Here is a 72,089-nt window from a genome sequence, read left to right as displayed (position 1 = left end):
TTAAAGCCATAGTTTCCCCAAATTTGTGCGAGTTGGCTAAACAATGAGGCGAGGACAAAGCTGAACTACGAAACTATGTCCAATACATACCAACCAACACAATACAAGAGTAAGTTGCACGGTGAAGGGGGTAAGATGTGCACAATAATAGCCAGTAACGCCTGCTTACATGAACTCAACTGCTCAATATAATTTATTCGTATAAAAAGAAAAATTATAACATAAAAAACAAGTATTTAAGTATGTTTATACCTATCCCTTTTCTAGTACCCATAGTACAAGCTTTGCTTAGTTTGGGACTAGAAGCGTAGTGTAAAAATTGTCCAAGGATATTTATTTATTTATTCTTAATACCAGCTTTTCAAGAGTACTTTTTCATAGGCACTACATACTCGTAGAAGTACAATACTCTACCTACCACATAATTGCTTTGTTAACTCTATTTTATGGATTAATCAGTAGTAATTTGCAATTTATTTAACTATAAAAGTACCTAATATCTACCTAATTCCGAATACTCTTATTTGGCGTACCTAACATTACTCGTACACCAAATGCATATTATACCTACTCATTATTCTGTAAAAAACTATTGACAATAATGAACCGTCATACAGCTAAATAAATTAAAATTAATTTTATAAAGTGAACACAAATTACAATAAACTTTAAAAGAAACACGTGTACTATTAGCATGATTGTTGGATTGTTGCGGCTGCAAACGAATGACCGTAATCCGCACCTGGTCATTTTAATTATCACGGTACGGTCAGAGTAAAAGTCACTAAAGTATTTCCTAAAGTTATTACAATTTTGCTTATTAAGAGGTCCAACAGAGAGAGATGGCGGGAGATCGTGCGGAGTTGTATCCGCCTCCACAACCGATGTGAACAACGCCTCAACGTGACCACGACCGCTCTGCCAAGAGCGTAACGAATAAGAAGGTCCAGATTAGGCCGCAAAACGATTTGCCCAGTGTATTCCTTAGTTAGATAATCCTATGAAAATTAACCATATTTTGATAGAGACAGTTAGGTATTGAAATAACCAGAGGGTTGAAGAGAAGTTTAATCGAGACCTAACATGTAAAACCATAGTTTCGTGACGACAATCTCGAGTCTCAGCAGTTCACGGGGTGAGGCAACCCTCTATTTAATATCTTTAATTTATTATCTTAGCATAGAATCGAACGCAATACAAAAATTATATCTTGTTACTACCTACACCTGTTTCCTAAAGAACGGTCAAATAAAGAAAAAACGGGAAAATAGGATTTTCCCCTTTTGCCCTAATAAACTAGCGCTTTATTTACTGTCGGTACTTTAATCCCAGCTGTTCACGCGAAAAAGGTGCGGCCGAGCTCATTAGTGTTAGCTCGGGAGCTCATTGTAGGTCTACATGAGGGCTGGGTGCTAAGACTTAGGTGGTTTTATGTAAAGCCTTGTCTGTGAGCACGTAGAATTTTGTCCAATGACCACAAGCTACCCATCCTTATCGCTCGCGCGTAATTATATTGCTATCGCGACTGTGCGACGGGCGCCCGCAGTGAGTGTGCGAGCGCGACAGCAACATAATTACGCGCCACAGCGATAAGGATAGATAGCCTGGGGTCATTGGACAAAGTTCTACGGGCTCGCAGACCAGACTATAGTTTTATTTTTTACAGACGACGGCAAACTGAACTAGATATTAAATCTCAAAGTCCTTCATCGAGTGTCACGACACGACATTCGACATGGAGTACACTAGGTACACATTGCATCGGCTTGAAGACCGTTCGCACCGGTTTTGCTGTCGTGATATTGGATTTGGATGTTGCAACTTTCAGTAATAATGTAGGGAACCCCTAAAAACTGCCTCTTAATATTATGGGAACCCTTAATAATAAACTAGGGCTTTATTTGTTGTCGGTACCTTTTCGCGCGACAAAGGTGCGGCCGAGCTCATTAGTGTTAGCTCGGGAGCTCATTGTAGGTCTGCATGAGGACTAGCCTTAGTGCTAGGACTTATGACTAAATTATGTGGTTGCTTTTGTTTTTCTTTCTATAGAGTCGACGGCAAAATACCTAAAATATTCCCTCAAAAGACTTCGATCAATCTTTTTGATGCTTGAAGAATATTTGCGTAGTCTATAAATTCATCTAAGTACACAATATACAGTTAGATAAGCAAATAACTGCACTAACCTTATAGTCAGCTTGGTGGTAGACTTCCAGGCATACAGCATTCTGGTCAGCACCATTCTTCTACATCCTTGGAGCTGATGATGATCCTGAGTAGACCGCAGCCACACTGTAAGAAAAAAAGCGTAAGAAACTGCCGCAGATTTCGGAATCACTTCACTACCTTTAGTAAGTATTCAAGAACGCGTCATGACTTTTTTATTGACACAATGCGTTATGATCATAATGCAAGAGTATCAGTACTTAACCACAAAGTTTCGCCACACCTCAACAAAAGCCAATATGTTGTCCCGAAGTAATGGTAGGGCCAGCAATACTTATTTGGAACATGTTTAAGTGCCCTTAAAAGGGCCAGGAGCAAGCAAGAATTTGAATTGGATTGGACAATGCGTTAGCTGTTTTACCGGTCTTTGAGGGAGTAGGTACCGATAAGTTTGCGTGTTAATTTCCAAGTCCCACTTCTTTTTGTCCTAGATTTGTCACGGCTTCTATTCAGAACCAGTATTTATATCGTCGTTAGGAATTCCTCGTTACCTTCTTTTTTCTCGGTCAATATACGACTGCTAAATTAGGTCATGTAAAGGCAAAAGGAATTCCCAGGATTCATTAGAGGCAGTGGCGACAAAACCTAATAAGTCTAGGCTCCAATCTTACGTCTGAATACATTCGTACACTTTCGTCCTTAATAAGTTCACCTCCTATTCTATGTCCCTAGTACCTATTTGGAAAAAGAAAATAAATCTCATCGTAACAATAAAACACATATTAATAAATAAAAAATTTTTCTCACCTTTTTTAAATACCACAGTGAATCCAATATTTCGCACAGTTTTTTCGGCAGTCACAAAGCACGTAATAATAGGCACAACCGCATGCGCCATGATCGCGGAAGAACTGAAGTAAAAAGTAAATGCGGGTAGATGTTTGTTGCGAGAAAATTCCGCCTACCCTCTTAACTTTCTTGTTCTGCTCGTACCACTGTTCACTAACTCACTTCTCACTCCAATTGTTTTCGCGTAATTTATACATAAATAAAATGTTTTTGTTTCGATACAAAATTTAATTCACACTTGATTCCAGACACATTGACAATTAACGTCTTCATGTTTGAAAGTTTTGTTTCATAATATCGAAAATATCGAGATCTCATTATTCCAACACTGAACCGTCCCAGCTATGACATTGACAGGAGGGCGCGACTATCAATAATGGATTATTAGTTCCGATTTTTGCCACGTTAGTTGGACAACTATAGATGACCTACACTGAACTGTCCCACCAAACTCATTGACAGGGGGGCGCCACCATCGTTCAACTTAGTTTCCAACATGGCAAAAATCGGAACCATCGATCTGGTATTGACGGTGGCGCCCCCTGTCTATGTCACGGGTGGGACAGTTGAACAGTTCAGTGTAGGAGGGCGCTACTATCAATGCTGGGTACTATAGGTGTACCAGAATCTCATGGCAAATAAAAATATTGGAAAAGTGTGTTTTTCATATGGCAATTGTCTATGGCTTTATTGTCACCTGTCAAAGTAAATCAAGAGATCTGTCAGCCGCTGCAGAAATGTTGTAATCTCTTCATGCCTATTTGTTATTTTTGTGAAAAAGTCGAAAAACCTCAAGCAAATCATATTGTTTTCAATGTGTATTGTAAAATAAGGCATAATTCAAAGTCAATCTTTGATTTTAAAGCGCGTCGTTAAGTTGACAGTAAGTTGGAGTAAAATGTTTTGATATTTTAATAATGTTACAGAAAATTGTATGGTATAGTAGTGAATTTTCGAAAAAAATTCGAAAATCTTTTAGTGTAGCTCTCTTTTTTTTTCGAAAATAAAGGAATTTTCTTTCAGCAAATTTTTCTATCTACAGTATTAAGAGTACTTTCCCTCCAGGTGGCATTACAAAATTCCACTCTGTATAAATACCTCTTTAACTTGATCATCTATCGAAGAAGAATCAAGAATTGCAAGTGGAGTTCCTAGAAAACGTCTAGTTCTGAATGAAGTGATAAGTTATAAGTATGATACATAATACAATTATTTACAGTAATATACGGTTTACTTATTTTTCAAGACATGTATAAATGTTAAAAACCCGATGTATAACAACATTCTTCATACTTAATCTAAAATGTATAGGTAGGCATTCGTACTTCATGTTCATTAATATTAAAGTCATAAATAAAAAATTAAACAGTATCAAGATCGTTTAATCCAATTTCCCCAGTATTGCACTCAACAAAGTTTATTTTCCCCATTTGCCATGAGATTCTGGTACACCTATAGTTCTGATTTTTGCCACATGACGTTTCAAATTTGACTTTTTACTTCACGAAGGTATTTTTTTATTTGGAAAATATCGGAAAATATTTTTTTATAGATGACCCACGCTGAACTGTCCCACCAAACTCAATGACAGGTGGGCGCTACTATCGTTCAACTATATGGTTTCCAACATGGCAAAAATCGGAACCAGCGATCCGGTATTGACGGTGGCGCGGCGCCCCGCTGTCAATGTCATGGATAGGACAGTTCAGTATTTTGGAACTAGGTATACTCAGCATCAAATAAATCGCACCTTCCGCGACGCGAACTTTAAAGATTTTATTCTGACACAATCATGGTGCCCCAACAATATTGGTGTTATTTGAAAGCCCAATAAATATCCTTAAAGAAAAACACATTCAATTTCTTAATAAATGATTTACATATACCATAAATGTGACTTGAAAAAAGACCTCACTTTGGGCTCACCTCTGGGATCAATTAGACCAATTTTTATTTATTTATTTATTAGGTACACCAACAAAGTCACATACATAATACAGTTCATACATTTTAACATGGTTATAAAACCAAATAATGATCTCACGTGTCCTCTTTAACCGATGGATAGCGATTAATCCCAACTTAACAGTTTTATAGCCATAAAAGTTGGCTCAAGCGTCGTTTAACTACCTATTTTTTGAAGAAGTGACTCTGGATCCTTCTAAAGACCCATTTTTGGGGTAAAAACCTTTCCTATAATGAAATCAAGTTTAGAACTAGGCTTTTAAGTAGTGCCAATATTGGTGGGAAGTGGGGATGCATACGTTTAAAAGTGCTTGTCGCGGGAGGTGCGATTTATTTGACGACGAGTGTATATCGGAAAACTACTATATCTATATTATTTTCCTATAATGCTCTAACACATGTCTGTAATGCAATGAAAGTAGAAGTCATGAAGTATGGGGTAAATAATTTTAAGCCTAAAGTTGTCAGGGGTAACACTAAGATTCACGGAGAGGTTTCTTACAAAGATACAACAAGAAATTTAAAAAATTCAAGGGTTCTTTTATTCCTCGAAGACATCAATAAAAAACTTTATTCGTGTTCGTATTACACTTTATTTTCACAAGATAGAGAACATCAACAAATCTCTTAAAAATTACAATAACGAAAGTCTACTTAGGGCACAGCTACGCACACAGCTGCATTATTTCAATATTTACATTAAGCTCTTTGGCCTGTACAAAAATAATATACACAAAAACATTTCATTAAAAGTAATCTAAATATAAAATAATGAACCAAATCATAGGTAACGAATTTAAAATTAGCAATAAAATTTCAACAGTTCAAATTATTCAAAAAATTATACAATTATTTATACAGAGTGCGGACGCCTCGTCAATGTGTTTATACAATTTCACGAATACTGACATTGGTAATATGATTTATTGCTATAATTTACAACTTATTCACGCAAGTACTAAAACAACGAAAGTTTTTGAAAGCAATAAGACTGAAAATCACACTGAACGCAAATAAATTTTATATTTATACAGACAAAATATTAATATTTTCAATTTCGATAAAATTTCGTTAAAAGTATGAATGAATGAATGAAAACTCACTGAGCGAGTAGCAAAATCTATAATAATTATGTGGTGTTGATTTCTATAACATATTTCTAAAAGTACTGAAGGAAATAGATGACTGATACGAACTTTAACCATCCAAATAGANGAAGGATACCACATCGTTCACCTCCTATTCTATGTCCCTAGTACCTACCTATTTGGAAAAAGACATAGGATATTTTTTAAAACAGGGACGCGCGCGATATACTACACTCGCGAGCAAAAGTATGGAATCACCCCATTCATTTTGAGTAATCTTTGTATCTAAACGACTATGAAGATTAAATTAAAAATGGTACCAGTTTAAAGGTTACATTACAGACTTTAACTTGATACCATAGATGCATAAATAGTCATTGAGTTCTTCAGATCGTTGGGAACAAAACACAAGATGGTGATTCCATACTTTTGCTCGTAAGTATAGTTTTTCTGTGACAGACAAACTCCACGCGGGTGAAGCCGCGTGCGGAAAGCTAGTACTTAATAATACTACAGAAGTATTACAACTTTACAACTATAGAATTAAATTAAAATATTCTCACCTTTTTTAAATATCACAGTCAATTCAATATGTCGCGTAGTTTTTTCGGCACAATCACAAAGCACGTAAATTAGGCACAGCCGCATGCGCCATGATCGCGGAAGAACTGAACTAAAAAGTAAATGCGGGTACATGGACCTATAAAAAAAGTCGGACGGAGTCTCATCAACAAAATACTGTGACATTAGGATACACCAGCTTGCCTGTACGTACAGGCCGGCACGCACACATTCACACCCTGTTACACCACTTCGAGAGCAAACTTCACACAGTTGACACATTTAAGCAGCGAAAAAACAACACGAATACGACATGTCTTGTGTGATGAAATTGTGTAAAAACCGTTCTGTTCGAACAAACAAAAATTAAGGAATCACATTTCACAGGTAAAATAATAATCCAATCACTTATTTCCCGACATTAAAATATTGAAATTAATTGAAATCAAACGTCATTCACTCGAAAAAATAATACGTCAAAGACCAGTGTTCTCAGTTATTTACGTGGGAAAATTACCCGAAATATGGGAAATTAATAATGATTTTAGGACTTTTTAGTTATGTATTACGCATACTATGGAAATAAAATAATTTATCATAATTATTGTGTTTTAATGGGATATATTTTCATAGGCAAATTTGATCCTTCCCAAAAATGTGGAACTGCGAAATTCAAATTTTCTTACATTGATTGCAAGTCAGTGTCAGGTTGTATGTTAAAAAATATTACGCATACTATGGAAATAAAATAATTTATCATAATTATTGTGTTTTAATGGGATATATTTTCATAGGCAAATTTGATCCTTCCCAAAAATGTGGAACTGCGAAATTCAAATTTTCTTACATTGATTGCAAGTCAGTGTCAGGTTGTATGTTAAAAAAAATCTATCAGAGATAATAATAATATATTGATGATGCATAAGATTATGATTATAATGTACACAAGATTCGTAATTTGTAACTGCGTGAATTATTTTTGATCAACATTATGTACATACCCTGACACACTGACTTGCAAACAGTGTAAGAAAATTTGAACATTGAAAATTTCGCGCCTACCTCAACGCATACACCTTTCATCCTTTTAAAATGGCACGGAATAATACTGTCTACATTTCCAAGTAACATCTGCCGATCTATGTTTTTCTTAAAATAAATGGGTAAAATGTTTTGGCTAACATGGCATCCCTAAATTCACTCACACAATAGACAAACGCCAAAATTTTGCGTCACAGTTTTGTTGTAGCGCGAGTTCCGTCCGCCTTTTTTTATAGGTCCATGTGCGGGTAGATGTTTGTTGGCAGAAAAATCCGCCTACCCTCTAACTTTCTTGTTCGGCTCGTACCACTGTTGTTTTCGCGTAATTTATACATAAATGTTTTTTTTTGTTTCAATACAAAATTTATTGAACACTTGATTCCAGACATGTGACAATTTATTGTTTAATGTCTTCACGTTTGAAAGTTTTGTTTCATAATTTCGAAAATATCGAGATTCATTAATTTAACACTGAACCGCTATGACATTGACAGGAGGGCGCCACTATCAATAATGGATTATTAGTTCCGATTTTTGCCACGTTAGTTGGACAAATATAGATGACCTACACTGAACTGTCCCACCAAACTCATTGACAGGAGGCGCCACCATCGTTCAACTTATAGTTTCCAACATGGCAAAAATCGGAACCAGCGATCTGAGGTGGAATTTAGTAATCATTTGACAGTTCATAACGTACGATTATTCTGTCAAACGCTTTGTTAAATATTAATCTGTCTAATGGCTTCAATGGTGCGAATTTGAAGCACAAAACGCTTTTTTAACTGACTTTACGTTACGAACTGTCAAATGATTACGATTGCTTTACACAAATTCCACCTGTAGGTCTAGACAAAGTGCAAATTATAATCGCAAACCAGTCGCAAAGTGGTCGAAAAGCCCCTTTTTTGTATGGAGTTTTGAGGGATTCGATTTTCGATTCGATCAAAAAGTGCGGTTTGTCTAGGGGGCCTGGTGTATTGACAGTGGCGCCCCCCTGTCTATGTCCCTGTCCCTGTGTATGTACTATCAATGCTGATGCAATAAACATATATGACTATGACTATGACTATGGATCCTAGGACCTAGTTCTGATTTTTGCCACATGACGTCAACTTCATGATTAATGTTTTTGTTATTTTTTTATTTGGGAAATATAGGAAAGTACTTTACGATTTATTTTCCTTTAAATGCTTAAAAACTTGTCTGTAATGTAGAAGTCATTTAAAGTATGGGGTAAATAATTTAAAGCCTAAAGTTGTCAGGGGTCAAACTAAGATTCACGGAGAGGTTTCTTACAAAGATACAAGAAATATTCAAAATTCAAGGGTTCTTTTATTCCTCGAAGACATCAATAAAAAACTTTATTCGTGTTCGTATTACACTTTATTTTCACAAGATAGAGAACATCAACAAATCTCTTAAAAATTACAATAACGAAAGTCTACTTAGGGCACAGCTACGCACACAGCTGCATTATTTCAATATTTACATTAAGCTCTTTGGCCTGTACAAAAATAATATACACAAAAACATTTCATTAAAAGTAATCTAAATATAAAATAATGAACCAAATCATCGGTAACGAATTTAAAATTAGCAATAAAATTTCAACAGTTCAAATTATTCAAAAAATTATTCAATTATTTATACAGAGTGCGGACGCCTCGTCAATGTGTTTATACAATTTCACGAATACTGACATTGGTAATATGATTTATTGCTATAATTTACAACTTATTCACGCAAGTACTAAAACAACGAAAGTTTTTGAAAGCAATAAGACTGAAAATCACACTGAACGCAAATAAATTTCATATTTATACAGACAAAATATTGATATTTTCAATTTTGATAAAATTTCGTTAAAAGTATTAATGAATGAATGAAAACTCAATGAGCGAGTAGCAAAATCTATAATAATTATGTGGTGTTGATTTCTATAACATATTTCTAAAAGTACTGAAGGAAATAGATGACTGATACGAACTTTAATCATCCAAATAGTATTAAAACAAACATCTTAATGATTTTCCAATACTTTTTATCAACATATTGAAATCAACATCCATTACAACTGACGAAAATGGTATGATAATTAAAACATTAACAATTTACTACGCTACAGATTGAAATGGGTAAACTCTAACTAAATGCACGAAATATGTTCTCTCAATAGAAATGTTGGGGAACATAAAAAACAAGTCAATTTGAACTCAAAATCTTGTCAAAATTTTGCTTTTCTAATACAGAGTGGTCCATCTAAGATCGTATTAAAAATATTGTACCTTCCCAAAAACATCATACAACGAGCCATACAAAAAAACTTTACAGTTCGAAAACCATTCCATTAAATCACATGAGATTCCAATTTTCCAGTTAAGGTACAAATATTTTTCTGATTAATAAAGACCACAATTGTTTAAAAAGGTCAGCTTTAAATGGACCACTTTTAATGTTTCATGAACACCAATTTTACATTCTTCTATTTCTATTGAAAGATTGTATACTTAATTTAACACTAATCTTGCGAAAACCACTAATAGATGCGTATGAAGTAACACTTTACATTGGATAAGTACTTGAATGTAGACCAGGACGTGAAGTAGAGTTCACAACCCCTGGTCTACCATTCAGGAAAAGCGTAACTACCTAAAGTAGGCACAGAAGGGTTCAGTACGTTTGGCTTATTTAGGGGAAAAACCTCAGGAATATCACATCAACTATATTTTGGCCCTTGGGTGAAAAATTCACACACTATCATTGGAATGTCAACATTAATTCTAATAGCAAACGAATTTAACTCGAGCCACTAACTACGCAACGGTGGTACTAAATAAATAATAGCATCATAACCAGAATAGTAGTATAAATATAAATTCAATAATATATTTAGGGCTAATTCTTTCCTACTATAGAAATATCGAGACAAAAATATAAATCTCACTTATTAGAGAAGAACTTTTAAAGTCAATTAATAGTAGTTACCCAAGGGCGTAAGGGTAAAGCGACAATAATTACCACTAAAATAATTATCCTAATTTACCCTGTTTATGCTCAGAATGCCAACTTCTCAAAATGCCAACCGCTCGCAAAATGACAACTTCTCAGAATGCCAACTTCTCGAAATGCCAACTTCGCGAAATGCCAACTTCTCATAATGCCAACTTCTCAAAATGCCAACTTCTCGAAATGACAACTTCTCATAATGACAACTTACAATTATAATGAATGCAGGAGCAGTGAATGCTACCACAAATAATTAAAATAATTAAAAAGTCCATATATTTACAATATCTCAATATCTTTATTTGTTACTATACAATCAATCAATACACTAGGGTCGTATCGCATCAATCTCTCATCTCAAATGTCGATTGAATGACATACACTTATTGTAACAATTACAATCATTGTCAAAATCGGATAAACTAAAACCAGGTACGGTCTGTAACACCAAAACAATTATGCCTTGTTGAGGGTGACCATGTAAGTGAGGCTACGGCCAAAGCGTGGGGGTTACGCACTTTGTTTTAGTACCTTTCTATTGGTATATAAATGATTACCTTAAAAACAAATATAGTATCAATTATTTCACTATAAACATGTGACAAAACTTATGACCCGACTAAGTATGTCATTCAATCGACATTTGAGATGAGAGATTGATGCGATACGACCCTAGTGTATTGATTGATTTTATAGTAACAAATAAAGATATTGAGATATTGTAAATATATAGACTTTTTAATTATATTTATTATTTGTGGTAGCATTCACTGCTCCTGCATTCATTATAATTGTAAGTTGTCATTATGAGAAGTTGTCATTTCGAGAAGTTGTCATTTCGAGAAGTTGGCATTTTGAGAAGTTGGCATTTTGAGAAGTTGGCATTTCGCGAAGTTGGCATTTCGAGAAGTTGGCATTCTGAGAAGTTGTCATTTTGCGAGCGGTTGGCATTTTGAGAAGTTGGCATTCTGAGCATAAACGCTGAGATCTTGCACCTAACGTAATAATTTATATCTATCAATATTACTAACTATAATAAGGTGATGCATTCCGAACTAAACGGTAAGTAGTCAACCGGGTAACCGGGTATCAACTGGGTAACCGGGTACACCCGACCAGAACTAGTCGCGCCCATTGATATATTTATAATAAAAGTGTTTACGTCATTTATCTACGTATGTGTGAATCAATATTGTGTTTAAAAAGATTACAATGCACTCATTAAAAACCAGTACAGACAATTTTTATGTCTATCTGTCTGCAATGCGTACATTATAAACGATATGTAGTAACGAATTTATACTAAAATGTGATGCTATCGTGATTATACTTAGCTAAGTGACGAATAACTCATTCACGTATGGTAAATGTTATGTCTATGACATATTTTGGCATTACTATTTTTATGCTAGGGCGGACGCCTAGTTGTCAACAAACGTTGAAAAAAAACTGCGAATTTTGTTTTGGGACACTATCCTAAAAATGTAACCATCCCTACACTATTGGACTACAAACAAATACAACGAATTTGAACTATTACACCGGATATGTGTAAACAAGGGTCTATGTATAAATACTACATTCTCTAAAGAATTTAATTAACTTTAAATTGACATATACATAATTTCGCTAAATATCTCCGGGGAATTACATTTCAGGGACCGAGTACACTGGACAGGGAATTGTGATAATACATTTTACTAAACAGTTTATTTTATTATGTAAATTTTAGTCAGAAAAGCCTAATCTAATAATTACGACAACGTCATTTAGAATCTTATTTTTGTAAAAATCAAATAAACGCAAAATTCCTTAGAAAATGGTTTTCATTGATCATAAAATATAACTTTTTGTGTCACAAAAATTATGCATAATTTTATTAAAATTATATTGCGTGTTTTAGTATACATATTTGTTTTATAGTATATTTTGTATTGGTTGTAAACACTACAATTCGTAATGGCAACTGTATTTTGAGATTCGCCAACCAATCACGTGTAACGAGCCTGACCATAAATTTAATAGAACCTTACTTAGTGTAAGTAGAAAACCTCTCAATAACCCGTTCATACATTAAAAACCTTATCAATCTATGCAGATAAATAATTTATTTGAAAACGATTAGAAACGTCAATACGCTGTCAAAAACACGGATAAGAACAATCAGTGCAATAATCGAATTAATTGCGGTACACAATTAGATTTCTTCCAAGATTAAAAGACCGTAACCTACGTGTAACCTAAACTGTGATAATTTTTAATTTGGTAACTATAAACGCGAAATCTCTCTAAGTTTCAGTCACATTCTTATAAACAGTCGGTTACGTATAACTTTCAGATCGGGTATTATAATATTTTCGTAAGAACTGGCATGAACACACAAATTGAAGAAGTTTTACTACAAGATAAGCGCCAAACTTGTGTTTGACAAAATAATGCCCGTAACAAAAAAATATATTCTTCAAGAGTGTTTTTATTTTGCACAAAAATAACTGTCAACTGTCAGCAAACATGTGTTTATTGAATTGTGACGTCACCTCATATACGCTAGCGTGCGAAAGAGACAAACTGGTTCGCTCATTCAACAATCACGTTTCCACTCTGTCAGCTGTCACAGCAAAAAAGTCATGCCAGTCCTGAAGAGAATCCAACTATCTATTATGCGATGAAATAGAAAGACACGGGTCTTAACGCGACAAATATCAATGAGTTACATTATGTACTTACGGCTTGACGTTGTCACAAGCAAACTGGCCGTCAAGCCGTGAGTACATGTATGTATACAGACAGGGTGTCCCAGAATGGGTGAATCAAACTGCTAGGGGAGGTAGCTCTACTAATGTACTATCCCTAAAAAATATGAAAAAAAAATTCGGATTTTTTTTTAAATAAAATGCTCTAAACTCGAAATCTAGTCATTATTTTCAAGTTTGTTTACAAATAAACGAAGCGATCATGTACAATTAATATTAGTATTAAAAAGTACAAATAAACTCCAAACGGAGCAATTATAGCCAGATACTTAGGCAAAGCTGATTTATTTTCACTATTTAAAAAAAAATTGTGTCCTTATGCGCTTTATTTTTTTTTCATATTTTCTAGGGATACTACATTAGTAGAGCTACCTCCGGTATCAGTTTGATTCACCCATTCTGGGACACCCTGTATGTAACTCATTCATAAACTTCGCGTTAACACCCGTGACTTTCTATTTTAGTGTAAATTAAAAGGGAAGTTTAAAATCTAATATTACACGATGCTCCCGCATTTTCCATTGGTCAGCGATAGGTTGGGTCGGCCTAGCGTGCCGTGGCTGAAGGAGTTCGATATTCCCCCGTTGTGTCCGTCATACCCGTTCATGAATTGGTTGTTCTGGAGAGCTATGAGCAGTTCCACTAAAGCATTGGCCGCGTTCTGTGCGCTTAGGAGCTCGAAGATGATGCAGTTGCATTCTGGTTCTGGCGTCTTGAGCGAACTCTTGCTGGAGGTTGAACTGTAAAGGAAATAATAGATGTGTTAGTTGCATACAGGTGTGTCAAGAGTGGTTTTTTTCATCACCATCATCTCAGCCATAGGACGTCCACTGCTGAACATAGGCCTCCCCCAATGCTTTCCATGTTGATCGATTGGTAGGTTGAGTGGTTTTTTTCTAAGGTCAATTTGTAATAGGTTTTAGAGTGCAGTAAATCTGGGCAACTTTGTCCATCATCAGTATAACATTTGATCAAAATATAATTGCGAGTTAAGGTAGTTCTTTTTTTTTTTCATTTTTTTTTTTAAATAAGTTTTGTATTTTGACTTGTTTGAAGTATTTAAAATCAAAGCAAAATATTCAATATTATTTTAATAAATGGAGGTCCATCATACTGGGGCGTGGCAATGTTTGTAATAGGTATTTGAGTTGTTATGCATAAGAGTAGGCGCACACCGTTGATTTTTAGTTGGCCGATAGTTGTGCCCGATTTTAATTTGTATGAAGAATCGGCCAAATCGAATCGGCGTAGTGTGCGCACTCCCATACATACCCATACTGATCAACTGCCCTGAACTATCGGCCGACGAAAAATCAACGGTGTGCACCTACTCTAAATAAACCAGTCGTGGGTGGGTCTCATTTGTTTCAACCAAAGAAAGCTTTCTGCTAGACAGAGGCCTTCAAAACTGTAGAGGTTTATCGTCAGGTGGGGGGCCAGGGTGTGGTGTCACGTACCCAGCGGGGGCCCCGGCGGGGGGCCCAGCGGGGGGCCCGGCGGGGGGCCCGGCGTGCAGCGGGCAGGCGATCTGTAACGCGCGCGGGTACTGCGGCGAGGTGTGTATAGTTCCAAAATACTGGACTGTCCTGTCGATGACATTGACAGTGGGGCGCCACCGTCAATACCGGATCGCTGGTTCAGATTTTTGCCATGTTGGAAACCATATAGTTCAGGGTTGGCGAACCAATGGCACGCGTGCCAATGATGGCACGCGACATAATATTTTGGGCACGCCACCAATCACAAATTCAGTAATTCAATAGTAAATAATGTGTTTTGATTATGAGCTATCGTATTTGCCGTCATCAGTTAGTGCCACTGTAGAGTAAGGTCGTGTCACTCACCAGTGGTGCCACTTGATAGCATTAGGTGTTAATTTAATGGCACGTGTCTATGACTATGTCTTATTATGTAGGTAATATGACATTCTAAGACAATTATTTATGTATTTAATTTTTGATTTTATTTGACTGATTTGTTATCGTTTTACTTGACAATTGTACACAATATTGACATTTTTAATTGATATTATTTGCACGATTGTACCTATAACTTGTTGGCGCGTTGGATTTTCTGTAAGCCTTCAAGCAGCCTTCTAGAATAAATAAATAAATAAATAAATAAATGACTACTTCAATTTTTTTTTTAAATAGTGGCTCGTAAAAACTTAAAGGTTCGCCATCCCTGATATAGTTGAACGATGGTAGCGCCCCCCTGTCATTGAGTTTGGTGGGACAGTTCAGCGTGGGTCATCTATACGTACCCGGCGGGGGGCCCGGCGAGGTGTGTACTTACCCAGCGGGGGGCCCGGCGGGGGCCCCGGCGGGGGGCCCGGGGTGCAGCGGGCAGGCGAGCTGTAGCGCGCGCGGGTACTGCGGCGGGATGCCTGCGAGATGGTTGGCGGCGGCGCGCGCGTAAAACACGCACGTGTGACCGTCCGCGTCCGGGTAGTTCGGGTTGCCGTTGTGCTGTAAAGATAGATAGATAGATAGAATAAGAATAAGAATAAGAAATTTATTCATAATGTTCATTACATGTCAAATTTTCAATATATTTTCTTATTAATAATAAACAATTGCAGTATTAATAAGAAAGAAATACACATCATGTCCAAATAAATTAATAATACAAATAGAATTAATGTCAATTAAATGTCAAAATAAATAGTGGGTAACAGTGTCAATAATAATTAAATTCCAAACAGTTCGTCAATTTTATAGAACGCCTGCTCGATCAACCACTTTTTTAGTTGAAATTTGAAAGAATGGAGTGATACCGCTTCTTTCACTATTTTAGGCAGTCGGTTGTATACTTTAGGCCCCAATACGTGCGTCAAAGAGTCAGACTTTCGTAGTCTACCTGCAGTCGATACTAGTGCTTCGGCGAAGCGAGTATTATAGTTGTGACGATCCTTATGATAGATAAATGGTTTATTTGCAAAACACATTAAATCATCATCATCATCATTTCAGCCACAGGACGTCCACTGCTGAACATAGGCCTCCCCCAATGACTTCCACATCGCCCGGTTGGTAGCGGCCTGCATCCAGCGCCTTCCCGCTACCTTTATCAGGTCATCGGTCCACCTTGTGGGTGGACGTCCCACGCTGCGTTTTCCTGTTTTGGTTTAAACACATTAAATAAATAAAATAAATAAATATCCTTAGAAATTTTACACTGCGCTTCTAGTCCCAAACTAAGCAAAGCTTGTACTATGGGTACTAGACAACGGATATAAACATACTTAAATAGTTTTTTTTTTGTAAATACATACTTATTATACATAGAAAACACCCAGTCCAATACAAACAAATATGTTCATGCACACAAATGTTTGTGCTGTGCGGGAATCGAACCCGCTACCTCTGGAATAGTAGTCCGTTTCGAACCACTACACCAAACGGCCGACATTGACACACAAGAAGCAAAAAGTAAGATTAATAAACACAGGAGTAGCAGGAAAGATATAGTACAGTCGCGGAATGAAAAGGTTCGTCACCTTAGTGTCGGTTTTCGCTTGCACTAGGTACTGTAAGAGTCAAACCTGCCAACATAACAGTGCAAGAAACAGTGCTGCNTATCTTCGCGTAAGATGATCGCGTTAAAACTAACCCATATCAATAACTGCGCGGCAGCGAGGTGTCCTGCGGCCGCGGCGGCTCTCAACGCCAACGCTCGGTCCGTAGCCGACGGCGCTCGAGGAGGAGGCACAGCCAGTACTCGCGCAAGGGTCGCAACTTGGCCTTGCGAGCTATCCTATTGCTAGTTGCCAAAAAATCCAAAAACTTGTCTTCACGTAAGATGATCGCGTTAAAACTAACCCATATCAATAACTGCGCGGCAGCGAGGTGTCCTGCGGCCGCGGCGGCTCTCAACGCTAATGCTCGATCCGTAGCCGACGGCGCTCGAGGAGGCGGTACCGCTAATACTCGCGCAAGGGTCGCCACTTGGCCTCGCGAGCTATCCTATTGCTAGTTGCCAAAAAAAGCCAAAAACAATCCTCGCGTAAGATGATCGCGTTAAAACTAACCCATATCAGCAGCTGCGCGACAACGAGGTGTCCTGCGGCCGCGGCGGCTCTAAGCGCTAATGCTCGATCCGTAGCCGAGGGCGCTCGAGGAGGCGGCACCGCTAATACTCGCGCAAGGGTCGCCACTTGGCCTCGCGAGCTATCTACTATCCTATTGCTAGTTGCCAACAAAAAGCCAAAAACTATCCTCGCGTAAGATGATCGCGTTAAAACTAACCCATATCAACAGATGCAGTACAGCAAGAGGACCAGCGGCGGCAGCGGCTCTCAACGCTAACGCTCGATCGGTAGCAGACGGCGCTCGAGGAAGCGGTACCGCCTGTACTCTTGCAAGGGTCGCCACTTGGCCTCGCGAGCTATCTACTATCCTATTGCTAGTTACCAACAAAAAGCCAAAAACTGTCTTCGCGTAAGATGATCGCGTTAAAACTAACCCATATCAATAACTGCGCGGCAGCGAGGTGTCCTGCGGCCGCGGCGGCTCTAAGCGCCAACGCTCGATCCGTAGCCGACGGCGCTCGAGGAGGAGGCACAGCCAGTACTCTTGCAAGGGTCGCCACTTGGCCCCGCGAGCTTGCCGCCCGTAGTGCGTCAACGCCGGTCGCAATGTCGCCAGCTGAGAGAAACGCCCGCCTCTCGTATTTGAGCCGGATCCATCTGAAAAGAGTAAATGGTATTTGAGAAGTGCTAATATGAAACTCGTTAGCGTAGTGTGATATTTGAAAAGTGTGTTAACGTAACGCCTTTTTCATTAGCAAAGCCTCCTAACACATACGCATTCTTTTTTATACTCTTTACTACTTTACTCTTTAAGGCATTCTGTCAAACATTTTACACCTGCAGTCTGTGGTGTGACTTCACGCAAAAGACCTATAACGCTCTCAGGGTTCAGTACAACAATGCCTTCAGGATGCTGATGGGGCTACCAAGGTTCTGCAGTGCTTCGACTATGTTCGCGGAAGCGCGTGTGGATGACTTCTACGCTATCATCCGTAAACGAACAGCGTCGATGCTTGCGAGGATACGGGAAAGCGCCAACAGCATCCTGTCGGTTATCAAAGATAGGCCATCGTGTCCCATCTTTAAGCACTGGATTAATATTCACTTGCATGTATCCAAAAACCGGTTTTTTGACTGATTTATGTTACTACTAACCTAGTTTTTAAGTATAAGATTGTTACTAACACAATGTATGGATCATAATGGTCTGATAATAAACGTATTATTATTATTTTATCAATATAAGGCGGCCCACTACCTACATTTTATGAGGATACACACTAGGGTGGAGCGAAAAATTTTTTTTCATATAACTGTAATGTAATAGTCAAAATTTTGTGCCTTTAGGGCTTAAATTAAGCCATGCAAAATATTAATCAATTCGGTTTAGAGTAACTGCCTCCGCATCGACACTGAATTTATAAAAAAAAGTTGGTTTTAGACCTCACTTAGGCGCCACATATTTGTGCGATATTTAAATAAAAATACTATTTTTTTATCACAAATCGTTTACTGGTATGCTATATTTTCAATGTAAAATACACAAAAAAGTCAGGCTTTAGGTTTATAATTTTAATAAGGGCAGTGAGGGAGCGCGAGAAGAGACTTTTTCTGGCCCTTTGCTCTGCTTCTGCTTCTGCTCAAAAGCTCTGGAAACATGTGAGAAACTGCCTATCAATAAATTTGATCATATTGAAGGACAAATGTGATCGGAAATAGCCAATGACCTGAGCACTGATCAGCAGAACTTGTATAAAATTGATTCGGCGGTAATTAGGCTTATGCCCGTTTTCACTATCAATCCCTAATTTTTAAGTGACCCCTATGGTAACAAATAACAGGAATTTTGTTTACATAGGGGTCACTTAAAAATTAGGGGTTGATGGTGAAAACGGGCATTATTCTCACAAAATCTCGCAATAATCTCTCCTGGTGAACTGTAACATGCCCGTTAAATCACACGAGCGTACCGAATACTACGTTTGTATTGTAGGAACTTAAGATCCAATAGAAATTTTGAAACTCTTGCTACTTTTGTGGTTAAAGTCTATGCTTCTTCCTGGTTTTTAATTAAGACTAAACCATCATGCAAAGATGGCACCCGTCATCTGTTTTAAATTATTATGGCCTCGAGAGGCCTGCCAGAAACTATATGAAAGATTATAGAACTAGTTACCGAAAGAAACAACTACTACGCGTATCCTGAAAGCAGTCATCTTACGATGTCAGAGAGCTGGTCGCTTGTCGCATACTAAAGTCACACAGTGGGAGTCACCCTTCAATACCTAGACTTTTTTGGACATCCATCATAGTAGTGACCAGAAGTCACTACTATGATGGATGTCCAAAAAAGTTCGCGGTTCACATTTCTAGTTTTCTTTTTTCAACATCATATAAGGGGATATTAAAACACTTCAATAATTTAAAACCACCCCAGTAAATAAACTAAGACTTCGTAGGCCAACTTACCGTTCCTTCTCTTCCCTAGACGACGTGACCTGTGGTTTGATGTGTCCTCGTAGGTCCGCCTCCCATATTGAGTTAGCCAGCGTGTTGCCTAACGACACCATCACACTCACATGGCCCAGCCTGAAAAAAACAATTCTCGATGTTTACACAAATCAATTTGGATTAATTTATTTGAAAATGCTGATAGATATCAATCGGAAAAAAATTTTGCTGAATAACTATGTACTTTTTAGTGATGATTTATAAAAACTTCGGTACATTAAAGAACTACACTGAACCGTCCCACCGGTAGCATTGACAGGGGGGCGCCACCGTCAATACCGGATCGCTGGTTCCGATTTTTGTCACGTTGGACAACCATGAAATGTGACATTACCGGATTATAATCATAGAAGATTATAATACAGTGATGTACAGTCACGGAATGAAAAGGTTCGTCAGTTTTCAAATTGATTCCTTCAACGAATCGCGAGCTCATATTACCTTTTGAAACTATGTTACAGAATAATCTCGAGTTAGAGAAAATAATCTTTAACTGTTCGTCAGTAAAGTTCAAAATTATTCAGATCAAAGTTGTTTGACGATTTATCTTGTCAAGAAGATTATTATGATTGATAAACTAAAACCTTCTTGTTGGTTCAACCTGCCATTATTATTTCTTTTAAATAAAAAAAACAATTGTCAACTGGTCAATGTCATCATTGCATTGCACTGATGGGATAGAAAAATAAACAAGCAAAACCTTATTCGTTAGTAAACGTCATATTTATTTAAATGTTAGCAGCACTGTTTCTTGCACGGTTATGTTGGCAGGTTTGACTCTTACAGTACCTAGTGCAAGCGAAAACCGACACTAAGGTGACGAACCTTTTCATTCCGCGACTGTACATGAAGCGCCATCTTTTATAAGCGTAGCCACACTGTCATCTCAGTCTTGTGACGTATACTGACACATTGACAGTCTAGCTGCAGTTACTTCCTCAGCAAGATCGCCAAAATTCATTTTGAGTTTTAACTCATGTAATGAAAAGTCAAGCTCGTAGTTTATTATGTTTAAACAGTGGGCTGAGTGTGAGTTTTTTTCAAACGCACTCACTAGTGAGTGGTTTAAAAATGTATGAAAATTTTAGTTTTTTAAAGTTTTCCGCTAGGGGCGCTGTACAATCCGTCATACATTTAATGTCATTTGAAAAAAACTCACACTCAGCCCAGAGCAGACAGAGCCCTGCAAGCAGATGTTAAGGCAGTGTAGGGATATACTCACGGCCACTCGTCCAGGTCGAGCGAGCGCACGCGAGATATGTGCGAGCCGAGGTTGCGGTGGATGCCTGAGCACTCGATGCAGATCAGCACGCCGAGGTTCAGGCTCGCCCAGTCCGGGTCTGATGATGATGATGATGATGATGATGGAACAGAGAGGGTATACTCACGGCCACTCGTCCAGGTCTAGCGAGCGCACGCGCGATATGTGCGAGCCGAGGTTGCGGTGGATGCCCGAGCACTCGATGCAGATCAGCACGCCGAGGTTCAGGCTCGCCCAGTCCGGGTCTGAAGACAAAGGCACAGGATTTTTTAAATTTGTTTTTTGCTCAAATTACTATTATAAGCAATTTCATTAGCCCCTCGTACTAAGCCAATAGCCTCGTGCTTGGGTCACGAGTGGGCTCACCACATAGTGTCAGGTTGGATGACGAGTCAGCCAGTCCGAGCCCATCAATGTTAAGATTATTTAAGTTCAAAACCAAATCTGCCGAGTATATTATAAAAAAAAGTATTTACAAGAGCTAAAATGTTGCCTCTGACAAATTACAGAAAGACGTGCTCCTACAGTGGAGTATAATGGCCTAATGTTATTGAAAGTATCGTTGACTTTTTTATTTAAATAGGTAGTTTATCTGTGACGTCTTTATGAGCCGTTAAATAAATATAAATAGCAAAGTTTAGCTAAATCATATTATAATCATCATTTGCGGGATGCCTATTTGCAGCAATGGACGTCTTGTGGCTGATATTATGATGATAGATATTAGAATATCTAGATCCCCCTCCTATATAAAATATATTATGTACATTGTAGTTAAATTTTACCTGGAGCACCACAGTCGCAGCATTTGTCGTTGCCTTTCACCCGCCTGATATAGTAGGTAGCTCTGACGTCACCCGTCGAGTTAGCACCGGTCGGCGCGGGTTGCCGGGACGTCTGGAAAGTTTATTAAATAGTTTAATTATTATGAAACAAATAAAAACATCATTGGCGAAATAAAAGACTTAGCTGGCTCGATCTTTTGGAAGGAATAGGAGGATTGTGTATGGGAGAAGCGTACTTGGGCCGGACGGCCAAGTAAGTCAAGTAACCGTCGACCGGTTGTCAGTACCGTTTGAGAGACGAAGTCGCGCAATGGCTGGCGAGAGGTGGCGCAGAACAGACCGAGTGGAGATTTTAGTGTCAGAAGCCAAGGCTCACTTTGGGTCGCTGCGTCAGTAAGTTACTTTTAATTTAATTAGGTACTTGCGTTCTGGAATGACGCTATGAACAATTGGAAACGAATGATACTTTATCATGAATAGAGTGCATTTTGTCAACGTTATTTGATTTGATTAAGGCTGATCAGAAGATCAGCTTGTCTGCTTGCCTTCCAGACTCACGGTCGTGCGCTCTACAATGAAGGCGAAGCGTGGTGCGCTCACCTATCTCTTTTTTTGTCCAGGCTAACGATCGTGCGCTGTAGAATGAAGACGAAGCGTGGTTTAACCCGTCTTTGCAGCAAACGCCAGGATCTGTGCCTCCACTTACACAACCCACGTGACGCGCTTATCATCAAGACTCACGATCGTGCGCTCTAGAATGAAAGCGAAGCTTATCCTCACCCGTCCCTGCAGCGAGGCCAGAATTTGTGCCTTCACACATGCCACCCACCTGTCGCACTTTATGAAGCAATTTAACTCCTGATCAGCCTGTCTCCGCCTTGTCATCCAAGCTCACGATCGTGCGCTCTAGAATGAAGAGCCTAGTCTTAACCGTCTCTGCAGCGAGGCCAAGATCAACGCTTCCGCCCACGCGACGCATTTTCTGTCTAGGCTCACGATCGTGCGCTCTAGAATGAAGAGGATGGTCTTACCCGTCCCTGCAGCGAAGCCAGGATATGCGCCTCCACTTACACAACCCACGTGATGTTTCTCATATCAAGGCTCACGATCGTGCGCTCTAGAATGAAGAGGCTGGTCTCACCCGTCCCTGCAGCGAGGCTAGGATCTGCGCCTCCACTTACACAACCCACGTGATGTTCCTCCCATCAAGGCTCACGATCGTGCGCTCTAGAATAAAGAGCCTGGTCTTACCCGTCCCTGCAGTGAGGCCAAGATTGCGCCTCCACGCACGCAACGCGTTTTCTGTCCAGGCTCACGATCGTGCGCTCTAGAATGAAGAGGCCGGTCTTACCCGTCCCTGCAGCGAGGCTAGGATCTGCGCCTCCACTTACACAACCCACGTGATGTTCCTCCCATCAAGGCTCACGATCGTGCGCTCTAGAATAAAGAGCCTGGTCTTACCCGTCCCTGCAGCGAAGCCAGGATCTGCGCCTCCACGCACGCAACGCGTTTTCTGTCCAGGGTCACGATCGTGCGCTCTAGAATAAAGTGGCTGTTCTTATCCGTCCCTGCAGCGAGGCCAGGATCTGCGCCTCGGTTGCGTCGCCTCTGCGCCGGGGTTGTGTTGTCGAGATATTTGTTTTTATTCGCAAACGAAATGTCTATAAACGAATACAACGGCGACAATTTTATTTCGATTCACATTTATTCCTAACGCTCGATTTATTGTGGGCAAAAGAAGGAGTGCGCTGCCCGCTCATTGCCCGCTCCCGCGCCGCTGCCCGCTCGTTGCCCGCTCCCGCGCCGCTGTTTTCGAGAACCGGTCTATTTGATTTTACGCATAAGATCCTGCCGCTCCCGCGCCGCTACCGCCGCCGCCCCGCTGCCCGCCAAATTCGAAGCTGAGGCCTCAAAGTGGCTGGTCTTACCCGTCCCTGCAGCGAGGCGAGGATTTGCGCCTCCACGCACGCGACCCACGCGTCACGCTCGGCCGCCGCCGCGCATCCGCTCGCGCCCACTTCCCAACGCCAGCGCTTGCCGTCTAAGCTCACGATCGTGAACTCGCAGGACGATGCCGCGTCGCCGTCTGAGAAACGATAGAGAATTAGTTTTTCTTTATTTTTTTATTATAAGATATAGAATAGGATACTAGAATAGACAATTTGGATAGCAGTTATTTTAGAAAATTTTTCTTCTAGCCAAAAGACATCTCCTAAACAATTAAGAGTAGGCGTACACCGTTGATTTTTAGTTGGCCGATAGTTGTGCCTAATTTTAAATTGTATGAAGAATCGGCCAAATCGAATCGGCGTAGTGTGCGCACTCCCATACATGCCCATACTGATCAACTGCCCGACTAAACTATCGGCCGACGAAAAATCAACGGTGTGCGCCTACTCTTAATCTCCTGGGACCAAGGATTTCCACTGTGACCCATCCTACATTTTCAGATCCACAATAGGAATGGCTGGCAATTGAAATCCTCCATTGAATCATCATCATCATCATCATCAACATTTCAGCCACAGGACGTCCACTGCTGAACATAGGCCTCCCCCAATGACTTCCACATCGCACGGTTGGTAGCGGCCTGCATCCAGCGCCTTCCCGCTACCTTTATCAGGTCGTCGGTCCACCTTGTGTAATTTTTCACATTGAATAAGATTTTTCAAAACAATATTTCTCTATAGATCCATCTATGTAAGAAAATAATGGTTTGTATGAATTATGTTATCCATCACTTTTTGTCTTGCAAGAAATTTCATCAAATTAAATAGGTACATAAGTTATTAAGTAACGACACGTCAAAAGCGATAAAAACGAGCAGTATTGTGGAAGAGTGAAAACTTGTAATTGGCAGCGTTTTGTTATTGGTATAAATAATGAATAGCTGTTTCCCAATTAGCAGAATATAAACATAGAACTCGAGAAAGTGTTTTTCTGTACGTAGATTGAAAAAATTAAAAAACAGTGACAGGATCACGATTTATTAATATGAATATTTTATGTAATTTTCCTTCACGCAGGAGCGACTTTCGATAGGTGAAAATAACAATTTAAAATAATATACTGATCCGTGAGACCTTCGGTAAGTTTTAAACAGTGTCTTCATAGCTGTTTCTCACTCGTTGGGCCTTATGTGACAGATTTTGATTAAAATTAATCAATTTTAGTTTCACTCAAAGTACGTACTCCTACTGCTATCCAACAAAGGCCATTTCCACAACGCCTGGTGCTACGTTGCCAGAATTCAGGTTCGTTCGTTCGTTCGTTCATTTCAGCCGAAAGACGTCCACTGCTGGACAAAGGCCGCCCCCAAGGATTTCCACGAAGACCGATCCTACGCCGCTCGCATCCAGGCACCTCCCGCGACCTTCACCAGATCGTCGGTCCACCTAGTGGGAGGCCTGCCCACGCTACGTCTTCAGGCTCGTGGTCGCCACCCAAGAACTTTCCTGCCCCAGCGGCCATCAGCTCTACGAGCTCAGAATTCAGGTGCTTCCCTTGATCTAGATCGTCGATCCACCGGGTGGGAGACCTTATTGAATTTTTAATTGAAAACTGTTCCTTACCATCGTCCCCATCCTTCTTAACGCCGCTGCTCTTCATCCTGCGATGCCGCTTCTTGACATCCTTGTCTCCGTTCGTGGACACAAGGTCTGCTTCGGACGCCAGCGACTGTCGGCTCATAACTGGCTCCTTCATCTGACNTGTCTTCGCGTAAGATGATCGCGTTAAAACTAACCCATATCAATAACTGCGCGGCAGCGAGGTGTCCTGCGGCCGCGGCGGCTCTCAACGCTAACGCTCGGTCCGTAGCCGACGGCGCTCGAGGAGGAGGCACAGCCAGTACTCTTGCAAGGGTCGCCACTTGGCCTCGCGAGCTATCCTATTGCTAGTTGCCAAAAAAAAGCCAAAAACTATCATCGCGTAAGATGATCGCGTTAAACTCGCGAGCTATCCTATTGCTAGTTGCCAAAAAAGCCAAAAACTATTCTCGCGTAAGATGATCGCGTTAAAATTAACCCATATCAATAACAGCGCGGCAGCGAGGTGTCCTGCGGCCGCGGCGGCTCTCAACGCCAACGCTCGGTCCGTAGCAGACGCCGGTCGAGGAGGCGGCACCGCAAGTATTCGTGCAAGGGTCGCTACTTGGCCTCGCGATCTATCTGCTATTCTATTGCTAGTTGCCAAAAAATCCAAAAACTATCTTCACGTAAGATGATCGCGTTAAAACTAACCCATATCAATAACTGCGCGGCAGCGAGATGTCCTGCGGCCGCGGCGGCTCTCAACGCCAACGCTCGGTCCGTAGCCGACGGCGCTCGAGAAGGAGGCACAGCCAGTACTCTTGCAAGGGTCGCCACTTGGCCTCGCGAGCTATCCTATTGCTAGTTGCCAAAAAATACAAAAACTTGTCTTCGCGTAAGATGATCGCGTTAAAACTAACCCATATCAATAACTGCGCGGCAGCGAGGTGTCCTGCGGCCGCGGCGGCTCTCAACGCCAACGCTCGGTCCGTAGCCGACGGCGCTCGAGGAGGAGGCACAGCCAGTACTCTTGCAAGGGTCGCCACTTGGCCCCGCGAGCTATCATATTGCTAGTTGCCAAAAAAAAGCTAAAAACTATGCTCGCGTAAGATGATCGCGTTAAAACTAACCCATATCAATAACTGCGCGGCAGCGAGATGTCCTGCAGCCGCGGCGGGTCTCAACGCTAATGCTCGGTCCGTAGCCGACGGCGCTCGAGGAGGCGGTACCGCTAATACTCACGCAAGGGTCGCCATTAGGCCTCGCGAGTTATCTACTATCCATTGCTAGTTGCCAAAAAAAGCCAAAAACAATCCTCGCGTAAGATGGATCGCGTTAAAACTAACCCATATCAATAACTGCGCGGCAGCGAGGTGTCCTGCGGCCGCGGCGGCTCTCAACGCTAACGCTCGATCCGTAGCAGACGGCGCTCGAGGAGGCGGCACCGCTAATACTCTTGCAAGGGTCGCCACTTGGCCCCGCGAGCTATCTGCTATTCTATTGCTAGTTGCCAAAAAAAGCCAAAAACTGTCTTCGCGTAAGATGATCGCGTTAAAACTAACCCATATCAATAACTGCGCGGCAGCGAGGTGTCCTGCGGCCGCGGCGGCTCTAAGCGCTAATGCTCGATCCGTAGCCGACGGCGCTCGAGGAGGAGGCACAGCCAGTACTCTTGCAAGGGTCGCCACTTGGCCCCGCGAACTGGCCGCCCGTAATGCGTCCACGCCGGTCGCTATGTCGCCAGCTGAGAGAAACGCCCGCCTCTCGTATTTGAGCCGGATCCATCTGAAAAGAGTAAATGGTATTTGAGAAGTGCTAATATGAAAGTCGTTAGCGTAGTGTGATATTTGAAAAGTGTGTTAACGTAACGCCTTTTTCATTAGCAAAGCCTCCTAACACATACGCATTCTTTTTTATCAATATAAGGCGGCCCACTACCTAGATTTTATGAGGATACACACTAAGGCACTCGCAAAACTTTTTTTAATACATACAGAATATCATACCTTTAAAACACCTAGTTTATTACAGACAAGTTCAGTTCATGGTACACAAAAATTAGTATTTTCCGGAAATCATCAGTAGTCACTACTATGATGGATGTCCAAAAAAGTTCGCGGTTCACATTTCTAGTTTTCTTTTTTCAACATCATAAAAGGGGATATTAAAACACTTTAATAATTTAAAACCACCCCAGTAAATAAACTAAGACTTCGTAGGCCAACTTACCGTTCCTTCTCTTCCCTAGACGACGTGACCTGTGGTTTGATGTGTCCTCGAAGGTCCGCCTCCCATATTGAGTTAGCCAGTGTGTTGCCTAACGACACCATCACACTCACGTGGCCCAGCCTGGAAAAAAACAATTGAGATTAAAACTTTAAAAATGAAATTTTTCATCCTGTAAGTATTATGAAGTAAACAATTTTATTCATTCATATACATATTTCGTGCTTCTTTATTTTCTGTAGGTCCGTTTGCCAATTGGTGATGATAAATGTACAGTATACTGTTGTCCGAATAAAAGGTTTAATTATTATTATGAAGTTATTGTTTTTTTTATATTAAGCTTTATAAGGGCCACATAGAAAAAAATGTGTATTAATCGTGAGGGACACAAAGCGACATTTCTCGGTAGCGAAGTCCCACAGCGCAATAACAAGTGTCTGCAACTTTTATGTCGTTACTCCTTGGTCACATTGGCGGTCTAGCTGCAAATAATTCCTCAGCAAAGATCGTCAAATAAAACTCAACCACGTGGTCTATCTATAGCCTGGTCTCTGTGCATGTAGAATTTTGTCCAATGACCCCAAGCTACCCATCCTTATCGCTCGCGTGTAATTATATTGCTGTCGCGACTGTGCGACGGGCGGCCGCAGTGAGTGTGCGAGCGCAACAGCAACATAATTACGCGCGAGCGATAAGGATGGGTAGCTTCGGGTCATTGGACAAAATTCTACGTGCTCAGAGACCGGGCTTTAGCAAATAGTGGCTTATTGTTTAAACACTATTCAGGCAGTGTAGGGTAACTTACGGCCACTCGTCCAGGTCGAGCGAGCGCACGCGCGATATGTGCGAGCCGAGGTTGCGGTGGATGCCCGAGCACTCGATGCAGATCAGCACGCCGAGGTTCAGGCTCGCCCAGTCCGGGTCTGACGATAAAACATGATGAATTAATTGAAGTTCAAAAATATTATTATGTCCTATTGGGACCGAGCGCGACGACAGCGCCACGTACAGGTGGCCATTATGGACAATATTGTCACCGCTGTCAAGCAAGAATTAAGTAATTATTGTGAAAAAATTAATGAAATCTTGTGTTATTTTACAATATTAGACCATTTTGGACGATGGTAGTCAGTAACATTATTGCCAATAACATTTAAATTGTTGTTTTCAGTGAGAAATGAGCTTACTGGTGATTAAAACAGGGTTTATATTATTGCTGGAAATCGTTTATCAGCCAAAACAATGACGTCTCCATTTTCTAAGTGGTCTACAATTGACAGCTCTTGACAGCTCAAGCAAGTCCAAGTCTGTGAGCAATTCGGCGACCAAAATGTCAATTTTAGCCGCAGCGAGCACTGTGATCGTTTAGGCTACTCCCTCCACCTGCTTTGCACCCTGCCAATACTCAATTATGGCACTTTTACATTGCAACTTTTTGCAGCGATAAAAGCACGATGCAGCGTCCATACAGTCGCAAAACATTTACCTTTAGACACACGCGATTTTAAAACAGCGATACAATGGCGATGCGATCGCACGACGCCGCAAAAAGTCGTAAGGACAATGACCAAAAATGTATGGAGTGTGGTCCAAATATCCACCACTAACGAGACCTTGTAGTAAAATAGTCTACTAAATACTGATTCATTATAACCAAACCGCAATCAAAAATATGCTGTCAGTAAAAAGTTATGACTGAATGAAAAGTCATGTTTTTTACCTTTTCATCCAAAAAATGTTCTTGATATCATTCTATCCATCGCACATTTTGGATTAATTTATGCATGTTATGTCATGTCGCTTAGTGTGCCGTGTTAGATTATCGCTAAAAGAAAAAAATATATAAGCTCAGAAGAAGGACAACAATATTGGAATGATGGTCGGGTGGTCGCTGCTCCGCCCCTATTGGTTGTAGGGTGATGTTATATAACCTAAAACCATCCTTGATAAATGGGCTATCCATAACAAAAATAATTTTCAAATCGGACCAGTAGTTCCTGAGATTAGCGCGTAAACTACTACAATTTTTCATACGGTCATAACTTTTTACTGACAGCTTATTTTTTTTTCGTCCCATACTGAAAGTTAATCTCTATGTAATGGACTATATAAGCCAATATAGGTCTCATTAGTGGTGGACATTTGGACCACTTTTGGTCATTGTCCTTTGCAAGCTAGACTACCTTACAACAAGTAAGAATATAACAACAACAAAAAACGGCCAAACCCGTATTAGTGTAAGTAAAACTACTTGTTCCGAAACCCCTATGGTAATACATAACATGAATTTTGTTTTCATATGGGTCACTTAAAAATTAGGGATTGATGGTGAAAACGGGCATAAAAGACTTTAAATTGATACCATAATACATTTAATAATTAATATAGTCATTTACTTCTTAGGGTCGCTCAGATCAAAACACTGAGTTATTGTTTTATCAAAATTAATAATGAAGATTCAGCAGTTTAAGGAAATAATACATACCAGGAGCACCGCAGTCACAGCATTTGTCGTTGCCTTTCACCCGCCTGATGTAGTACGTGGCTCTCACGTCACCAGTCGAGTTAGCACCGGTCGGCGCGGGCTGCCGAGATGTCTGGAAAATTATTAAATAAATAAAAATATTTTGTTTACTAAGACTCCCCGAAAGCTAAACTTTTAGTCGGCCGATTCTAATTTGTATGAAAAATCGGCCGATACCAATGTGCGCACTTTCATACAAGTTCATGTCACGTGTGCTCACTGCTCAAGACATGTGCAATGCGCAATGACTAAATAAACAGAACACACTTGTCCCGGACTGCCTTTTTTTCTTTGAGTAGGTAACATGAGTATACGCTCACTACTTTTCCCGTGGATGTCGCACCCACGATCCAGCGCCCGCGCTTTCAACTAAGCTCACGATCGTGCTCTCTAGAATGAAAATTAAAGACAAGGCGTGTCTCACACGTCCCTGCAGCGAGACCAGGATCTGTGCCTCCACGCATGGCACCCACGTGACTGGTTTGCCCCGTCCAGGCTCATTCTCGTGCGCGTGGTGTGAGTGGAAGCATCGATCAAGATCAACGCTTCCACTCACGCGACGCATTTTCTGTCTAGGTTCACGATCGTGCGCTCTAGAATAAAGAGCCTGGTCTTACCCGTCCCTGCAGCGAGGCCAGGATCTGCGCCTCCACTTACACAACCCACGTGATGTTCCTCCCATCCAAGCTCACGATCGTGCGCTCTAGAATAAAGAGCCTGGTCTTACCCGTCCCTGCAGCGAGGCCATGATCTGTGCCTCCACGCATGCCACCAACGTGACTGGTTTGCCCTGTCCAGGTTCATTCTCGTGCGCTCCTAAATGAAGACCAAGCGTGGTGCGCTTCACCCAACCCATCCCTCAGCCGGATCAAGATCAACGCTTCCACTCACGCGACGCATTTTCTGTCCAGGTTCACGATCGTGCGCTCTAGAATTAAAGTGGCTGGTCTTACCCGTCCCTGCAGCGAGGCTAGTATCTGTACCTCCACTTACACAACCCACGCGACGCGCTTATCATCAAGGCTCACGATCGTGCGTTCTAGAATAAAGTGGCTGGTCTTACCCGTCCCTGCAGCGAGGCCAAGATTTGCGCCTCCACGCACGCGACCCAGGCGTCGCGTTCGGCCGCCGCCGCACATCCACTCGCGCCCACTTCCCAACGCCATCGCTTGCCGTCTAAGCTCACGATCGTGAACTCGCAGGACGATGCCGCGTCGCCGTCTGGGAAACGATAGGGAATTAGTTTTTCTTTCTTTTTTTATTATAAGATATAGAATAGGATACTGGAATAGACAATATGCATAGCAGTTCTTTTAGAAACTTTTCTTCTAGCTAAAAGATGTCTGCCAAACAATTAACTTCATCCCGGGACCAAGGATTTCCACTGTAACCCACACATTTTCAGGTCCACAATATGTGTGGCGACAGTCGATACTCAAGGCGACATTTTTTTGGTGTCTTTTGATCACCCATGGATAAGATTACCTAGGTGATCAAAGGACACCAAAATTACAACACTGCTAATCTATTGAATTCTTGAAATTTGAAATTGTTCAATTTTTTTTTATGCATAACAAGGCAGTTATTTGACCACAATCGCACCTGATGTTAAGTGGGATGCAGTCTAGTTCAATGGTTGTAATTTTCTATTGAAATAAATTATTCAAAACAATATTTCTCTATAGATCCATCTATGTAAGAAAATAATGGTTTGTATGAATTATGTTATCCATCACTTTTTGTCTTGCAAGAAATTTCATCAAATTAAATAGGTACATAAGTTATTAAGTAACGACACGTCAAAAGCGATAAAAAAGAGAAGTATTGTGGAAGAGTGAAAACTTGTAATTGGCAGTGTTTTGTTATTGGTATAAATAATGAATAGCTGTTTCCCAATTAGCAGAATATAAACATAGAACTCGAGAAAGTGTTTTTCTGTACGTAGATTGAAAAAATTAAAAAACAGTGACAGGATCACGATTTATTGATATGAATATTTTATGTAATTTTCCTTCACGCAGGAGCGACTTTTGATAGGTGAAAATAACAATTTAAAATAATATACTGATCCGTGAGACCTTCGGTAAGTTTTAAACAGTTTCTTCATAGCTGTGTCTCATTCGTTGGGACTTATGTGACAAATTTTGATCAAAATTAATTAGTTTTAGTTTCACCCAAAGTATACCTACTGCTATCCAATGGCCCCAAAGATTTCCACGCCTGGTGCTACGTTGGGTATATACAGGTGCTTCCCTAGACTTTCACTAGATCGTCGGTGCACCAGGTGAGAGTCTGATCACCCTAATATCACCCTTCGTGTGTCGAAGTATTAGGGTGATCAGTACAGACTGCTTACCATCGTCCCTCTTCATCCTGGGATGCCGCTTCTTGACATCCTTGTCTCCGTTCGTGGACACAAGGTCTGCTTCGGACGCCAGCGACTATCGGCTCATAACTAGCTCCTTCATCTGACATTAGGTTGATCAAACTGTGCCTTACCATCGTCCCCATCCTTCTTAACGCCGCTGCTCTTCATCCTGCGATGCCGCTTCTTGACATCCTTGTCTCCGTTTGTGGAAGCAAGGTCTGCTTCGGACGCCAGCGACTGTCGGCTCGTGGCTGGCTCCTTCATCGTGTCGAAGGCCGACATTAGGGCCTTGTCGGTGGCTCGGGTCGGCTTGTCTTTGTAGCCTGGAAGAATAAAATGTGTCATGAGCATAAGGCTGTTTTGATGTTGACAATGGACTGGCATTTGATATTTGGAGTAGGCAGGATAATTGAATCCGTTCACAGAAAAAGATTGTTATTTTTATACATGCAATGAACTAATGGCACTATTCCCAACTCTCGTTCCCACCGCTGCATCTTTTGTGTAGGCAGAATGCTTGCTACAGCTTGACCGCCAATAAAACCCAACCAGTGAAGGTCAAGTTTGTCCCATGCAGTGATCTAGTCAAATCATGTTTCATGTGGGCGGTGTGTAAGCGTCGTGGCGACATCCGCCCACGACAAAAAACCATGAACATACCCATGACCGCTCTGTCAATGTCAAGAGACTGTCATTAAACTTACCAAGCAAAACGAGCAAGCTTCTGACCGGGACATGATCCTATGTCACTGACTGTTGTCAATGTCAATGTCAAATTATAATTACCAAGCGAGAGCCCGCCGATACCGTCCTGGAGACGTGAAGCTTCTCTCCTAGCACTTTCACTGTGACGTACTTGGCGAGATGGTCTTATGTCCCTACCTATCAGTTCTGAATGTCAACAGACTATCTCCCTTGCCATTCTCAATGTCAAAAGACTGTCATTAAACTTACCAAGCGAGAGCCCGCCGATGCTGTCGTGTATGTCGAGGCTGTTGTGCCCGTTATAGCCCGGCACTGTCGTAATGATGGACTTGGAACCGCGAGGCTTCTGGCCCGGAACTTTAACTGTCACGTACTGAAGAGATATCTCCTTGCCGTTCACATCTTCCATGTAATCCTGGGAAAGTATTGATATAATTAAAAAAACAGTCGTAGATATAGACAGTCCATGAAGACGCGCCCCACCAGTTTTTGGTCGAGTGAAGCGCGGGGTTCGGGAGTTTGATCCGAGCAATCCGAGCGTCAATATTGTAGTGTGCGTGTGGACTCATTGAGAATTTAGCGTGTACCGATAACACTCAAACATTAGAGGAAGAATGGTGGGGCGCGTCTTCGTGGATGAAACGATCTATAAAGTGAAAGTGACAGATTCAATTTTGCGATCGCTTCAAGAAACATTATGCTTTGAGTTTCCGAAATATAAGTTGGAGCGAAGCCATTTCAGAATCAAAAAATAGTGACTGAGTTTCTTGCTATGTCTATTCGGCACTGGCCCATTTGTTGTCCCGAAACAGGGACATGGAAAAAAGCTGTTTATACTACTTGCCTACTATCAAAATAAATGAATTTGAATTTGTCACGAAACATTTTGCCTAGGAGATAATGCGTCAAAAGATTCCAACATTCAATGAACATTCCTTTTATCATGCCAGTGGGTTCTCTAATAGCTCTACTATCTTCTCAACAAGCTGTTTCCAACCTTTTCTTGACTAGGGACCTCTTAGATGTCTCTCGCATTAGAAGTTAGGTTCGACAATAATGAACAATTCGCTGAAGTAAATGTTCCCATGTAGAACCATTAGGTGATTCAGCTGTCGTGCGATGCAACAAAAACATGAGAATGTCATATTATATCGTTCAAATAGTTATCGAACGTTTTTGAATCGTTTACCAGCTAGACAGCTAAATTACCATCAGTTGAACACACTTGTTCCTCTTCTTTATTGCAAAAATGCATGTTTACGTACGGTTTACGTAACTCTTTATCCGCGGTCGTAAACTATTACAACCCATTACTTAAACTAAGTACTACCTAACACTACTAGCCCTACTACCCCTGATAGTGTAAAGTTGACATAATTTTATGCAATCTAAAGGAGTTTTCCAGTGACATGGCCTACGTTTAGCTTGGTCCACGGGCCAAGTCGCTGATTTGAATTTTTAAATAGTTTTTCTTCCAGTGACTGGGCCCACATTCAATGTTTTATTAATACAAAAAAAGATACAAGTCAATTAATTAGAATTTAAGAGATGGGCCCAGTCATTGGAAGAAAACTATTTAAAAATTCAATCCAGCGACTTGGCCTGTGGACCAAGCTAAAAGTGGGCCAAGACACTGGAAGACTTCCTCTATAGTTGCCATATTTCTCTTGTTGATATTTGACTGTCGATTTCTACGAATCATCAGTTATTTAGATATGTTCGGCTCTAAGTATTTCAATTGCTTTTACATAGTAAAACAGGTATGTACATACAAGTAGTAAATGGACTGTTTAACCGTTAAGTTTATTCTAAAACGGTTTTAAATATCCAATAACATCAATTTTCTCAATCTTTACAAATACCCGAGAATAATCAAGAACCGGTATTAATTAATTGAAATAAAGTAAAATCAACACGATATGCGCACGCACCACTGCTTAGCTGATCTGTTGCTAATTGTACAAATAGAGCGAGATTAAACTAAATCGTTGATTCTACACGCATGCGCGCCGTGATAAATCTTATCGATGATTTTAGATGATAAATGCATGGGCTTATCGCGTAAAGTCGATAAAATGCTTCGATAAGGTTATATCCCAGTGCGCATTCTAGGCTAGTATGATCGATGATTTTCATCATCATTATCATTATTTCAGCCACAGGACGTCCACTGCTGAACATAGGCCTCCCCCTATGACTTCCACATCGCACGGTTGGTAGTGGCCTGCATCCAGCGCCTTCCTGCTACCTTTATCAGGTCGTCGGTCCACCTTGTGGGTGGACGCCCCACGCTGCGTTTTCCGATGATTTTAGATGATGATTACTATAATCATCATCTAAAATCATCGGAAAACGCATAAGTCCATACTATATGGACTTATCGCGTAAAATCGATAAAAGTTTATCGTGGCGCGCATCCTAGGCCTAGTGAAAACGAAAGGCGGAACCGCCTACTTGTGCGTTTGCGCATGTTTTCAATCAGTGTACAACTTTGAAGATTATTTACGAATCAGAAATTGGAAAATGCTTCTTTAATATTGTACAAGACATTTATCATTTTTATTTTTTCTTGTTACGCAATTTTATTGTTTTCGTTTCTAATTCAATTATGTCTACTGCCGACGAACATGTTTTTTTACTAATACCGATTCACAAATCTTGCAAAAAAGAATATTTTTTTTGTAATAATAACTCAGTGGGCAGTCATTGGCTAAAAATCCAGGCTTATTATGACACAGGACCAAGTGGAAAGACGACCTCATAAAGATAGCAGGAAGGCGCTGGATGCAGGCCGCTACCAAACCGGGCGATATGGAAATCATTGGGGGAGGACTATGTTCAGGGACGTCCAATAGCTGAGATGATGATGATGATTATAATGATGATCCAGGAAATTAACAACAAACAGATAGACCTACCGCAACAAAACTACAAAGCTTTGTAACAACCCTGATTGGTTCATACAATGAGTTTTATTGTATTGTATTAGACGGTAAATAGACTTTCCTATTGTTACATTATATCATCTGTTTGATAATGATAAAGCAATCGTGTCAAGTGATAACAGATAATCGCATTTCACATGTATTTGCGGATCAATTGAAGAGTAAATCTTTTTGCGATAATATTATTAGGTCTTTACCTATAAAATTGCCGCTTACGTTAGAGAATTTGAAGAACATTTTTTTGCGATTTCTGCAAAATTACCAAAGCGAGAATATTAGATAAGATAATTCCATATCCCATAATTAGACCGGCTTATTATTTCCAGCAAAAGATATTATATGTACGCACAAATTCACGTTTTTTACGGACAGGTAACACGAAATGGTACTCCGAATATAATATTCTCTTGCGAAATTGCCCTTGGAATATAGTCATAATGTTTTTCTCAAAATGCGTAAACACGCTTATTATTTTTGGCAGGTTCACATAATCTAGCCGCCGATCTGGGGACAGTAAGTGCTGACGCACTGAGAAGGGTAATTTTAGACTTTGTCGCCGCATTTAATATGAACTTGGAACATTTCACGTACTCTATTCTATTGTTTATGCTTTCTTTTAATAGCCTCTATTATTATTAGTCAATTAGTTCAATATTTAATTTTATCGTACGGACATAAAATGTACGTAATTTTATTCATAAAAATATCTATCGCAATGGAACAGTCGTGTTCGTGAGAAATTGATAACGTTTCATGATAATCTTTTCCGAGTAAATAATGTGCCATTCAAAAAAATGTTGTAGGTATCTAATAATTCGAGAACTCGGGCCCAATTCATTCAGAAGAGCTTCAAATCAATAATATCTATAAGAAAAACACAGCATTTTTATTTTTCGAGTTCGGTATTTGCGATTTTAAAATCAAATACATAATTCAAAAATGCATTTTCAATAGTCTTGCGTAATGAACGCTTATGACTTTCGAAACATAATCCATCAGACAATTCCACCTCAGAAAAACATCAGAAGCAATGTTTCGAATCTAATCTATGTAGGTAGGTGTGTGAAAAGTACTTACATGCAAACTTGGATGATACGTCAGCCGCCCATCATCACACAGCGTGACATACTTCTTCTTCCACTCCTTATTCAGCGCCTTGCTACTCTTCTTGTACAAATACCCCTGTTTCAGGGGAATCGCCCTCCCAGACCCCAGCTCCCCATTCTTGAGTCTATCGTCCCCCTTTTTTGAGGGGGTGAAGAGATTCGATCTTCTCCTTGACTTTCGAGACGTTGTGGGGGTGGATGAGGGTGTGGGTAGGTCTTTCTGGTCCTTGCCAGGTTGAAGATTGTCTAAGCAGTGTGGTGCTGTGAATTTGACGTTGTTGTTTTCCGTTGCTATGGAGACGAGGCCTGATGAGGATCCGTGGCTGCCTAGGGAGTTGCCCCATCGTGAGGAGGTGTCTGAACCGTTGGTGCTGTGGATCTCGACGACGTGGGTTGAGGATATGCCGCTGCTGTTTGAGGATGCGTCGAAGGATTGAGCTCCTCTGTGCAGGTGGTGTGATGACGCCGAGAGTGTGTGGTGACCACGGGGTAGTGAGTCCTGGAAGAAAATAAAATTATCAGTTAACATCAATGGGTAAAATCTTTGGATTACATTCAAGAAGTTTCATGAGCAAACATGGATTACATCCACATTGTTTTAAAGGATTTTTTAATGGCTTTATTTACGATATACGCGTTTAGTTTTCTGCTTAGATTTTTTTTATCCACCATGAGGATGCTCTTGGCCTGCATCTTCTAATGAAAAGATTTATGGAATGATGATAGATTTATAATCTCTATTTTCATTCATGCATTTATAATCTTTCTTTCGATCTTACAATGGGATGTTACATAAGTATTTATATCTACACTGATAAATAAATATACCTACCTACATATAAAATACTAATGAGTTTTCCTGATAATGCTTCAACAAAGAGACGGTCATAAACTTTCTTCAGACAATTATCCCTAGCATTGTGTAATTCTTAAACAGGCTTTAGCAAATTACGTTTATTGTAGCACTAACTAAAGGTTAATTTACATTAATTTAAATCACATGTAATAGATAGCATGCAAGATTGCTTGCAAATTGTTTGTGTAACAGCCTATGCAATTTAATGCAGATAATACTCTGCAGGGTGCAAGCATTTAAATGAATAGGTACATCTTACATAACTGCATTTGCGTCCAAATGGCAAAGTTAAGGAATATCAAAATCGGCAAAGTTAAGGAATATCAGTCCTAATAATAATGTATTAGAAATCATTTTATAGTTATCACTCATAAAATAACAAATTCCTGAGAATCCAACTGATAATAAGCATACACAATATATTCCCGGTTAGGGTAAAATAAAATACTTGTGGGTTTCAGGCTAAGGGTAGGCGCACACCGTTGATTTTTCGTCGGCCGATAGTTTAGTCGGGCAGTTGATCAGTATGGGCATGTATGAGAGTGCGCACACTACGCCGATTCGATTTGGCCGATTCTTCATACAATTTAAAATCGGGCACAACTATCGGCCAACTAAAAATCAACGGTGTACGCCTACTCTAAAGGGTTTTAGCAAACTGAACTAAAATTAATCTAACCCTTGTGACATTATATGTAATTGTGGTTTTCACTACAAACACATTATTTCCGAGTTTGATTAGAAATTATTACTGTAACATATGACAACATCGATATTAGGACAGATTTAAGAACTACCTACTAACACAAAAACCTTTTATTGTAACATTGTTTACGTTACAACTTCAGATTAATACGAATTTCCATCGATACATGTGACACAACTTAGATTAGATACCCTAATCTGGTCAATCCGAACAGATACTGCTATCTATTATATTGTATTGATTTATAAACATATTTTTACACAATTATTGGAAACTTAATGACTAATATTGACTTCGTTTTCCTAGAACAAATCAGCTGAGAATTGGTACCTGATCGTCTGCGTTTTTCTACTTACTATACTGGAATTTTGTTTATTTTTACTAACATCTCTTTGACTGAATCATAGATCATTGTACAACACTAAAAACCACTGCAATTTACTTGGTCAGAGCTAGTTTTATAAGTAATTGAAAAATGTATTTATTACATACTTAAAATTAACATCCAGGATGTTCTAGTTGCAAAAATTATGCATAAATAATCGTGTCAATAACAATATAATAGTTCTTCTACACGATTCCCATCGCTTTATTTGGAAAGGCCTATCACTGATAAGATATCAGCATAACACATTTCTCTTGTGTACTTCGGTATTTTCAGGGCATTTGGACGCAAAACTGATATCAATTATTTTCAGGGTTCGAAAATATCCGATATTTATTATAAATATCAAAATATCGGATATTTATGATATATATCAAAGTTGATATATATCGGATATATCAACTTTGATATATATCAATTTTGTATGAAAGCCATAGTATTATTTTATTGTATTATTTTTTATTGTATTATTCATGAATACTATTGCATATGTGTTACATAAACATGTTTTTAATGTTTTTAAAACTTAAAATCAGACAAATAAAGCAAAAACATAAAATATTCTTTTAAATACGGCCAAATCAACTAAAAAAATAAAAATCTTATGTCAAAAAGTACAAATACAGTAACAAATTTCAAAAGTTGATATATATCATAAAAACCGGCTTGATATATATCGGATATATATCTTGATATATATCCCTTGATATATATTAGAGATGAAACGGATAGTTGTTTGGCCGGATACCGGATACCGGATATCCGGCCAGCTACTAGGCCGGATAGCCGGATATCCGGCGGCCGGATAGTTGGCCCATTGTCTCGTTTCATGTCGTGACGAGTTTAGCGCCGCACAGGTGCTTCGAACGCGATCAGTGGGTCTATTAGTAGACTAGACTAGTCACACTTTTCGAAAATCGAATCTGTCCGAATAGAATGTCAGATTTTGCCACTTGTCTAGGGGGCAGATCAATTCGAGCGATTTCGGTTGCTATCGTGAGTGTGTGATTGAATAGCGAAAATGAAATTAGTTTACTTGCTGCGTAATCTGACTGAACTGCATGCATCATGCCATCAAACCATCAGTGAAAAAAAGATCGCCTTTTTTATTTGGCAATATTTAGACATTAACAGATATTATTTACTGCAGGGTGGCCCAGAAGAAAATTCACTTTGAAAATTCAATGAAACGAAAACTGTACTTTTTTGTAGAACTTTAACTATTGCAATTTAAAGGAAATTTAGTGCAATTTATTTTAAAATTTACTTCCTTTTATAAATTTTATCGTACATGTGATTGACGTTGACGCTTGACGTTTACAACATTCGGTCAACATACATCAAAATTTTGGAAAACTTTGGTTAGAGTTACCTCGAAATGGATTCAGGATGGATGAATGCTGCAGTTTTTGAATTATTAGAGTATACTCTGCTCATAAGGTAACCCCGCAAAAAGAAATCTGCTGGAATGAGATTAGCGCTTCTTAGAGGCAGTGAGATTTCATCCCTGCTTAATTGGTTTGTTGCATTGAAAGGATGATTAATTTTTGAGAATGCTATACTGGTAGGCTGAAAAGCTTTTTGATTTTTAAAGCTGCAAGATTCGCAAGGCTATGACCGGAGCACTTGGTTTCACCAAGATGGGGCTACGTGTCACACTTAAAATGAGAGCATTTAGATGATAAGAGACATGTTCCCACAAAAAAATAATTTCAGGCAGGGGTGACATCTCCTGGCCACCAGGAAGCCCTGATCTCACTCCAGAAAATTCTTTTTGTGGTGATACATTAAGAATAGAGTATACTTTTATAATCCAACAAACATGCAGCAACTGAAGCTGAGCATTCGGCAAAAAATCGTAAATAGGTTTCGAGGTAATTCTAACGAACGCATTTCAAGATTTTTATGTATGTTGATCGAATGTTAAGGTAAATTTAAAAATAAATTACATTTTTCCTTCAAATTGCAATAGTTAAGGTTTTGTAAAAATGTACAGTTTTCGTTTCCTTCAATTTTCAAAAGTGAATTTTCTTCTGGGCCACCCTGTTTATGTATTCGTCATTAGAGTGAATATCCCAGAAAAAGAAATTTTTTGAAAGGCTTTTTGAAGAATGGCTTTTTTGTAACTTTTTGGACTTTAAATAAAAGCTGTCATTATTATAAGCCATTTTATTGATATTTGCCTCAAAGATTAATGTATTTCATTTTATTAATAGGAAATTGTCGTAGTTTTTAAATATCCGGTATCCGGCCGGATAGTGAGTTACTATCCGGTATCCGGCCGGATAGTAAATTTAGGCCGGATATCCGGCCTACCGGATAGTTGCCGGATATCCGTTTCATCTCTAATATATATCCTCGAACCCTGATTATTTTATACGGAAACAAGTTGTACGATCTATTGTTTTAAGCTTTATTTAGAAACGGAAAGACAGTTAACTAATAAAGTTGTTTAAGAATAAGGTAACTGCATAAGTTACTACATTATTAATTTAAAAGAACCTTGCAGTGTTTTGTTTAGCAAGGAGATAATGTAAGCACATTTTCAATGGTGCTAATTGTATACAATTATTTTTTTAAATAACTTAGGTATGGTGACCACTGCACACAATACCAAAAAAGGACTTAATCGATTAACAATTTATATACAGTTTTCCAATGACAGTGCGGACATGGTATAGAATAAATGCATTTCATTACAAGTGAAACTTGTTTGTTGGAGAAAAGCACAAAAAATACAATTAAGGTTGCGACAACAGAAAATGCTCAATGTTAAAATTCCTCAACTCAAGGTTGAAGATTAGGTACCTATTGGTGTCAATTAATTCTAGTATCAGTAGATTTTTACTTCAATTAGGTAATTAAGCAAATTGACTAATCTCATGCCAAAAATGTTTCTCTTAAAGTATTTAATTCCACGGAAATTAACAACTAATTAAAATAACTTAGGATTCAAAGAATTAACACCTAATTAAGCAAAATAGTTAAGAATCGTAAAAATACAAATATCTTATTGTAATTTCTCACAGCAAAGCAACAATTCCTTTGTTTTAGCAAATAAAACTAAATTTATTTTACCAACGCCACCTACTCACGAGGCAATGAGGCGTGAAGGAATTGACTGCCTATTTTAAGAATTATGAGGAAGGAAAGTATTTTTTCGATGCACAAACCTTGTATAGAAACGTAGAATGGTTGTGACTGGGAGAGTTGGCCAGGGGCTGAGGAGTCACGGGCCTGGACCCACCAGAAAGGCATTGCGACGACGCCGACAGCCTTGTCCCAACAATCTTCTGGCACGCTGCAAATATACCATTATTTTAACAAACACCACTTAACATTCCACACGCGACACACAACAATTCACAACGGCATGAAAACAAACCAAACGTTACACAGAAAATTCACGCACATTCAAATTTTGCCGATTTCCTACGATCGCGTTCCTCGGCTCTTTGTATGTTGTAACACGAACTTCGGCGTCGTAAACTGGATATCGGTGACAAATTCGATTTGAATATTAACGTTTTATCCATCATAACTAAATAATTAATTCAAATTCAATTAAAATATCGCTACAGACGACGCGACCACGGCCAAACAAAGCGTAGCAAAATGTCAAAAAAATGTAAACAATGCCGAACGATTGAGTGAACGACCGAACGACCGCGCGGCTGGGGGCCGGTGTTACCACTGCACGAATGAAGAACTCCCCGCGGGACGGAACAAGATCAACAGCTTGTAAGTAAACCTACTATAGTCATCGCGGCACGCGTGCCGAAAGCAATAAAAAACTCAGAATGTTATGTAATTTTACAAGCCGTTTCTAATAATGACGTCGCGTATGATGCGCTCTTAACACAAGTGCAAAAGAATGAATTAGTTTTTATCAAACATATTGTCATAATTTATACCGTTAATAATAAACTAAATATATATTTTTCTCTTATCCGTATTTCAAAGCTTAAGATTGCTGCAGTTATTGATAAGTGAATTATTATTTTTCGTAATGTATTTCAGTATAATTCTGATAAACAATTCTTAGGTATACGTATTAATAAACAAGCAGTTCCTTCAAATTTTATACGTAACAATGTTGAGTTACAATTTTAATTAAAATAAATTTGTCAATGGTACAGCAAAAGACAATGAAGTTATGTAAATAGCGTCGGCATTCCAGACATCAAACCAAACCAGATTGAAATGACATCATGTTTCTAGTATAAGTAATAACGAACGCTAACCGACTTCGCAAAAAATAACAACTATTTAATTGGAATACCTACTCTTACATAAAGTTGCAAATCGATTTATTTCTTCCGACAAAAAGTGCAGAATTCGTAAGCAATCGTAAAAGTTTAAAATATCAAATGAACAAAATTTACTAGACAAGGCACCTGCGCTAATAAACGATCGCTAATTAATAACAAAATGATGGTAGACGATTAATTAGTAAGTGTAATCAGTTTGTAAGAGGTTTCAATTAAAAATGCTTATTGTTAACAAAGCTGTATTAGACGGAGAATATAGAAAAAAAGTGTGAAACTTACCATCTTGGAAAACTCTTTCGACGTTGAGCCCATACGTGGCGCACGTTTCGTAGTATGAGCATCTTCGCAGTTCATTCGACAGCTTGCGCGCACGGTTATCGTCCACGACGCGTGGACTACTTTCACTTATGGCATCTACAAGCAACCGATCGTTTAAAAGGAAATTATTAGAAATTCTATAAAATGTTCACTCGTACTTGCAAATTACAGAGCGATATACCGCAAGCACCAATCATCAGAATTATGAGAGGTGGTGTGAGAATCACTGGTAATGCATAGTTCACATCATCAAGAGTAGGTAATCAAAGAAAACGTGTATTGGATTATCTTTTTCATAGCTTGTTGTTATAAATAGCTGCAAAACTTTTATAGAAAATGATCAAATTACACTAGTTTACAAAAAAAAAGTTTTTCTTTTACCCAAAGATAATTCATATTGGATGTGTTTTCTATCAGCCCCCTTATTACAAAAATATACGTCTCATATTTTTATCACGTCAAGTTTTTGAGATATCCACATTTACCTAAGTAAGCTGTCTTGTTAGCCGTGACGGAGTTTCTACTTTATTTTAATTGCGTTTAAGTATTATTTTAACATTTTCACTTGTTTTAAAATGTCACCAAGGCAGTGTAAATTAAGCCCAAATAACTTTTGCTAAGTTTGTGGCCAAATTATATTGTCAAAAAAGAAGAGACTAGTCACTAAGGCCGTAAAACCGGCCTATTTCTATTACTTTCTAATCTCGGTAACAAACCTGATAAAAAATGGGTTCCTGGTGTAGTGTGCGAAAATTTGAAGAGTATATTATTGCACTAGGCTGCAGGAAAAAGAAAACATATACGAATTGGCATCCCAATGTTATGGAGAGAACCAACAAATCACACGAATGTCTGTTACTTCTGCCTCACTGAAACTACAGGTTTTAACAACAAAAACCAAGAAGATACAATATCTTGATGTTGCATCAGTCACAAGACCTTTGCTACAATCTGAAGGAGTTATTACCCAGCAATTCCAGTAAGGGAAAGATGCTTGATATTAATTTAAACGAGTAGTGAAAAGTTTCCTGGGAAACTATAAATTTATCTGAGAATTATGCAAAAATTGTTTCCAAATTATTGAGGAATTACCAAAGAATGGGTGTGAATAAGTCGTTAAAAATTCATTTTTTAAATTGTCACCTGGATTTTTTTCCTAAGAACCTGGGAAGCGTGAGTGTTGAGCATGGCGAAAGTTTTCACTAGGATTTGAAGGTTTTTGAGGAAAGATACCAAGGAATTTGGGATAAAAATATGTTAGCGGATTGCTGTTGGTCTATAATAAGGGAAACTGATACTAATTAATATAAAAGTAGGAGTAATACGACTCATTTTTGGTTGTTTTTAGAAATAAATGTATAAAAATGATAAAAATTAACATAATCAATATTTACAAAATTTGACGTCCTAATTTTTTTCTAAGTTCAGTTTTTAAGTAAGGGTTAATAACTCTAACGATACATATCAGTTACATCTCTGGGTAAAAAACCTTGTAAACTAGTGTTATTAGTATTCATTGAAGAGCTGTTTTCTTTAATTTCATTCAAATGTGTCAGTTTTTTACCAGCTACGTTAATATTTCATTACATGCACACGATGTACTGGGTATGTTACGTACATGATACATCAATATGTATTTTATTGGACGCAATGCTATGTGTCAATGGTATTTCTTATCAACTCACCTTGAGTCCCGACCAATATGATTGGAATCTCAGCGGAATTCCGATAGTGGGACATCTTATTGAAGTAATTTGATACAGTGTTGTAACTGATTTCGTTGTCGAGGCTAAATACGAAGATCACCGCGTCCACCCAGGCCGTGAACTGTAACAAAACAAAATATTCATGATTAATAATAATAAATGAATGGAAGCAAAGAACTACCTGGGGAAGAAAAAGACCAGATGATATTAATACCAGAGAAGGTCTTCAGTTCTCCAGAAGGAAGAATAATAATGTGTATTACAAAATGCAAGTGGTACAATCTTGAAGAAACAACAAAGTATTGAATGTACTTGTACTGGATATACCAAAACATATTGTGAACGTATAATCTTACGTAAACCCACAGTAACCCTACTGTTGCGAAATTATGTCCACAGAAAAAACCGCACCCTCCTTTGAAACCCATAATAATTACGTGGGGTAATTTGGTGCAGTCGTAGGGGTTTGAAATGAAAGGGTTATGTAATGTGATACATATAGCCCTACCTTAATAAACAGATTAACATGTAGGCGTATGAGTATATTGTAGCTCGTTAGTAATATATTGTAGGTAAACTGTGTTGTGTGTGTTGTTTATATACATTGTATCGCTAAATCTGAGGTTTATGTCAGAGCTATTATAAAACGTGTATGGAGTTTCCACTTGAGTGAAGAAAAGTGCGTGGGAGGGTGTCACCCCTTTCCTCTGAACAACAATCGACGGCACGAGAGGCGTCATCCGCCGCCGGAGTGCGTGCTGATGACAGCAGAAAAAGCTCAGATAAAAAATCTCGGAACAAGACCTTTTGTTTCCTCGACGCGTAATTGAAGCAAGGTTGAGAAAACACGGACCTTATCCTTTTCACAGAAATTACCTCGTTGTGTAAAACAGAATCGAAGAATGATTAAAGTTACAAGTTGTGAATCCCATTGTTGAAAGAAAACAATGACAATGGATGGAATGAAGTTGCACAAAAATTTTGATGGACTGTCGCAGGGCACTTAAGTTAGCCCATAATTATTTTTTATTGTTATTGTCCACTATGATTCGAATGGAACGTCTATTGCTATTACATCATACTATAATAGTAATAATTTTTCATCATTGGGTCACGTCATATGAATGAACTAGCATAGCCTTGATTCTTAGTATGCGTCATCATAATAAAGCACTGCAAGTAATTTCGTATGGTGTAACAGAATCGTAACCGTGTAATGTTGATGCTAAGGTTGGAATTGCGACCTACACGTAAATATGAAATATATTTAACGGCGCGTGAAATGAGATTACATTATTGACATTACGTTAGACATAAGCGACCTCGACAGTAATAAATTTCAATTTAAAGCTGTCCCAAATACAGTAATTTATGATAAAACATAGATTCCGAGATTAATAGAAACTATTAAAAACAACTAATAATACTTTTCCAAAAAATAGGTCACTTTAATATCACAGAAAGATAAGAGACCACTGTTATCAGATTCGAATCCGTATTAAAATGATTGGACAAACATAAAACAGTAAATAATACAAACAATTTTAATATCCTTACCAATCCATCACTACGATCAGATTGCACAATCTAAAGGCACAAAAAAACCTTTAACTTTTCTGACACGTAAACTAATTAAGAAAATCTGATGTAAATATTCACAAAATTGATGTCAATATCAAAAATGTGGTAGTCTACACAGGGCGGCGCACCGACTGTGACTGGGCGGGCGGGCGCCGTCAGGCTTAGGCGGCGTAACCTGACTTTTTGTTTCAGTCTCGCACCCAAGTCTCCCCTTAGCGAACGAGAGGGCAACACTGGATGCACTGACTCCAATGCAAACCTTGCAATAGAGCCTATATTATTTCTTGCGTACAATATCTGATTCTGGTCTGCGTGATATCCGAGATGACTAAATTTAGCACTATGAACGATCGATTAAAAGGGGTTATGGTATCCACCACACCTGTCCGACATTTAAAAGTATTTATTCAGTAGAAGAAGAAGAGAAACGACTGTATTGACAATAATTATTTGTGATATCTTTATAAATAAGATAAGTATTTTAGATGAATGAAAGATAAAAAAGGAGATGATAAATAATATTCACACATAAATATGGGAGTACATCTATTCGGATATGGCACGTTTAATGGCGCAATAGCACTCTTACTTTCATACGAGATAACAGGCCACGTAACGACAAGCCGTAAAAACTATCAGTGGGAGAATAAAAATAAGCGTTCGTCGATAATATTGGGCGTGATTCAATCAGATCTTGTAATATGAAATCTGTGACAAGGCCCAAGGGACGCGGGTGTAACGCCCGATCAGAGCAACCAACTTTCTTAGGGTTGGTTCGGTCTGCGTTTCGAACAGTCACCTCCCAAGGTACAAGGACTCGGGATCTAACAATCAAAGTATAGGTGTCATGTCATTTTGATAAGGTGTCATTAATTTGTAACGGTTAGTTCAATAGCTTATTCGTTCTAATTGGTAATGACTCATCAGTGTTGACAAGTCACTTATAATTCCCGTTTCTTCTAATTCATCAAATAGCTTGTCACCCAAACATTCTTCATTAAATACTTTAACGTCTTGATTCCGTCCAAACTAGCTTAAAGAATAACCATTTAATTGCTTTTTATAGCTACGGCATTCATAAATATAGGAATTAAAATTTTATCAGCTCACACTTCAAGATGAAGATGCTTGAAAATATTGTCAGCATTTTATACATTTTGATTATAAGAAAGCAACATGACGAGAAATCATAGCAGCAATGCGTAAACGATTATATTATTATTGATCACAGGCAAGATAATTTACTTTATAAATAAGGAAATATAGGTACAATAAGGTATGCTCGAAGTTGGAATATTCAATCTAAACCATCACTTCAGAGATTTGAGAGAAAATTCTTCTGTACTTAAAAATGCATACTGCATACCATCTCTTGGCTACCAAGAGAATTCAGAACGGATAACTGCAATGCAAAATATCATTTTCAAACGTATTCCGTTCCGCTGATAGTGATAATTATCTTTCGAGAGCATTGTGCCAGAAATGCGATTTGTTCATCCGCGAATGATGTGATAGCATATCCGGTGTACCACATTATTTAGTTTTAAACATTACAAAACTTTTAAAATCATGTCCATTTCGCAATTTCATTAGGGCCTTCGACAGGGCGAGCGCCGAGCACCATACAGCGATGGGGCCTATCAACGCGAACAATTCATGGCTTTTGTTGTCTTGTTAAAAGTACTCGGGAACAGGTTTTTATGCCCCGCAGCCGGGGTGCGTCTCGAACAAAGCAAGTCGTGCCTCTCTACATACACGCGAGTTAGTTACAGTTTTTTTACGTGGCTTGAACAGCAGAGAGAATAATGTCGGGGCAGGTAACTCGATACACGAACGTGACCCTTGCGGCTCTCACTGGCCCGGCTACATTGTTCGTGCGATGTGATACTGGGCTTTGAGGAACTGTGGATGCGTGTAAAATACTTCCTTGCGGTTGCGATGCTTCCGTTCTAGAAGCTGCTTTGTTAAAGTTATCACAAGTCCGACAACACAAAGCTTGAGCATCCATGGCAAAATAGATCTTTAATCTAGAACCTATTTAAATCCCAACTAGAGAGACTAACTAGAGAATATTATAAATGCGAAAGTAACTCTGTCTGTCTGTCTGTCTGTTACGCTTTCCCGCTTAAACCTCGCAACCGATTTTGATGAAATTTGGCATAGAGATAGTTTGAGTCCCGGGAAAGAACATAGGATAGTTTTTATCCCGGTTTTTGAAACAGGGACGCGCGCGATAAAGTTTTTCTGTGACAGACAAAATTCCACGCGGGCGAAGCCGCGGGCGGAAAGCTAGTAAATAATGAACCTCTAAAAAGATTACGTATTATTGTGGCTTAAAATATGAATAAAACGCTCCTCCAGCCGTGGTCCTAATCAATCATGCTCGAAATCGGTCAAAGATTTTGGATTGAATTCAACTTAAAATAGAATAAGGGTCAAATCTTAAACAATTTTGAATAGACGACAAGGGCGATGAATTTTCTAGCTGTAAAGAGCGCGGTAAATGACCGGGCAGTTTCTTTGATCATATTCAAAGAGCAAACGTGACGAATTGTTCTGTCAGTAAGTACAACCATTTGTCATTACATTTTCAACACTAAAAAGTACAAGCGTGAAAATATTGTGACCATTGTCTAATAATTTAAACTGTGTGATAAATGTTATAATCAATCAATTATTTTTATTACATCCCACATTATATCGCAGCAAATAACAGGGAACCCTCACAAACAAAAAGGTTCTACAAAATTACGATGTAATTAAAGAGCCCCTACTAATTAAATCGCATCCGACTAAACTTTTGTTTTAACTAATTGCAATGTCAACACTTTTGTGTTCGAAAAACATTTTTTTCTGATATTTAACCACTTGTCATTTGACATCTGTCAAATTTGACTATTGGTTAATTTAACTACGAATCAAAAAACCGGGCCTAGTGTGTTTAGTAAAGTCAACTCATTATCATATAGATTTTCGTGTAAATCTAAATTGTATGCAAGTGAAAATAAGTGTGTCCTTCTTACACATAAATTACAGTGTTTAACCCAAAATTCCACATCACTGTCATCAATGTTGAATAACTGAATATTCGTTGAACAATCAAAACTGCGCTTATGAACAACACTTGAAAGCTGAAAATTTTAAATAGTGTAGAAACAAAATACTCAAAATAATATCTGAGTAACTGTAGATATCCACAAGGTAATTTTAATAGCACATGGATGGACGCCGCCACGAAATGTATGTGCATGAATAAACAGACGGCGTAAATAATTTAAAACATTATTCCAAACAAGAATTCTACAAAGTTGGCTGGTCTGGGTATTTTCGGCAAAACAACGTCCATTGTATGAATGTAAGAATTAGATACAGTGATCATGGTACGCCAAGCTTTTTCAAGGTTGCACGAAATGTAACGTTGCTTTAGCTAAGTAGGTACAAGTAAGTAAAAAAGGCACGTACTTACTCTCAAAATTTGTTCCCTGCATGTTCGCTACCACTCCCCTTGCATCAAAGTTTCAAGGAACGGGAGAGCACCAAGTTTTATCAAGTAATGTAACTTTCCGTGATAAATAGGGCTGATGTAACGAGCCGAAATAAACGAATGAACAAATTAGATAGCATCAATAAATATCATGACACCCCCATTTCACATAAACTTTTACTGATTTATACAACTCAGCAATCTCCAAATGGAATATCGTTGCTTGACAACTTTGAATTTAGAACACAATGTAGTATTCCAAACAACAGTAATTGTCTTCAAATATTTGACCTTCGCCACAGCAACTTTGCAAGTTGAGGAGTACGGGTGACCTATGAGATCAACGCACTTTCAATGTGAAATAACGGTTCCAGCGTTGTGGTTCGCTCGTCTATAGTTTGGGAAATCGATTTGAAATCACTAACGCACTTTTGTCTAATGCTTCTTCAATAATATCTACACTGTGATTTAATTATTAGCTGATGTTCATAGCGGTTTGATATTCCAAGCTTGCCACGTTTATTGCTAGTGGTTTAAGTAAACAGTTAAGTAAACAGGAGCTCTGAAGCAAGTAAATAGCAATTAAGTTAATTGCTTTCCTCTGAACTGCGGATTCCCTTGAGATGTTTAAACTTTGTTTCAAATCGTCTCTAAGTAATCTCTTAGAATTTTAAAGTTTCTCTAAGGATTTGTACGTAAGTGACAATATTTTTATGTAAATAATAAAAACATAAAACTTATTTACGATACGCGCAGGTGTCGCTAACACCCGCTTCCAGTCAGAATTTATGAATATATTTTGCTATCACGGGGAGTGTCTTTTATTAATTAAAATAGAAGCAATATTATCTTAAAAACAACATTTACTTTACGATTCAAAATTGCTAATTATAATATTATTGAATGGAGGACAGAATTTTTTTTCACGACAACAAAGTTACCAGATTTTTAGTTTACTACTCACCGACCAAAACAAAATATTATTTTATGAGAATATTTTACAGTAAAATCATGAATGCATAATTTTGAAATATGAATCTCATTATATGCAAAGTAACTAATGCATTTCCAAGGTGAACCATGCATTAATGGATAATAGCCGTAACAGCTTTGAGAAAGTCGTTGAAAGTCTGCTCTGGACTAAAAGCTCCTGTAAACTGTTCCATAAATTAATTAACTTAGAGTGTCCATGATGTACCTACTTTGAACTATAATAATTAGGACAGTTTCAGATTTATCAAAGTAAATTATGCAATATCAAATATTTGTTCATTAATGCAAAGTAAAGCAATTATTAAGATTCAACGCAAGTTCATGAAATTCTTAGGTTTTTAAGTAATTTGAGTTACTTTAACATTAAATAGGTGTTTACATGAATTGATGGAATGGTTAAATAGTAAAGATATTTATTGTTTTTATTACAAAACTCCAAGAGATTTGTGTAATGAAAATAAATGTTACATACTTAATAAAATCAATATAACTTAAGTCAGAAAAATAATACAGAAGAAAATATTATTGACATCAAAACTCGAGTCCTAGCAAACCTTGCAACGATTTTCCGACATCGTTTTTGATTTTCCGTGTCATAACAATGGGGGATTCACTGTACGAACCGGGAAGGTGGCGCCACACGCAACGTCTGGCCTTCGTCAACCGTCACTTTCTATAACTACCACTTTACCCCATCCGCCCGGCAAACTCCTGAATATGTAAACACTGCCCGCGGTCCGTCAGGTAATTCTAGCCAATCATTCATTCGTTCAATCTTTTTGAAAAAGCAGTTATTTTAAAACGACATCGAATCGTGTAAAGTCAAAATAAATAAGCCGCATCACACGCGTAGATAATAATTTATTAACCTACCTAAAATATAATAATTATGTACTACACAAAACACAATAAAGTATACCTTAAGCGGAATCTGGATTTTGGCTCTAAAATTCGTGACACACATGCCCCCTAACTTACAAATATAATTTGTTAACAATCAATTGTTACTTACCTCCAATGTTATTTACCTCCTAAATACCTACCTACATAGTATTACTATTATGGTATGTTTACTTATTTATTTACCACTTTGGCGCCAAGCTGTCGGCACTTCAGCCACTTGCTACTTCGGCACGCGTCGCTTATCGTGAACAGCTAACTCAGTACAACACCCTAACGTTTCACATAAAATATCTTGCTGCTATAACAATAAGGTTCTATTCGGAAAAATATTATGGGGGAATAAAGTAACGAAATAATGGATATGGCAAATTGAAACTATAATTTGATCCGGATACAAGATTTTTTTAGTATTACTTAAATATAAATATTTCATCCATCACCCATCTGGAAAATGGAAAATTCTACAATCAAGTTAATTAGGTCTGACTAGACCAGACAGACATTTAATAAATTATGAAGAGTAAACGACCCAAATAAAATTAAGAAAAAAAGAACAAACAATACTTGACACGATATTGGCAATTAATTTAATTTACCCAATTAGGATAAACTTATTAGGTTTCATTTAATTAACCTAACTATGATAAACTTATCAGTAATCTGTGCATAAACTACGATTAAAATTAATAACGCATCTACAAAAAAAGTTTCATAGCTTCATTGAAACTTCAGGGGGGAAGGATCCGATTGAAAACCTTTGTTCACCCTGTACAATAAAGACTTCCCTTTGATTTTGAAAATAAAAGGAACGTGATAGTTTGCAAGTAGTTTAACATGAATTTGAAGCTATTAAATTGTAATCTTTGATGAAAAAAAATGAAATAAAACAGTTGATTAGCCTATAATTTAGACGGTAGAAATCTATGAATCACCCCTTACACCAAATCGTATTAATTTAGTATTGATTGACAAACAATAATCGCGAAAGTGAATGATCTTTTCGTGCCTAAATATTATGTACTAACTCTCTGAGAGACACCTTAATTTGAATAATTTGGTCGCACTTGGAAAGATTAAATAAGTACCTACCTAAATTAAAATTACATTCAAATACATGACCTTAGATTAATATTAATCTAAGTACATGACACATTAACATAGTTCAACCAATCTAAAGCACCTATTTTCATAGATTTCGCGGCAGCCACCACTTTAAATAATGATGAACTTGAAAAAGCTTTTATTATACACTTACTTAGTTGCAAGTGTTTTCAATACTTAACAAGTGTACCAACACTTAATTACGCTAAGTAACTGTTCTTTGTTCGTTACAAAATACATGGGGCTTTAAAAGCTGGTGTTGCTAAGTAAAATATTATGTAGAGTCTCCAATTCTCCATGAGAAAGTCAGCACAAACAAAAACAATTATTTCAATTTTAGGCAACTAACTTATCAGTGATTAGACTTTAGATTTATAAATGAACACTCTGAATTATTTTGTTCTTTGACAGTCTACCTCAGCACGAGTCTCATTAATTATGTATCAATTTTCTTTGTGAACTAGTGCCTTCTGAAGTGAGGTGAAGGTTCATTTATATTTCATAGAGCTGCCTCAAATGAGTCTCACTTTCGCTCCTAACGTCTGAACGAACGACATGTGGATTGTGGTTTGCACAATAATGTAGGTAAAATAATTAGTAGCTACGTAACTCTAAGGATGACTCTCATTGGGGGAGGCCTATGTTCAGCAGTGGACGTCCTATGGCTGAGATGATGATGATGAGGTAACTCAGAACTTTAGCGCAGTTTATGAGCAAACTCTACATCATAAGACTTTTAATAATTACCTTCTGACAGCACATCGTGACGCCCAGGCAATACTTTTTTTAGATACTACAAAGGTGACTGAGTTTCTTGCGCTGCTTCCCAATACTGGCCCATTTATTGTCCCTACACAGTGGTAGGGTTAAAGTAACAGCGGGACGTGTAAAAGCGCTTTTTAAAAGAAGAAAAAAAATGACTTCTGATATGAGACACTCGGCGCAGTAACTTGACATAGCGCAATTTTCTCTAACAAAATACCTAGGTACTTATTACTAAAGCTAGCAGTTTCGGTTAGTTCAGTAGGTACTACACAAACGAACCGACCGAATCTAAGTTTGACGGTAAATAGCTATGACACTTGATCATGTCCTAATAGAAGTTTGGGGAGCCAATCGACGATTCGATTACAGCTTGACCCAAATGGATTCGCGCTTTTACAAAGCTTTAGTTAGATCGGCATATTTATTTTGCTTTTCTTGCTTATGATATACCTACTTAACATAAATGAGACTATTATTCTAACTCCAACTGCATTTGTAAGGGCTGATTTTTCAACCGTCAGATTTTAGCTAAAGAATAAACTTGTCATTCTGACATAATTTCCCATACTGAAACTGCCAATGTGCCAAACTTATCCTTCAGTTAAAAGTTATCCGACGATTGAAAAATCAGCCTAAGTTGTCTTGTAAAATCTTTCAGTTTTTCAGTGCATTTATTTGTTAATAATTTTTCAGTTTTTAAGCAGTCGGGATTTTTTATATTAATAGTTTGTATTATTTAATGTAGAGTAGGCTTATGTGAAACTTTTTTTATCATAAATAGTCCTGTCAAATGAGCTGTTCTTTCTAATTGTGCTGTGGCTGAACAAGCCAACATTGCGCAACTCTCCCGTATGGGTCTGTAGTACTTTGGCACTTTGCACAGTATGTGCCCAGGAATGGACGGAATTTTGAGCACAGTAAATATTTGCTTTTGAGGAATATCCTAAATTCTATGGAAAACAACTTTGTTTGTGGGTCATTGAAGAAGAAGCGTAGGAAATGTTTAAAATTGTCAGCCAATTCCACTTTTAAAATGTGAGATCAGGTTTTAAAAGGTGAGGTGTGAGTTTCCTTAATAAAGAAAAATTAAAAATAAAATAAAAATAAAATAAAATGAAGGTGGTAAGTACTTACAGTTTGTGAATTTTAGTAAGTACCTATTCATATATTAAACACAAAATGTTTCACCTTAGCTTCTTAATTAATCCCAACATTTTCTTACCCTTACAACTTGTTCGTAAACTAATTTTCTAGCGAAGCCTACACTTTAATGCGAGCAAAAGCGGAGAATTCCCGGAACAAAGCGGAATTCCACGTAAGAGGCAAGTGAGGGAAAAGTCGCGTGGAACCAGGGTGTACATGTTTAACAGTTGGAACAGGACATTTTTTTAAAGTCAAATAATCCTCAAGGCTCTGGCTGGAGTCTAGGATTTGTTGCTCAATCGAGGAAACAGATTGATTTTAAATTAATAGTTCATNCTTACAAATTGTTCGTAAACTAATTTTCTAGCGAAGCCTACACTTTAATGCGAGCAAAAGCGGAGAATTCCCGGAACAAAGCGGAATTCCACGTAAGAGGCAAGTGAGGGAAAAGTCGCGTGGAACCAGGGTGTACATGTTTAACAGTTGGAACAGGACATTTTTTTAAAGTCAAATAATCCTCAAGGCTCTGGCTGGAGTCTAGGATTTGTTGCTCAATCGAGGAAACAGATTGATTTTAAATTAATAGTTCGAAAACGTTTACTTAATGAGATAGAGTTAAGCAGGAACTAAGTAAGGAATAAAAAGACAAAATTGGTATTATGCAGATACTTACACAATCTACACTGAAGCATAGATTTATTAAAGATACATTTTAATTTACGACCAAGCGCAGGCTTAGGTGCCTCTATAAATCTATGCTTGAGTTTTAATCTAGTTTTAGTCTGAGTAAAGTTTCAGAATACGAACCAAAAATAATTTATTTGGCAGATACAATCCTAATCTAAACCTATCAAGATTCTTTTATTCAGCTACAAACACTTTCCTCCTATCCAATAATAAGTTTGTGTTGTTTAAATCTAGTTTAATATTTGGTTTATGTAAAGTTTCAGAATATGAACCAAGAAGATTTGGCAGACACAAGATCCCACATCACACAAGATCTAAACTTCGATCGTAAGACAGATTGGTTACAAAGTAACAGTATCCTGTCCGACTTTTTCCAGACGTGTGGCGACTCTACCTGCATCTTGAAAATGGGTCAGATGCGGCGCAATTACCGGCACAATAAGCCCCAGGATGCAGCCGCCTGCGCGGGGAAAATCGAGAAAAGTGCTTTTAATAACTACCGCACGTTTTTAATTCGATGCAGGATGTTTGAGAGATAAGTAATTAGAGGTACCATGAACGTATCCACGAGGGCAGCTGTCTCCCCTAGAAATCTCGCAGATAATATTGTATGAAATTGCCTAAAAGCGTTACAGTCGCTTTGAAGGAGCTAAGTCAAACGATCTGACCTAAAAAAATCTGACTTGCCCTCCCTAGGCCAGAAGCTCAGTACGCTTATGAGAAGTACGGTGAATGTCAACCGTTTATGCTCTCTGTATACATCTAATGCTAGGGTTTAAAACATCATGGAAGCATATTAAATGCGAACAGTTAGGGACTGGAATTTCTTTTCTACTGTCTTTTCCGAGCACTATATGATCCGGGTCTCTTCAAGGCGAGAGTGAGTGAATAGGCAGGTATGTACATCCTGGACATCTCACTTAACATCAGGTGTAATTGTGGTCAAATACCAACCTTACTCTAGTATGAATTCGCAATACTTTAGTTTTGAGTCAAATAGAATAGATAAATAGTTGAAGTAATAAAAAATTAACAACACCATGTACATGCGTGATGCATAGCATTTCAACAACGTACTCCAAGCCCGCATGATGTCCTATTCAAACTAAAAGCAAACCCTTTGGAAAACTATTACAGCACATGCGATTGATTGATTGATGTCTACCGTTCTGTGAGAGCTCTACGCTCTAAATTGTGATGTTTTGGTATTGTATTTTATTTGTTTTCAACAACAAACAAAATTGAATATAAAGTTACAGTAGTTACAAGATACCTTTACGAATAATTTTGAAGTGTCACAATTGTCTCCCAAAATCAGACATTGAGAACAGCCTTTTCGTTACAGTAACTTACTTTAATTATATAACTTTCAGATTGACACATAACGTTACCTTTAATGTAATCTAGATGTGCATTTATTGCCATATAACAATACAAATCACAATGAAGAGTATTGTATGAGCTAATGATGGATTGTGTGCATTTGGAGACTCATTGTAAGGTGTCACAATATTGAGATCAACCATTAGGCCACGACGATGACCTCATAAAGGTAGCAGGAAAGCGCTGGATGCAGGCCGCTGCCAACCGGTCAATAAGGTCATTGGGGGAGGCCTAGTTCAGCAGTGGACGTCCTATGGCTGAAATGATGATGATGATGATTAGGCTACGGGCAGTAGGTATTATGTGACACGGGTTATAACACAAAATACAATCAGCTTATGTAAAGACTAAGCTTTCCGCCCCCAGCTTCGCCCGCGTGGAATTTTGTCTGTCACAGAAACTTTATCGCGCGCGTCCCTGTTTCAAAAACTGGGATAAAAACTATCCTAAGTCCTTTCCCGGGACTCAAAACTAGGTATCTTTATGCCAAATTTCATCAAAATCGGTTCAGTGGTTTAGGCGTGAAAGCAAGACAGACAGACAGACAGAGTTACTTTCGCATTTATAATAGTATAGAAGTATAGATTTAAGCTTTATATCTGTTATAAACTAAACAGTACCTCTAGTAGGAAAAACTTTCGAGTTCGTTTCGTTGCGTATTCAAAGTGTCATCGAAAAATTTTGTATGAAAAATTAAACAGCGCCCCCTAGGGCGGCTATAATATAGGGGGCGCTGTTTAATTTTTCATACAAAATTTTTCGATGACACTTTGAATACGCAACGAAACGAACTCGAAAGTTTTTCGTACTAGAGGTACAGATTTCCAGCTAAATACCAGCTTTCTAAAACGTTCCCGTAGCCAAGGGGCGGAATGTAGGTGCTCTCGACGCCATATTCGCCGGGTGAGCTGGGTCGGAAAAATGCCCCACAGTTTTTGCGTGCATAAAATCCAGTACAGCAATTACTCTCACTCGCATGATCTACAGCCATGACCGTTAATTTAAAAAGTGCGAATCATCCATCAAAATATCACTATCGTGGTAAAAATCTGTAAAAATCAGATCATTCAGTGAAAGAAAGGAAAGAGAATTATAGAAAATATGGTCTGTCTGACTCTTTATAATGCAATGTCAACAAAATGTTTTTGTTCGAAGATTTTATGCAGACAAAGGAATAAATAGCTAATTCAGGTAAGATGTCTTTGCCACTTGTTGAATCAAAAGGTTACATAATAATTTAAGTGATTTCTCAGAAAAAGTCCTTTAAGATAGAATAGAATATTAGGTCAACGCACCGAGAACCAACAAAGGTATAAAAAACTGAAATGGCTGTTTGTGACACCGTAGAAAAGACAACATAGACGAATTGCAATGCTTTTTCAAATAAAATCCTAGTCAGATATTGGAAATTATGAGCTGTGAGCCTGTGAGATGATTTTGGCTTTGATGAAGACCAAATTATAATTCTTTCACTAGTTCAACATTGCTAGAGACCCGATATCTGCTTCAATGAAAAATCTGCATAACTAAAAAGTTTGCATAAGCATGCAGCGTTGCTTTGTAGTTATTAAATTATCCACATTCGCAAATGCATTTCAGCCATTCCAATTAAACTTTTATCAACATTGCTGCATGTGCCTCGGGCCGTGGAGGGTGGGTTATTCTATTTTTCGCCGCGGGCTCAATCTGTCCCAATTTCGTATAAATTGACGTGGTGTCTGTACAACACTATGCTGTAGGAATTTTGTTTTCACAAAGCTTTACATTTTTAGCTATGTCAGGGTAGTTTTATAAAGGTGCAACTCTGTTTTGTTCAGTATGACTCTAAAGGTCACATAAAGGTTCTACAGTGACCTTTATAGAGACCACCTACGATACATTTCAGTTTCATTAAGTGGCCACTATGTTCAAACCCGGGACAATCTCTGTGCGGCGTTTGATCCGGGATAATGCGGGATGACGCGGCCTGGGGTTTATTGCGGGGAACGCGATCCACGCGTGTGCGGTTACGTCACTGACTTATCGTTTGAAATTGTTTTGGTGACAGTTTTAGCTTCATTTTAGGATCTGATATTGTAAAATGAAATGATTTATGACGACTTATAAATTGGTAGGTGGACCGACGCGATATTGTAAAGGTAGCAGAAAGGCGCTGGACGCAGGCCGCTACCAACCGGGCGACATGGAAAGCATTGGGGGAGGCCTATGTTCAGCAGTGGACGTCCGATGGCTGAGATGATGAAATTATTTAATAAATAAATTATGCATTGAGTAACGTCATTTTTAACCGACTTCAACAAAAAGATTTTCAATTCGGTTGGAATTGAAAACCTCTTCCTTTTGTTGGAAATGCGATACTTTACGTCTAACCAAACGGTTTTTAGCTAGCCCTCTACTCTAAATTAAAAGTATCAAAATAGGGGAATATCCTTTGAACCTTCATAAATATAGCCACCGTAGTCGACCACGTCAGGGTCTACATTTAGCGGGTTATACCGGGACAATCAGATTTCGCTCGGGTGTGATATGACGTCACGCAATCCCGGTAATGTGATGACGTCACGGTCGCCATCTGGCGGAATGACCGGCCAAAATAAATGGGCACAGCCTGTCTATGCCTATTTTGGGATGATTTTTCATCTCGATCGTTATTTTTGTGTTAACCTCATCGTTCGGTTTTTTCAGCCGAATGACGTCCACAGCTGGACAAAGGCCTCCCTCAGGATTTCCACAATGACCGGTCCTGTGTTGCCCGCATCCAGGCACTTCCCGCGACCTTCATTAAATCGTCCTTCACTTACTGTGGGGACCACGTCTTCCGGCCCGTGGTAGCTACTCTAGAACTTTTCAGCCCCAGCGGCCATCAGCTCTGCGAGCTATAATATGTGCCCCGCGCACTGCCACTAGATTTTAGCAACACAGTTATAGCACCTTATGCTAGTGTCATACATTCTTTTCAGACAAATTAGATTGATTCAAGCTTGAAAGGCTCTAACCGGGTATTGTCTTTGAATTAATTTAAACAGGTTTTAACGGGTATTATCTTACCAAATGTCTCCTTGGAAATCGAACCTAAATCTTCTCTGATTCTATTATCTTAAGAGCAACACAACTCTAAATTTCAAACATTCAAATCTCCAAAACATCAATTCTCTCTAAATCCGCTGCAGACGCATAAATCCAGTTCCACTGCAGGCGATAATCCTTGTGCTTTAATTAAAATCGATGAACAACGCCGGGGGCACAGCTTGTTCAGACTTGAAGCCCTTATCGAGGGCCTAGACTCCAGTCATGCGAATAACGAAGGTGGAAGGTAGAGTACGAGTAGAAGGTACTTTTTGTCATAGGTAATTCCAGTTTATTTAGAAAAAGAAGAAGAAACACTCATCAAATAATAAATGGACTACAAAAGGTGAGTAGCACGTCCGTGTTCATAACCTTGGATCTGGCGCGTGTTCCATTTTCACGTGAAACCCATACTGAAAAATAACTTTTTTGAGGGTTGTTCCCAAGATCGTCATTGATACAAATAACTTCCCTGGGTAACTTCTCTTGAATATAAAAAAAAAGAATATGAAATCTCCCACGAATATCCTTTAATTAAATATGAAATTTTGAATTACATAGTGGAAAATTTCAGGCTGAAATTTACCCGATAGTCTGAAAAGACGTCAGTCTTTTATTTATGGCACTGATGGAGCAAGTGGTGGCCTAAAATCTGTAGAATGAACAAATGGAGTTGCTATTAAAAGTTGCCGAAATTACACTTTAAGAAGCCCATCGAAGTTCATTGTAAACAACAATAATCTTCATTAAGCTGACCAGCCTTTTATAACTAAGAACACAGCCTTTATCGATTTTATTAATACCCCATAATCTTATGAGCCTATGAATAAACAATGGTATGGAGGACGGGCGTGGGCGACTGTAGGAAAGCCTTTTGTTCTGAAGTTGCTGTACAGCAGCACTATACACCACACAATAAAGTCGTAAAACCGCACTTGTTGCGACTACATAAGGTCCTATTTATTAACTCGATGAGCGGTTGGTATACTAATATACTTGAGAGCAAAAATAGATCAACCTTTCGTCCCAATATAACATCAACAAAGTATTTGTGACAGGTTCATAAAAATACCAAAAATGTACATATTTTCAGAGATATTCCAGCCAGTCAGGTTTCCAAAGTATTTGTGACAGGTTAATTAAATAGGTACCAAAAAGGTATTTTCAGATATTCCAGACACTTCGTTTTCACACTTCTGTTTGGTTTATCATCATTATTTCCAATTGAGGGCATTCTAAGGATAATTATTCAGCACCCAGATACATTAATGATGTTGAAGTATTTAAATTTGGGCTAGACAACGACATATAAAATATGTTAGACCGTACAATACTATTGGCAAGTGGGCGATATTAATTAATTAAATATCTGACCATATTTGGAAGCTACAGCGTTTGCCTTTTATTTCTAGACGCGTGGACAAACTCAATAAAAACGCGTTCTAATTACACGCCTACTGATAAAACTTTAGAAAGCGACATTGAGTCAGGTTTCCACCCACAGTTACTCAAAATACTCGAAAACAAAGTAGGTATTGGTATTTCTGTAAAAAAACAATCAATGGTTCAAAATTTGAATTGTTTGTCATAATTTAGCTTTACTTACAACTAGCTTAGGAGAAGCCTTTGTCCAGCAGTGGACGTCTTTCAACTGAAACGAACAGCTAGCTTACAGAGAGATGATCTAAGAAAGTCATGTAAACTGTCAGTAGAAATGCAATTAATAAACTTAGTCAATACCAACTACTTAGGTAATAAATAGTAGGTTGTTTGTTTGCTTGAACGCACTAATCTCAGGTTTTGAAAAAGTATTTAGGCAATACCTACTTTAAATAAACTATAACATCACCCTACAGCTAATAGGGGCAGAAGAGCAATAAAGAAGATGTTGCAAAAAAAAATATTCAAACTATTTTGACGCGTACGAAGTCGCGGGCACAGCTAGTAGTTATAGTAGTAATAAATAGAAGTCGTCCAAATAAATAAGCCTCTGCAAAATACAGTCCAAATAGTTGTATCTGGGTTCTTTTCTGCGGCCGACTGGATGTCTCCGCGTCCTTGCATTCCTTTGGAACGGGCCATGAATGTTGAAATGACGGCCCAAATAATTGAATTCGTTTAGAGCCATTGTGTCTCCTATTTCGGTAAAACTTTGATGCAAACGTTGTTTAAGACTGTTCTAGAATAACTGAATAAAGAGTGGAAGCATTTTTTGAGTTCTTAGCAAATACGCGTAGCTGTACGGTAAACACTCGCATGCAAGTTTTCAGCTTATGTAACTTTTGGACAGCAAATTATTTTGAGTTTTGATTAGGGTTGTTAATTAACAAAATGTGTTCAGAACTAATCTTATCCTTCTCTAAAATGTTGTATGCGCTGTTACAACTGACGTCACTGCTTCAGCACATAGAGTCAGATATGGCAATTTCATCGGACTGACTAATGAATGAAGCCCTCCAAAGCTCTTTTCTTTTTAGTGCATATTGATTCAAGCTTGAACAAATACACTGTGATTTTTGAAATCTCTCCCGATACCAGGATCGATTTCAGAATCTCTGAAACCAGATTTATCATTGGACCACAGAAGAGTGATTTCATAGACTTTTTTTTACTGGTTAAATGGAAGTACTGGTAGGTACTCCTACTAGGTGGACCGACGATCTGGTAAAGGTCGCGGGAAGAGCCTGGATGCGGGCAGCGCAGGACCGTGCATTGTGGAAAACCTTGGAGGAGACCTTTGTCCAGCAGTGGACGTCATTTGGCTGAAACGAACGAACGAACTGGTAGGTACCTTACTGGTTAAATGGAAGTACTGGTAGGTACCGAATGAATAACGATAGGCATAAAGTTAACTCGCCCTCTTTGCTCTCAAAACTTTTTACAGGTCGTAAAACTGAAGAGTTGCATCAACTATCACTGGTGCATGTTTCACAAGGGCCATAAACGTCAGTCCGCTAAAGGGGGTTTCACACTGGACTATTTTAACCACAGTACCAACAGCCACTTATGTGACGCACTGCACAACTTAATTTTGTAAGTACCTGTGGATCCCATTTTCGATAAGCTGATATTGTTATGGTTTAATTTGTAACATCACGCACGTTAACACCGAACGATAAAGAGATAGGATTTTCATCAGTTGAGTGCTCAAATAAAGTCTAAAACTAAAGTCGGAAAACCTAGAGAAGACCTGAAAGATAATGTAGAGCAAATAGAAGTTTAAAACGTTGGCTTTTCCACTGTCAATTATATTGTAAAGAGATATCAGGCACGAATAGCACCATTATAAAACCGCACTACGCTCAAATATCGTAAACTGAAAGCAGCATAAAAGGGGACACGACCATAAACGAGGGTCGCGTAAATACATGGATGCGTCTATTAAAACCTTTATAGCACGAATCGATAGCGCCATGCACGCGGCGCGGTTGCATTATAGCACGATGAAAATGTCGTGACGCTAGTAAATTACTATGAATTAAAAATTTCAGAAGGCTACTGAGTCCACTGTGGTCCAGTGTACTCGCGACGCCTCTAACCGTCAGAAATGGAAGCACATCGCAAGAAGAGTACCCTCGGAGAAGACATCGAACACCCCACCGTGTATCTCGTCAGCGCAACCACGACCACTCTGATAAGAGTGCCCGACTAAGAAGAAGGTAAGAAAGGGATGTATTCATGTGCTTATCTCTCACTCGGTGGACATTATTTGGTGAAGGAAGACTGCGACAAGCACCTGGATGCAGCCAGTGCAGGAGCTAACGAGGTTGAAATATTTGGGGAAGGCCTTTGTCCAACAGTGTCTGAAACGACTTTGCGAGCGCAACGAGTTGTAAGAGTATGAATTCTAGCATTACCAACAACAACTTTAATGGATGTCCCATGATGAATGGATGTCTTTTACAGGCATATCACACAACTGTTCCGATAATCTTGTAATTTTGTTAGCTGTATCAAGACAATGGAAACTCGCCCGCCTAATTCTGGGTCAGTCGAACTATTTCCAAATACAAGTAGAACTGGCACCGGGTTTATTGACGACATTTCCCCGTGGAGAAACTGACATTGTCAGCCAACATGCGAGCCAATCAGTAGGCATGTTGAATATTTTATAGCTTTCGATTCCAAGCAGGGGGTTTCTTACCCTTTGCATTAGCTTCTAATTACCCCCGTAGTTTGTTAGGACAATTTAATAGCTCCAATTTGCTTTTACGGAAATTAGTGGCGGTCATTTTCTGGTTCGAGAAAATTACGGATTTCGTTAAAATCAGTCTAGTTTGTTTATTAAAATGAAATAGGCAGCTTATGTTTTTAGTTAACATTTCTGTTGGTTATCACTCCGTTGTCAAGTATTTTACTTAATTTAGCATAATAATTACAAGGCCTTCCTATCCGCTAGTGTTTTCGTCTGAGCTCTACATACTACATAGTACAGTATGATCAATTAATAATTTACTACCCCTATCATATTTATGGCAGGTAAGTAGGCCTACTTACTAGCCGTTATAGAAACTGTGTGGGTTGCCTCGGTAGCGGTAGATCAGAATATCTAATTTTTGCAATGGATTTTTTAAAACAATTGACATTCACAAACGATGCTTGCTTAGGTGAAGCAGCAAATCGAACGTACAGCGTTGAATAGAACTCTGTGATTGGTTCGTGTGTCACCCTGTGCGTCCACGCGCACTGTGAGACCTCATAGTAATGTTTGTGAATATGGGCGTAAGTGTGTGATGTGGTAGCCACTAGCCATCATGGCTAGCAATTTTTCTTCTAACTCAGGATGTTTCAAACTCACCTGCATTTCTGGTGGTCCCCCTTCGTCTCGTATTAGTAGAAGGTAACTGTGCCCGTCGATTATCACTTCTTTCTTGAAGCGGCCCCCTGTAAATAAATATTAAGGTTAGTTTCTAGAGGCAAGCGAAAGGTCGTGGGTTCGATTTCCACCTCAGGCAATTCGATTTTTCGATATTTTTTAAGTTTTTTACAGTTATGTTTAATTTGCAATATTCTTAAATTCCATGTCGGCTTCTACTATGTATGACCGTAGATGATTTAGGGTGATTGCTATAATTAGCCTAGGTATACATAGTTATTGGTATATTGGATTGTGAATAAGTAAGAGACAAAAATATTTACTACATTGGACTGCGTATTGCTCAGAAAAACTATTTTTATCTTTTCCTCTCTTAATAATTTCCATTAGGCTTGTTTCTTTATATTTTAGGCAAGTTGGTCAATAACTATGTATTGGCTAATTACTATAGCGATCACCCTACCTAAAAAATAAAAAATCTATAAAACTTAAATGATCTAATATCCTTAGATTAATAAACTAATATCCTATCAAATCATGTATTTTTACCTTAGGTACGTCGTCGTACCTATTTCGTGTAATCTTCATTCATTAATTTATCGTCAATGACCTAAATAATAACTAACTTTTTACATAATATGTTTTGATTACATGACCTAATTGCACAATTTAATTACTTAATTACATGTAATAAGGTAAAGGTATAGTAAAGTAGAGACTAGTAGTAAGATTAGAGTAGTAAGACTATCAAAAAACCCAGTTTAAAAGAAATAATTATGTATTATGTAGTTTTAAGTAGAATTTTGTGGTACCTACTAGGCACGTGGTTGGTTTAGAAACTACTCTGATTTTTTCGTCGGTAAAATAGTCCACTATAAAGGCTATGTGAAATTACCTCTGCTCTGTGAAGATAATGTTATGGTATGGTATGGTACCCATGAGAAATAAATGTTGGCGTGGGCGAAAATTGTTCCATGGTTTATGGTGTCACTCCCACCCACGCCACACAGAAAACCAAAATGATTGCCCATAAAAGTTCAATGAACTAAAAACTTAAAACTCTTATAATAATCACTAGTGCCATCTATTGTATAATAAATAAATGAAGCACTGCCATCTAGTGGAATATATGAAACTAAGTGCTCCATCAAACCATCACTATAAGCGCCATCTAGCGGTGAGTAGCCAAACTAAACGTTGACAAATGCTTGGGTGTGCTTGAAGCAGTTAGAATAAATTTCACTAGATGGCGTTAAGAGCATCATTGTAAAATATTTTTTATAATCTTCTTTGTAAACTGTAAAATTAGTAATTAAAATATTATGTAAATACCTTCAGGACTTTCCTCTTGCATATACGCGCCAGTGAGGTACCGGTGTACTAGTGCTGATTTCCCACTGTCTGGGGAACCCAGCACTCCCACCCTCAGTTCTGTTACTCCTCTTGATGCCGTCCATTCTTGACTATTGACGAAGGAATCTGTAACAATAAATATAAAATGTTTAGTAAAATTTTGGGATTTTCACAATAATTATAGCGCTGCCATCTAGTGAGTGGTAGTTAAGTTATAAAAGTTCCATACGCTGCCAACAGATGGCGGAGGATGTCCGATGTCCGTGCTTATGTTACAATGATAATATTTTTTTTTTACACAAAAACCGGCAATATGTCTGGAAATTCAAATTGACTTAGAAAATAGCGGTTTTGTGTGTATATTTTATTTTCTTATCATCTCCTTTTCAACCGACTTCAAAAAAGGAGGAGGTTCTCAATTCGACCCGTATGTTTTTTTTTTTCTATGTTTGTTACGCGATAACTCCGCCAATTATGAACCGATTTGAACAAATCTTTTTTCGACGTATAGGTAATACCTCAAGGGTGGTCCCATTTAAATTTAATAATAAAAAAAACAACCCCCAAGGGTGGAAAATTGGGGATGAACTTTTTTATACGCAATATCTCCGTCGATTATAAACCAATTTGAACGATTATTTTTTTGTTGAATAGGTATTATCAAAAGGGTGGTTTCATGCGAATTTGAAGAAAATATTTCACCCCCAAGGGTGGAAAATTGGGGATGAACTTTTTTATACGCAATATCTCCGCCGATTATGAACCAATTTTTTTTGTCTAATTCTCGTCACTACACTGCACAACTTAAAATAATTACGTTTTTTTTCGGTAAAAACGTCCTGGTGACGTCACTTAAGCATTTTTCTTATACTGCGTGCGGTCGTTGCGCGTGCGCACAAAGGAATGAGACCGCTCGGACACCGAGCCCACAGCGTGGTAGGGGTGGGGTTGCCCGCTCTTTTGTTTTTTAATACTACTACGCTGAATATTGTGTGCGGATTGGGTTGTCGTACAGGGGTACTACATGGTAAAATAAATCTCGGAGGCGAAAGCAGGATAATTATTATTCTGTGGTAGTACCAAGTACACTTTTAACTGACTTCAACAAAAAGTGGTTCTCAATTCGGTTGATATTTTTTTAGGATGATAAATTACATACCTACATTTCTCTCTAATTTTCTGTTTGGCCCAAATGGTTGACTAGAGGAGAATATCGTGGCATTAATTCTCCTTTTGTACGATATTGTGAGCAATAAAGTTATAACTAAATAATATCATCTACTAGCTTTCCGCCCGCGGCTTCGCCCGCGTGGAATTTTGTCTGTCACAGAAAAACTTTATAGCGCGCGTCCCTGTATCAAAAACCGTGATAAAAACTATCCTATGTCCTTTCCCGGGACTAAACTATCTCTATGCAAAATTTCATCAAAATCGGCTCAGTGATTTAGGCGTACAAGCAAGACAGACAGACAGAGTTACTTTCGCATTTATAATATTAGTATCGATAGTATAGATTAGTATAGATATGTGATAGCGTTGAATATGTATGCAAAATGGAGACAAAGACACGTCCATAACATTTGTAGTGGTGCAACGAGGGATCCTTTCTCGTTAACTTAAAATATTCGAAGCACGTAAGTCATAGCATAGACAATTTGCTAATATTATGTAGAGAAGCATATTATTATGGGAGGTTGAAGAGGTTGAATATATTGTTTATTTGCGAAAAGTAAGCAGACTTTTTTTTATTGTGTTCTGTGACTATACCAAGCGTCAAGACTGTGGATGAGGACTGAGGTATCACAGAATAACCTAAAGTTTTCAAATTTGAAAACGGCAACTGACATTATAAGCGGACCGTTTTTAAGAGTAATGCCCGTTTTCACCATCAATCCCTAATTTTAAGGTGACACCCATGTTAACAAAATTCCTGTTATGTGTTACCATAGGGGTCACTTTAAAATTAGGGATTGATGGTGAAAACGGGTTTTAGTTCCCTAATTAAGGCAGCTCTAGAAGTCTGACCCCAGGGTTTTGATTTCAGGTGACTTACATGACAGTAGACCAATGGGAATTAGCGTAATGGCATTTCGAAAGCAGCTGCAGAAGTACAGATAGCACGTGTAGCTGTTTTTTATGCATAACAAGGCAGGTCGTCGTCGTCTTCGCAGCCAAATGACGTCCATTGCTGGACAAAGGCCTCCCCCAAGGTTTTCCATAATGAACCGTCCTGCGCTGCCCGCATCCAGGCTCTTCCCGCGACTTTTACCAGATCGTCGGTCCATCTAGTAGGTGGCCTGCTACTAGTGTAAGGCAGGTATTTGACCACAATCGCACCTGATGATAAGTGGGATGCAGTCTAGGATGGTACATATCTGCCCTGTAAGTGCCGTTTTTTGCAGCACCCCTCTGAATAGCACCTTAAGAATCAGCTTCGCTCCGCTTATTTGTCTCCTAAGTTACATCACAGATGATCAGTTGATCACACTACAAGTGTTACAACTGCTAATGTCATGTCAATCATAGCTGAAGACAGGTTGTGTAACACTCGCCACTTCCGACATTTTACGCATAACTTAACATCGAGGCGTCTTTCCGTTCTATACATGGCCAGAACGCACCCATAGGAAACTGCTCGTGTATATTTTGGAGTGTCTCTTTGTAAGTCGGTCACTACAAACTATACACGAATTTTGCGTACTGATCGTGTATAGTTTGTGTCGTGGATGGATTCCGTCTTCGCTCCAAACTATACTACACCACTTACAGTTGACTAGAGTGTGTTTAGTTTATTTGATTTAATAAAATATGGAATTATATTTAAAATTATTACATTTATTAGATATTATGCTCGTGCTTTGTCCTCGAGATTAGAAATAAGAACTACCTATGTAGATCACGTACGGTGATGCCATTTTTAAATTCATTAATTTTTACATAAAATATTACTATTTTACTGAATCTACATATTATTATAATAAATCTAGATTTATAACACTAATGTAAGTGGTTTCTGAAATTAAATTGATTAGGTAGATTTCAAATTAAATAACAATTANAATAAGTAAAATTTTATAAAAAAAAATAAAACCGACTCCAAAAAACCTACACTAAAACGTCGAAAAATAATTACTAATTACCTACTTATTTATTAGGACGAATTATTAATATTTATGTAGGTATACCATGATTGATACTTTTGGAGTCGGTGCAGGCAAACTTTACATGTTTCATAATCTTGGCACCGACTCCAGTACCTCTAGTACGAAAAACTTTCTAGTTCGTTTCGTTTGCGTATTCAGTGTCATCGAAAAATTTTGTATGAAAAATTAAACAGCGCCCCCTATATTATAGCCGCCCTAGGGGGCGCTGTTTAATTTTTCATACAAAATTTTTCGATGACACTTTGAATACGCAACGAAACGAACTCGAAAGTTTTTCCTACTAGAGGTACAGAAGTATCAATCATGGTATACCTACATAAATATTAATAATTCGTCCTAATAAATAAGTAGGTAATTAGTAATTATTTTTCGACGTTTTAGTGTAGGTTTTTTGGAGTCGGTTTTATTTTTTTTTATAAAATTTTACTTATTAGTTTGGAACTTATTAGTGCTAAAAGCACTTGTTTCCGATAATATTCGGTCAATCTTTATTTCTTATTCGTCAGGGTAGAGTCTATTAAATATCAAGAACAACGTCCATAGTCAAGCTTTCACCTGTATCCCATTACTTCCTTGTCTCAGGCTCAGGTTAGATAAACCGAACAGGTTTTATCACATTACGCCGCGCAGCGTGGACATTACAACATTGTTGGTAAACTAGTTTAAAACTATACGGTTAAGGAAATTGACGAAGAGCTGTCAATGTCCTGGATCTGGGATTCGATTCTCGAGTTACACTCGGAGAGCCGGTACGGCTAGCACGAAAAACTTTCGGGTTCAAATCGTTTGCGTACTCGAATCGCCATCAAAAGATTTAGTAAGAAAACTACAACAGCGTCCTTGTGAACGTGTCGTATAGTGAACTTAGTATGAGATGTGGTTGCACGAAACTTATTTTGAGAGTCAAAATTGTCACGTTATCTTTTAATTCGAAGATTGAGTATCGAATTTTATCGAGTACGCAAACGATTCGAAGACGAAAGTTGTTCATGCTAGAGGTATAGTATTCACAAGCGATGCTTGTTTAAGGCTGGGTTGCACCATCTTACTTTGACAAACGTCCAAAATCTGTCAAAACTCATACAAAATACACCGGTTATCGTAATAGTTACGGTCAAAGTTTGGTGGTGCAACTCAGCCTAAGTGAAGCAGCAAATCGAACGCATAGCGTTGAATAGAGCTCTGTGATTGGTTCGTGTGTCACCCTGTGCGTCCACGCGCATAGTAATGTTTGTGAATACGGGCTATATTCTCGAATGGTTCAGAGGTTTTAGGACTACTTGAGTTAAGTATCAGATGATAGGACTACCTAAGAAGACTTAACTCTAGTAAAAAGTAGTAGAAAGAAATTACAATATTTAGGAAAATACTGGAAAGGAAGGATTCCTTCTTTCTGTTCAAAGATTAAATTATTTAGTAGTACACTTTTAACCGACTTCAACAAAAAGAGGTTCTCAATTCGGTTGATATTTTTTAGGATGATATATTACATACATTTCTCTCTAACTTTCTGTTTAGCCCAAAGGGTTCACTGGAAGAGAATGTCGTGGCATTAATTTTCCTTTTGTACGATATTGTGTACAATAAAGTTATAACTAAATATCATCTACTAGCTTTCCGCCCGCGGCTTCGCCCGCGTGGAATTTAGTCGGTCACAGAAAAACTTTATCGCGCGCGTCCCTGTTTCAAAAACCGGGATAAAAACTATCATATTTTATGTCCTTTCCCGGGACTCAAACTATCTCTATGCCAAATTTCATTAAAATCGGTTCAGTGGTTTAGACGTAAAAGAGAGACAGACAGACAGAGTTACTTTCGCATTTATAATATTAGTATCGATAGTATAGAATATGTATGCAAAATGGAGACAAAGACACGTCCATAACATTTGTAATGGTGCAACGAGGGATCCTTTCTCGTTAACTTAAAATATTCGAAGCACGTAAGTCATAGCATAGACAATTTGCTAATATTATGTAGAGAAG

The 72,089-nt window shown here is 38.5% G+C and overlaps 1 protein-coding gene across 3 annotated transcripts; it reads right to left on the bottom strand.

The window, feature by feature from the left end:
• Positions 1-13,774: 13,774 nt before the first annotated feature.
• Positions 13,775-67,062, bottom strand: CenG1A (Centaurin gamma 1A). Of its 3 annotated transcripts, none has more exons than XM_028315370.1 (15): positions 66,920-67,062; positions 65,570-65,655; positions 45,645-45,786; positions 43,921-44,055; positions 42,544-42,671; positions 37,395-37,922; positions 33,622-33,787; positions 32,799-32,990; positions 31,363-31,520; positions 30,261-30,372; positions 28,581-28,698; positions 27,779-27,898; positions 27,112-27,334; positions 15,728-15,900; positions 13,776-14,172 (listed from the first exon to the last, which is right to left on the bottom strand). In XM_028315370.1, exons 1-15 carry the CDS (start codon positions 66,939-66,941, stop codon positions 13,929-13,931), a joined length of 2,547 nt encoding a protein of 848 aa, XP_028171171.1. In that variant the 5' UTR covers positions 66,942-67,062; the 3' UTR covers positions 13,776-13,928. The 3 variants fall into 3 exon arrangements, with proteins under 3 accessions (XP_028171165.1, XP_028171171.1, XP_028171156.1); XM_028315355.1 differs by lacking the exons at positions 27,112-27,334; positions 27,779-27,898 and adding exons at positions 17,897-18,119; positions 19,932-20,051 and having other exon boundaries at positions 13,788-14,172; positions 66,920-67,030; XM_028315364.1 differs by lacking the exons at positions 43,921-44,055; positions 45,645-45,786; positions 65,570-65,655; positions 66,920-67,062 and adding an exon at positions 42,783-43,073 and having other exon boundaries at positions 13,775-14,172.
• Positions 67,063-72,089: the final 5,027 nt, after the last annotated feature.

This window comes from Ostrinia furnacalis, unplaced genomic scaffold (genome assembly GCF_004193835.3).
Source record: "Ostrinia furnacalis isolate ACB-3 unplaced genomic scaffold, ASM419383v2 OfSCF0322, whole genome shotgun sequence".
Taxonomy (NCBI): domain Eukaryota; kingdom Metazoa; phylum Arthropoda; class Insecta; order Lepidoptera; family Crambidae; genus Ostrinia; species Ostrinia furnacalis.
This window is presented reverse-complemented; position numbering and strand designations above follow the sequence as displayed.

Coding starts and splice junctions, on each gene's coding strand:
- CenG1A (XM_028315370.1), bottom strand. CDS start 66,941: ATGCAAGAGGAAAGTCCTGAAG. Junction 42,672..43,920: donor CGAAAGAGTTTTCCAAGATG/GTAAGTTTCACA, acceptor GTATATTTGCAG/CGTGCCAGAAGATTGTTGGG. Junction 27,335..27,778: donor TCTAGGGAAGAGAAGGAACG/GTAAGTTGGCCT, acceptor TACTCTTTTCAG/ATGGATCCGGCTCAAATACG.